Consider the following 72,089-nt stretch of genomic DNA (forward strand, 5'->3'; position numbering starts at 1 on the left):
CTGCTATGGTCAGATCAAAACGAGATGATGCTCGCTGCAGTTGCGTAGGCGACTGCGCTCGAATCGGTGCGGTTAGGCTAACGGTTGGGATCGAGTGCGACCATCGTAAACTACAACGATGAGTGCCAGAAAGGATCCCCACTAAATCCTAACCGCTACGTTCAACCGCACCACTTTGAGCGCTCCCGCCTACGCAACTGCACCGTCGTCCACGTCGTTTTGATTCGACTATAACTTTATTTTTCATTAGACAAAAGAAATCCACCGAGTGATCCTTTTCAAAAACTCCATTTCCGAACGAACAACGACTAACTTTATTGCTCTACTTTTCCAAGCACAACTTAATCTGGAAAAATCTATAAGGTTTAATTCAAAAAAATCTGTAAAAACAAGACGCAAACTTCCACATGGCAAACGTTTCGGTCGGGACGTTCAAAGGTGCAGAAAGTGTCATCCAACTTTTCGGGGAAGGAACTTTTGCACTCCTTTTCAGTCATTTTCACACCTTAAACCAATAAGAACTCGAAACAACTCAAAATTGTTTTTGTTTGAAGGCAGCATATCATGACGGTGTTCCGATCTCAGAGGAAAAAGACAGTTGCATGAGTGCGCATAGTTCACGACTGCGAGTATGGTGCTATGCTCAATTCTCTTACTTAAACGTTAAACTTTGTAAGGAAAAGTTGAGTTTTTGGCGCTCTAAGATCCCGTTTCCTGAACGATGCAACTTATTACGGCTAGTAAGACGAAGGGGGAATCCGCAGCGTGTGCCGCCAATTGTGCTGGTGAAACAACTTTTGGTGCTTACTTTGGTTGCATTGGCTGGATTGCCGAAGTCGAGCGGCGATGGAATAGCTCACGTTTTATTATTATCACTATTCTGTCTGCTCTATTTATCTATATAAGATAAATACTTAACCTGAAGGGTTCTTTACAAATTGTTTACACAAAAGAAGTAGATAAGAATAAATAGAAAGATTTTCGTAAGGAAGGTGGTGCATATTAGTTCATTTTCAATAAAAAATGTATGTCCAGGATAATTCTAACTTTTCCAGTATTCGTAAAGATCCTATAGGGTTCTTGGAAAAATTTTTGCAGTTTCGGAGAAAACTCAGTAGAAATTCTACTGGTCACAGGAATTGCTCTGTTTCAAAAAAATGCTCCCTTCGAACATTCCAACAGTTTTTTGTTTCTTGTTATCCGAATCGGATTTAAGTGGAACTGATCCTTGAAAAATAGTTGATGCACATAACATACCATTTAAAAGGAACAAATCCCAAACTGATGAGAAACTTATCAAATTTTTGAACAAGACACCATTTTCCCCCTAAAATGAAAAGATTTAAAAGCATGGAACTTTTATTTTTTCAGAGCATCTTATAGAAGTTTTTTCGAATATCGATGTAGCGGTACACGTGACTTCGCTATTCTTGAGCTAACTGCTGACGTTCCTGAACATATCCATCATATTTGTCTTTCTCACATGAATAAGAAGATCGATATAAGTGATTCATCGTTGAGAATGAGCTCATTTGGATGGAGCGGTGACTGTGAGTTTTTCCTACCTGTACGGTTTTTTCCCACATGTATTACATTTATACATATATTTTGAGCTATAAAAAATCTCAGTTCGGTACCGTTCCTCCAGAAAGTAATGACCGGTAAGATTTTGATTTGATTGATGGAGGCAGAATATCAGAAAATTGACGGTGTTGGGATCTTTTCTCGACGCGAAGATGACGGTAGTTGGTGGCTTATCACGGGATCACGCTCAGTTCCGAGAAGTAAACAAAAAAAGAATGAAGCGTCTGGCTTCAATCAATCCGCCTGCGTGACCACGTTCACTTCAATTCAGAATTGTTTGAGGTTTACAGTCAACGTGGAACAAGTCATTACAATGACTTTAGGGGCTACCCAATGTGTCAAGTTAATGTTTTTATCCTCCCAGACAACTCTGGTATCAATTTATCGATGCTGGTGGGATAAAAGGCTTTGCTGGCAACGTGGCGGTTTCGAACCTCTGATCGATCGTGCAGTCACAGCCGGAACTTCTTCTGCGCTACACCCCCCCCCCCCCCCCCTTTGAGTTCTTCAAGTATGCCAGAAAAAAACGTGAGAAGTAGCCTCAGTGTGAAATGTCTACCGACGATTTAATCAGTTGCGCGATAAAACGTGAGCTATTCCATCGCCGCTCGACTTCGGCAATCCAGCCAATGCAACCAAAGTAAGCACCAAAAGTTGTTTCACCAGCACAATTGGCGGCACACGCTGCGGATTCCCCCTTCGTCTTACTAGCCGTAATAAGTTGCATCGTTCAGGAAACGGGATCTTAGAGCGCCAAAAACTCAACTTTTCCTTACAAAGTTTAACGTTTAAGTAAGAGAATTGAGCATAGCACCATACTCGCAGTCGTGAACTATGCGCACTCATGCAACTGTCTTTTTCCTCTGAGATCGGAACACCGTCATGATATGCTGCCTTCAAACAAAAACAATTTTGAGTTGTTTCGAGTTCTTATTGGTTTAAGGTGTGAAAATGACTGAAAAGGAGTGCAAAAGTTCCTTCCCCGAAAAGTTGGATGACACTTTCTGCACCTTTGAACGTCCCGACCGAAACGTTTGCCATGTGGAAGTTTGCGTCTTGTTTTTACAGATTTTTTTGAATTAAACCTTATAGATTTCTCCAGATTAAGTTGTGCTTGGAAAAGTAGAGCAATAAAGTTAGTCGTTGTTCGTTCGGAAATGGAGTTTTTGAAAAGGATCACTCGGTGGATTTCTTTTGTCTAATGAAAAATAAAGTTATAGTCGAATCAAAACGACGTGGACGACGGTGCAGTTGCGTAGGCGGGAGCGCTCAAAGTGGTGCGGTTGAACGTAGCGGTTAGGATTTAGTGGGGATCCTTTCTGGCACTCATCGTTGTAGTTTACGATGGTCGCACTCGATCCCAACCGTTAGCCTAACCGCACCGATTCGAGCGCAGTCGCCTACGCAACTGCAGCGAGCATCATCTCGTTTTGATCTGACCATAGCAGAACAGGAATAGGTAAGGAGTGGGATAGTAAATGATCGCGTGGAATGAATAGTTAGCATAAAAGTAATGGAAATATTCAAGAAGTCCTACATAAAATCCTAAAAGGCTATTAGTTTTTGTCGATTTAATTGTTGCCGATAAAGAACCATTTCTTACATCCATTAGATTGCGGGCATTCTAATAAAGTCGCCTAAAAAAGTGTTAATTTGTTTATGACTCGCATTAATGGGACATCTTTCATTTCAAAAAAGAGGAAAAGTCTATTTATTCTTTCTTATTTTCTTTTTTTTTTACTTGAAAACTCCCATACGTGTGCCAGAAAACAGAAAACAGAAACAAGAGACAGCGGAGCTCTCTAGAATTTCATCAAAGTTTTAGCAGTTTAGTTTTAGCTTTATACAGAAACGTTGGCCCTTCATTGCACATTCCATGATGGGTTCACGGGACACGTTTCTGCTACAGAAAGTAAGAAATCCTAGAAATATTGTGTCCAAACCAAACATCACTTCGACAATTAGATTTTTTTCGGAGAAAAGAGAAGGAAATTAAACTATGTAATACTTTTCGTTGCGATAATATCGGGCATTTCTCTATTTACCGTAAGTGAAAGGTTCTATTACGAGATTTCTTCCCCAGATCCATGACCAGAATGAATCGATATTAGGTGAGTCTTCTAGGGCTGAAGAGCTATGCTCAGTTTTCAATTTCAGGGCGATTGTGGTGGAGGAATTACAGCAAAAATAGACGGCAAAACATCTTGCTGGAGTAGTGTCTTTTGGATCATCATGCGATGATTTGCAAAGCGGCCGTACAAAACCAGAAGCTCAGGTAGCTGATATAGTAGATATTATTATAAAAATTTAACTAATGTAAAAAGGATAACCTTTTCGTATTGTATGTAGACTAATCTCTTTTCGAGATACTCCTCCTTCTTCGACTTCAAACCAGAATATCTTCGAGTTTTTCTGAACACGTGTCTAGCGTTCAAAAAAAAATACTTGGGGTGGGGAGCTAGAAGGAACGAAGTCAATGTTTTTTTAAAATCCAACCAGAAAATGAGGCTGATTGTTTGTTTTTTGAGTTTGACATTTTGCTGACCTGGCGGAAGTGAACAACTCGGTTGGCTTAGAAAGGTTTTCAGTCATCGACCGGTGAAGCAGTGTGGAATCACCCGCGTCTACAGTGGGCGCTTGTAAAAATTCCTTGAAAAAACCCTCCGATTTTGATTTATGAAAAACAAAAAAATAATCATTGAACAGCAAATTTTATGCACTTCTGCAGTAGTTATACTATCCTATAGTTTAATTACATTCGAAGCCACTTAGTTCGTTTTTTTTGAGCAGATTGTGCTGCTGACATTGTTCTAAAGCAGGAATCTTCTAAATCGTGTACTACTTTTCTGTGCAGAACCAAATTTGTTAGCTTCGATTTTTATTCTGGCAAACGTTTTGGCGTCCTCGTTTTCTTCGGAGCAATGGAGGCAGTAAAATTGTGGTGTTAGTTGAACGTTAGTTGGAGTTGTGCCTCTCATTTGCATAAAAGTAAAGTAGGTAAATAGATTATAATGGATAAAATAGCACAGGGTTTTAATCTACAATGCGACGATTCGAAAAAAGTCGAGTTTTGCGCTTTTTAAGAAGCGTTCTTTTGATATGACGGGACAGTAGTAGTGCATTGGAGGCTTTTTCACCCTTCATTAATGTTTAGCTTTTATACATTTGAATAATCGACTATGGTTTTGCAGGGACAAAAAAAATCGATTATGTTTGCAATGTTTCTACTCTTTGCATATCGCTTCATCAGAATCTATTGAAAAATCCCATTATTTGTCAGCACTCAACCATTTTAACAGAATCGAAAACTTCGAACATATTTTTATTTTATTTTCATTAATTCAATGTTCTTTAAGCTCAGCACGGACGTTACTAAGTATGCTGCTCTAATCGATAGTTGGCTTGGAACGAAAAAATCCAACTGAAATGAAAACATTCCTCTCATAAAGGAGCTTTGTCTTCAAAGGTTTCTCACTATTAGATCTATGGGCTGATATTTTTCACTGGAAAGAAAATAGGCGCTTTATATTGTGTGTGCGGTGTGTCGCTGTCGACAAGTTGAATTCTCTTGAATATTTTTCATGCAATAAGTAATTTCGCTCAACGAGAAAACAACTTAATGATTTTTGTGTTCTGTTCCCTATGAGAAAATGAGCACATTTCGAATAACCTTGAATAATTTGCATGGGTGGGAAAAGGTTATTCTCTCACTGCGAAGTTAGTAATGGAGGGTGATCCACTCGCTCAAGGAAGCACCGGAACTCGGACATGGACATTCCATAGCATGACACACTTGATGTGGACCACCCGTATACTCGCTGAGCGAAATTTCATCAATCAAAACTGATTTATTGGACACTAAAAGGATAGGAAATCACAACGGAAGTGTCCTCTAGCCGATATGACATTTTAATCCTCAAGGAAGCACATGTAAACAAATCCAGACGTCATGCACGAGCTCGCCTCTCTGCTCTTTGACCTTTTATGATGCACGGACGGCATTCCTATCCCGGCCTACTAGGATGGTGAAGCTATGGAAGAAGCTGGATAACTGGAAGTTCGGCTACTTGTTGTGTTGAATATATCATAATGGAAACACTTACGCCCAATCCGAAATAGTACTCCAACGGATGCCGCGTGAAAACGTTAACATCTTGCTGTGCCGCGTTGTCCTCTGCTTAATCATGGATTTAGTAGACTGGACAGGAGATACACTTCATTTTCTTCTTTCTACATTGAGAGCGTTCATCAAGGGTGACCGGATTACAATGTCGATAGTCTTCTCGTCATTCACTTTATACCAGTCTGAGTGTCCGGCTAAAGCCGGACTTCAGACTATTAGTGGTGTTAACTTCGCTCCCCTTCACTGATCAATGAAAGTAATAGTAATGGTGTTTTCTGTAAAATTAGATTTGTGTTTTTTTAACAACACTTTCCTTCTCTTCTTTATATTATAAATTAAGGCGAAAGATTGCGGGGCTTTCCTTCTAAACGCGTCAATTCTACATTTGGAGAATATTGGACCAGCTACAAACACTCCTTCGATGCCACATTAATGTAGATAGCAAAATAATATAGATACAATTTGAAAGAATTGCTCGAACTATGGATATTCTTCCTGATTTCCCCCAATAGTTATCATAGACTGATGTTTTAAAAGTAAAATATAAAATGACGTGAAAGACAACATCCTTCTGATAAAGATAACGTTCTACGTCAAATCACGTAAACATGTTGCTACTATTTGTGCAGCCGTTTGGATGCGTGTTTCCACTTTCTGAGAAGGGCATGCTGCAAACATGAGGCGAACAAAGAAGGAAATATGCACACGGAGGGGTCATGAAAGTGAAGAGCAAAGCGCCGAGTGGTCACGGCTATGAAACCGCTGCAACCATTAATCTTTTACGTTATCGTTACGTTATGTTTTACGTTCGCACCCCCCTCCGCAGATATCTGGCGCCGGTGGACCCGTCGCACCCCTTCTATAGGTATCTTAAGCCAGTGGACCCGTCGCACCCCTTCCATATTTATCTGGCGCCGGCGCAAAAATCTGACGCCGTTGGACCCGTCGCACCCGCTTCTATAGGTATCTTAAGCCAGTGGACCCGTCGCACCCCCTTCCATAGGTATCTTGCGACGACGCACCAATCTGACGCCGTTGGACCCGTCGCACCCGCTTCTATAGGCATCTGGAGCAGGCGCACCAACCCGACGCCGGTGGTCCCGTCGCACCCATATTATAGCTTTCTGGCTTTGAGGCAACAACTCCACGCCAGTGGACCCGTCGCATCCCCCTTTTCGATATTCGTGACTGACAGACAGACAGACAGACACACACACATACACACACAAACGACAGAATAAGCCCGTTATTACATATCATGGTCATGATTTGTATTTAAATAACAGCACCACACGCGGTCTTCTCTGGTACATCTCAGGAAGGAATGAATTGTTGAAGGTATATTTTTTGAAGATATTCACTCACGTACAGGTAACCTATTAAACGTTCAACCGTGTACAACTAAAATAACTTATGAAAATAAAAACGAATAGTTGTTAATAACGTTAATAGTGTTAATAGTGACAGAAGTGGAAAATTTTCAATGTAACATGACCATTCTTTTTCGCAGGACGATCCAAAAAACAACATTTCTTCAAGTCGCCAAGAAGAAAATCTTCTCAGGCTCAGTTTCTCCTTCGACTTAGCGGTCGACGCTTATACGGCAGTTAATCATTTCTTGTCTTTGTGAATAAACTTTGGTTCTTCTTCATGACTCCGTTTGACCGGCTCGCAAACTCTGATGCGTAATGAAATCGCAATCTTTGCAATGCTTTTACTCCAAGGATCACCCGTTCAATGTCTACGCTTAGCATACAAACCATGTCCCCGATCCTTAGGGAGTAATAGTTCTAGAGGATTAGACTGGACGCAAGCGAACTTCTCATTGCAGATGGATGAGCACCGCAGAGAGAGATTAAGCAGAGCAGCGAGTTGATTCAGAAGAGGGAAAATTTTGGAATTTAACCAGTTTAACTGTAACAACCTTGTTTTTTCATCTAACCAAATTTGAATTAAATTAAATCAAACAATTGCTTTATAATGATATAATTAAATTTAAAGAATTTCTAAACAAGTATCGCTCAGGTACTTCAATTATTTTGACTTGTAATTTAATTTTTCATTACTATCGCATGCCATTCTCTTCTTCCATTCTTCCATAGCCATCTGATATATTTTTTATTTAATTATATAAATAATTTTTATTATCATTAATTGTATTATTGTTATTTATTGTACTTATTTTTTACTTATACGCTGAATCAAACTATCCGCCTTTTACATTATTAGTAAGGATCTGACAAGTACTATATTCCCTAAAGCCTTACCCTTAAATTTCTGGTCTGACATTGTTGCTATTTACTTGTTACTCCTACCTTATCAAGTCTAAAATAGCAGTTCTTTCATCTTCATCTCTCATCTCCATCTCACATCGGTTGAGTGCGGTGAGCCAGTATACCTGCTTGGGGAACTGCCGGTGCTGTAGCTGTAACTTGCATGGAGAGGACATTTTGCTAGCTGATGTGAATGGATGCCACTGATATATATGAACTACCTGCACTTTGATAACTCCACAAGTAATATAAATATATCTAATAAAATGATGGAGGTTAGAGTGTCTGGCGTTGATCAATCCATGTGGGATGCGTCCCCACGTTCACTTCAATTCACAATCAGAGATAAAGGGATTGGTGAGCACTAGGGCGTATTCGAACCTACGATCGATCGTGCAGACAGCGGAGCCTCTAATCGTTACACTACACTAACCCCAAATATACGTAATATGTCATAGCAGTAGTGAATTAATAGTACTATATCTATAATAATATACCCAATATCTAATATCTAACTTGTCTGAGTTTTGGTTTTTTGGTTTTTTGTTTAGGATTTTCCACATTTCGTCGTTACTGAATCATCTTTTTGCCGCAATCGGGAACTCGGGACTGTTCCCTGCTCATTCTACTCTTTTTGCTGCTTTTTTACTCTGTTCTTTCTATGTGTTTTCTTTGTACTCATCCTTACACCATAGTTTTTTCTCACGCCGTTGAACGTAATAAATAAATGAAAAAACAAATAAATTCAAATTGATTTCTTGTTGCTGAAGTAATTGCTTGAAAATGCGTAATTCTGGAAGAGTGACGGACGATTGTGTGAAACACACCAAGCACATATATTTGTGGACAAGAAATTATAATTATATAGAAGGAAGGATTTCAAAGGAATTACGTCTTGAAGTCAACAGAATTAAAAATCAGTAAAACTACCTGCCTTTGAAATTATTTGCATTTTTTTGCTAAAACGTTGATGAATGTTGACATAAAAACGATTATATTATCCTACACCCGAGAGAAAACTTGCAGGAATTGAATGTGTTCTCGTTGAGAAACGAAAAATAACAATTATTCCTTTCAATTATACAGGCATAGATGAAGATGTGCTAAAGTCTTTCAGCTTGCCGGTCAGCTACACTGAGTTGAACATGTCTGCTTAACAAAACACATTACAGTATAAATCTTTGGAAATTTGATATTATTTTTTGTGAAGCCCTGGTAAAGCTCTGCTGTAATTATTCGAGTGCGAATTTTACTAATTTGGGTTTTAGAAAACTTTATTGAAGAAAATAATTCTGGAGAATTTCTCCAAAGAAATAGGGCCGGCAAGCAAGCTAGGAAGAGGCAAAACTATCCGTGTTTTTTTTTTATTTTTAACTTTAATACTTCTTTTATGTGGGTTCTATGTATTTTAGCCATAGAACAGAACAGGAGTATGAGGAATCTTTGCTAGCGTTGTTTCTCCTATATCCAGTATTCTGTTCATTAAATTCACAAACATATTAAATTTAGAAAGCCAACAAAACTTGTGGAAAATACGTAAGAATTCACAACGGAAGATGGATACGTAATGTTTAATTACCTTGTTTTTTCATACCGAAAATTCAAAAATTCACAAGGTCGTGTACAACGAATGCAGATAATCAGTCAACACAATCTATAAAAATAAAATATGTTCCATCCTTTAATAACACATAAGATGTGTTTGATATCCGTGAGATATGACTTGAGATAAATATCAGTTTTTTTATGGCTGATTTTTCTGAGAAAACCACCACAGTAAACATTTACACGAGTACGAATTGTAATGTAAGACGATTTTACGTTCGTGTACCATCGATAATAAGGGAGAGTTTATTTTTTTTATAACTACTTTCAATAAATCTTTCTGGTCAGAAACATTTTTTGTAGTTTTGCCTTCTTCGCTAGACTCGTTCGTTTGTCGAGCCCCAGGTCAGCTCCGACCTGCCTTTAAGGCTGCTATTAAGATGAGCAAACTTAGCAGCGGTGGATATGGACGGGTTGTCGTGGACCGCGGTCTCGAATATGGCCCAGGAATCATAGTAGCTAGAAAAATCCTCATCGGTGGTAGGCAGCTTTACCTTGCGGAGTTGCACGTTCATGGTATCTGCAGCGGTGAATGGTGGTAATGATGGTAATGAGCCTCCGGACGTGTGTGATGGTGTCAGGGGAGGGTTTAAGCCTGCGGTACGTGGTAATCGAACAAAACGGTAAAAATGGTATGGTTGGGGTGTGGGAACATGGGCAGCATAGAGGCGGGGAATCTGCAAGTGGGGAAAGGAACCCTGTCCACGGGCACACAGGGATCTAGAGTGGCTAATGCCACAACAACAAAGTACCAACACAACAAAAGAGAGGATGAGGGTTCAGGGTCGTGGATGCAAGGGCCATGAGTAGATCATCGGTCTGGCGCGTGCGGATATGCGTTTTGTGAGAGCCATAGGGTAGTGGTGTACGACTTCTGATCCAGGGTTCCTTCCGGTACCCACTACGCCTTCCCTCCTACAAGCTGCACTTAGCGCAAGGCGCTTGAGGACCTTACATCCCAAAATGTGTGCCTTCAGGAGTGCCAGGGCAACTACCGCTATGGAGATTATACCCCTAGGATTGACCGCTCCGAGAATGGGCGGCGGGCGTCGGTGGTAAGACCCAAGGCCGACTGCCCGGATCCGGAGGGGCCTGCGCCGGGCTAGCCACCGGCTGGTGGTCTAGTCTCTCCGAACCCTCCGGACACGTGCACAGGGTCCCATCCCCTGCTCCGATTCCCCTTCGGGGTCTCGGGGCTGCCCCCTGAGCCCACTCCCCCACCCATTTCCTAGTGGTTATAATGTAGTGCGAGTGGTTATGTGCAAGTGGTTTATCCTGATAACGATACTATACGGCAATGCAAAAATACACGACATTAACGGTGAAGGAATATAGGGGCCTGTCACAGGCTCAGTGGTTGTGGTATTCGGCGATAGATGGATGGAGGTTGCAGTTCGGGCACAGGGACAGCCAGCCAGGGTAGATGGTGGAATGCGAGCATGCGGTTGTGGTGTGGCAATCGATCGAAAAAGTGCGAACATGAACACGGAATCACGGCACCACAATAGAGGCGAAAACGGAACTGGAGCCCCGAGTGCTCGGAGCCAGCCCTTATTAACTGCGGCGGTGTGGGAGCGCTACCGTAATAATACTGCTACATTGCCAATTTGGCGCAGCGGTTTTGAGAAAAGGTGCCGGCTGGCTGGGAAAGTCGTACCGGGCACGACATTCGCTAGAAACGCGAAATGAATTCGCTGTTGGTGGACGATTGTGAAGTTCGCCAGACTGTATGTCAGAGCACCGTTGTTTAGGAGCTCATCTTCCTACAGAAACCTTCCGGAAACAACGTTCATCACATTTCGCATTGCTGTCAGTAGAAGCAGCACCATTATTGTCAGGATCGTTGACGTTACCAACCGTTACCGCTGACGTTCAGAATCGTATGTATTTCTTCGTCCATCTACCACGTTTATCAGTCCATAGCGTGTCCGGCCTCCAACCAGAACATTCAAAAGCATCACTCCACTAATACGGATTCAGATGTATGTGAGTATCAGGGACTCAGATATCGTAAATTAGGCACTCGAGGGATGAGTCAATTATGGAGAGGGGGGAAGGGGGGGGTTTTTTTTTTTTTTAAATGGGTTAAAAAAACGCCCGAAAAGAGGGGGCCAAAAAAAAGGGGGTCGAACTCGTCATGTAAAATCCGCTGGAACGCTCGAATTCGTATCCTCCAGACCGTTTTTTATGGCAATTAGGAAGAAATAGACGGAAACACTCTTCTCTCTATAATCTTCGACTGCGTATAGGCATAATCCACTTGAATTCCGCATCAACCCAGATTTGTGGGGTGATGCCTTTAATCTACGATTCTTTTTCCGAACATTTCGAAAACAACCAATACATTGATGGGCTGAGAATCACAAAAGGCGAAGTGATTCCATTTTCTGAATATTTGATTCGTTCTATTTTTATTTCAGTAGAAATCTCAAAGTCTTTATTTGTTATTCATATCACCTTCCGCTGATCGATTGTTAATTTATCGAAAATGACGTGGAATGCTTTCAAGCGACGCATATGCTGCAAATTTGCTGCAAATGCGATCAACACAATGGATTCGTAAGTAAAACATTGGTGCTTGTGGGAAACTCTCAATGCTAAACAGGAAAATCCCAAACGAAATACTAAGTCTGTCCTCCTTGCTTTTTTTCTACGGCTAAAAATTATGCTGCATTTGCACTGACCGACCGATAAGAGAAGGTTTAGGGACCTCCATTCCTTAAAATATGTCAAGCACTTTTTTCCCTCTTCTCTAACAAATATAGAGTTGGAAAAAAGAAAAAAAATTGGGCCATCCCTGTTTTTTGGCTTTTTTTTCGGCTTGAAATATGCTGCATGTATTTTCCAATGAGTGGCGAAAACAAGAGGTTTATGCATCGCCATTCTAAAAAATTATATCAATACCTTTTTTTGAACAATTAATTTTGCCACTAAAAATTGCATCCTTTTCTCCTCTGAGAGGAGTAAAATTATTTTAAAAAAATAAATACGTAACAGATTTGCAATTTGTAATAGATTTTCTTGGAACTGCAGATTTTTAGCGCTAATTGACCGAAATGACAACATTTGAGAATAATTCAATAGTGTTGCTTTTCTTAGTTTATATTCAATATACCATAGAAACTAATCCTATTATCAGGTTATGGATTGGACAATGTTGTCGAAGTTTTTACATAATTCATATCAGTTTGAAAGCTTCTAATAGCAAAGAGCATCCAATCAAAATAAGGCACAATCCATTAATTTAAAATCTGATCGAAGCATGCAAAGCACGTTTTGCATATAGTATATAAATCATTGCAAAACACTCATCACATTCCACTGAACATGTCTCCCCTCTCAACTCCATCCTTTTTAATTTGCTTGCTGCTCTTTTAAATTTATTTTCTTATAATAGCTTTTAAAAACGTTTCAATACTTTTAACGTGTTTTTAACTTAAAGGCATCAGCAAACGAATCTGGGGTTTCAAGTGGGTTGCGCCAATCCCGTATAGTGGATTATGGTGAGGAGGGTGATTTCGTGCATTTCTTCCTAATTGCCGAAGAAAACGGCCCGGAAGATGCGGCTTCGAGCGTTCCGGGCCGCTGTTTTCTACAACGAGTTCGATTGGAGCGTGCCAGCCATGCGCGAGCGTTGCATCTTCCGGGCCGTTTCCGGACTTGAGGACGGAATCACCCTCCACCTCCGGACGTCATTGTATAGGCCACTTACACTTTCGCAAACCTCAAACCATTGTGAATTGAAGTGAACGTTGTAGCGCATCCCAACTGGATTGCTCAAAGCCAGTCTCTTTATCCTTTAAGGGAATAGTATCCTTGAGGGAATGGTGCATCCTCCAAATCCATATTTCATAACTTTGGACTTTAAATGAAAGAAATTCAAGCATTTCATCTTCGAATTCCGCTACTCGAATCACGAACAGCTCCACTGACAAAACGAAACGTCCTCGCCAGCAACTTCAGGCGGTGAATATTTCAGGTTCTGAAATTTTGATCATTGTGTTATTCCGTGAGAGCATGTGTTTTCAAAATTGCCTGGACTAAAAGATAAGACTACTCCTTTTCACTGACGAAAGAAGAGAGGATAGTTTTTAAAGAGAAGGCAATGCCAAATGTAGAAAAAATATAGTAAAAGTACAAAAAAAATTATACAGCTGATGAAAGCTCAAAAACCAATGAGATCCCAGACGTGAGGAAAGAAGAGAGCACGTTTTAGTTCCCTGTAAGATTCTTTGTTTATGATCGATCGTTCATGTTTCCGTAAAAAATTCATTGATCCTGTTCCGAAGATCACTTATTATACCACTAAATGATGTTTTTTTCCTATTGGATGGATTTCATGAACAATTTTCTAACTAGTTGAAAAGGAGTGGCACGGTTTTGAAGGAAAACTGTTCTAGGTTGAATTGAAATTGGAAGTGGAAATTCTCCATGAGGTTTCTATTGTGCATTTTATTTTCTGCGTTTCTAATGACTACACTGAAATCTGCAATCGCCAAAGATGTCTACGGTAAGGGATTTTCATTAATGACTTCGCTGCAGTAACTGACGAACTACATTCCATTTCTTGAACTCAGATCCGACGACATGCGGTCTACCTGGACCTGGCTTCAAGGGTAACAAATTGAGAGCGTAAGTCATGAAAACGACTTTAAAAGTAGAAAAAGGAGAGATTTTCAATCTTGATAATACATGTAGATAGGATTTAGGACATAAATTGTAAATCATCGGGAAATGAGAAATGACTCCTACTGTTACAATAGAGCTCAGTTCACCTGACGAGGCAACTCCTCACATCCTTAAGGTTGACTACCTCTACTCTTTCCTCTAAGACAGAACAAAGTGGAATTATGAAGTTTTTCCGAATGAAATACGAGATGAGTCTTTATATCGATGCGAATAAGGATATCTACCTTACTTCTCTTATTTCTTCACTAGTATGAGTGTTAAGAGTTATCTCGTCGGGGAATGATAAGGACTCTCTTCAGTGGAAAAGTAGTTGGTGTTTTCCATTTTCCTGCCTTTCTTAGCTTTCAAATTTCACCTATTAGAATATGGGATCCGGGATCGAAAATGTCTTCTGGACGATGCCTTTAGAGCTACTTTAGACTATTCCTTCCTATTTCCCACATTCGACTGTCCTCCTATGTTAAATACGTAGCCCTCTTTTATTAATTTGCTTGAGCTGTGGCCAAGATTTGTACTAATATTTATCAGCTGCTAATCTTTCTGCGCTTTCGCCTTCGTAAGATCATGGAAGAAATCAAAGCCATTAATGATTTGTTCTCTCAAGCACCTCATCACCTACAGAAAGCATCCAAGCGGTAGGCAAACTCAAACCGCAACGCACTGTCTAGTGCTTACCTCATTAGCTAGACTTGGTAACGCAACAGGCCACCACGTACCTCAACTACGAGTCACGAGGATTTTATAGGGACCTGACAGAAGGGTCTTTTTTGGGCCCCACACGGAAGGGTTTTTCACAAGAACCTGACCGTGCCCTTGTGACTCATAGTTGCGGCACGTGGTGGTCTGTTCCGTTACCAAGTCTAGCTAATGAGGTAAGCACCAGCCAATGTGTTGCTGTTTGAGTTTGCCTGCCGTTTGAATGCTTTCCATAAGGTGATAGGGCGCTTGAGAAAATAAATCACTAATGGCTTTGACTTTTTCCATGCTCTGACGAAGACAATAACACCGAAACGTCAGCTGTCAAAAAAAAATCCCCTTATTTTCTCCAAAACTTTTGGGTGATCTTCAATTGGTCCAGCCTTCATATTCATACCAATACTAGGAAATCGAAGGAAGCTCATTTTAGAAAAGCAAGAAAATACGTTGGAAATGATGTAAAGAGGATTGTGAAGAGAGACATTGGTAACTACTATTCTGCGGACTATAATCCTACTACTGGAGATGAGACCGAGGAGGACGAGAACGATCCGATGCGAACAAAGGTTCCCAACAGTTTTCATACCATTAGTTTTGAAATTTAGCGAGGAAATTTGTGAGCAGCAGTGAATCACTACGAACTAGACGTACGCGTGATGTTGTCCAATAATATTTTTCTAAAAGGAGAAATAAGTATTAGGCTTATGCATAAGTCTCCCGTTGCGACTCCTTTGTGAATGATTTAAAAAAGGAGAGGTCTGGAGATCGACCGTGTGCACCGTTCTCATCATTCGCTCGACTTCGATTCTCGGACATCTTGTCCGGTCCCTCCTCCCAGGAAAAACTGGAATGAAGGTTAAAATACTCTTCAAATGATCGAGCATGAATCTAAAACTAAAAAAAGCATATGCATAGGCATAAAACTTATGCATCAACCTAACCGGTAAAAAAAGGCAACCACGAGGGTAAATTGGTTCGATAGGAATAACAACACAACACAAAGAAATTATGAAGTTCTACAAATGTAAACTATAAGCACTTTTTTCCATGCGTTATCGATCGGTTATCGACTTAAAGTGAAAGTCATGAAATGTTCAGGAAATACAGACATCAGTCGAGTCTTTTTCTTTCCCTTGGAAATACGGTAAAAACTCAACTATTTTTCGTAGCGGTTTTTCATAGATGCGGAAGATTTAATTCACTTAAAAATTAAAGCGCTCACAGTGTGCAGGTGAAATGAGTGAGAAACGTGAAAAATAATGCTAAAAAATCTTGTGAAAATAAGAATGTTATAATATAAAGAACGTGACAAATAAATTGGTTCCAGATAATGGGAGGTGAGAGAGCTGTGAAAGATGAACTGCCGTGGGCTGCTGCGGTTAAGACTCTTAAGAAGAAAAGTAAGCGTGAACCAGCTGCTAATTTCGAATGTTTCCAAATGTGATTTCCATATTGAGTAAAATGCGTGTGAAGTGTGGTGGGACGCTTATATCAAGCCGGCACATAATCACAGCTGCTCATTGTTTCATGGAGGACCTGAATGGCACTGTAAGGCAAGTTGCTAAGGATGATCACAAAAATTTCCACTTACTAAGCTTGAATTTGTTCTGTTCTTATATTTGAACGAAGGTTGTTTGACAGTCATCTTTTTTCTTTGGAATTTTTTTTAAAAATAGATCCGGATTTGTAGCGTTGATAATATGATTCCTGAGGGAGATGTTCGGAATAGGGCCTCGGTTGTGATCGGTGGTACTTGTCAGAAAGTCGACAAAAAATACAACTGTGCTGAAGAAGATGTTGTTTCCGTGTTCCAAATTAAGAGGTAAGCGTGAAGTAAGGAGAGTACTACTGGATTTAAAATACGGTAATAAAATAAAGACAGATCGGGTGGTCCTTACAAGTCAATGAAGAAAAAGTGCTTGATAATGAGGATGAATAATGTTATCTATCCTTCTTTTCCTGACTATTTACGTTCAGAAATTTAGCGCAAATTGTTGAGTGCCTTAAGGAAACCCGAGAAGTTTGATATTTTAAAATTGCTTTCAAGAAATTTCGTTTGGGTTGCTAGTTTCTTTTGAGTTGAAATCAGGTATCGTGATCTCATATTACTCTGAACAGTAATAAAAATGGCAAAGAAAAATATCCAGGAGTATAATGAGTCCTAGAAGCAGCAGATTACTTAACGGATAAACACTTTAAACCCACGAATTGAGGATATGAAACCCGGTAAAATGGACTAAAGGTGAAGTGTAGAAACTCATTGAAGCAACAACTATTTTTCTGGATTCCCTCCGAGTAAGGGATTTCATCATAAAAGAAAGAGGAATAAAGTTGTTTGATGTTAATCAATCCGTAATAAGTCGAAGGCCATAAGGCTGATCTTTCGTGAAACGTCCATGGGAGCCGGATTTTTCCCCTGGGAGTAACGTGAACTAACGGCCTTAGTGCTCCTGGTGCCTTTTTTGCATTTGTTTGATGGGAGCGTTTTCAGGTTAAATGGGAAAATTTGTAAATTGTGTCCAGAAATGCAGAAGTGGTGGAAAGAAATTAGCTTGAAGTTTTCTTCAGCTCAAATCATATGAAATTTCGTCACGTTATCGTCGTTAATCTCACTTGACTCAGTTCCAAGATTTCAGTGGATCACAAGGTGATTTGTCTGCTAAACTTCATATGTGAAAAGTCTTAAAATCAGATAAGATACTCTGAGTCACTTTTACCTCTTTTTTGGAATTAATTCATTTTTCTTTCAGAGATTTGTTCCAGAAGGATGAGTTATTACATGTGGATTTGAAAGAAAATTACTACTATAACATTGCAACGTAGTAATAATGTATCATCTGTAATAACAGTAATATGATATACTACTTAATAGTAAAATAATAATAAATTTTTTTTACAAATATGACAAAAACCGACCATCAGTTACATTTTACCTATTCCTACAAGTTTTTGAAAGTTTTTTTTCAAAAAGAAAGATTTTTGTAAGGATGGTGGTGCATATTAGTTCATTTTCAATAAAAAAAAAGAATGTCCAGTATAATTCTAACTTTTTAAGTATTCGTAATGATCTCATTGGGTTCTTGGGAATTTTTTTTTTCAGTTTCGGAGACAAATCACTAGAAATTCTACTGATCACGGGAATTGCTCTTCTTCAAAAAAAAAGCACCCTTCGAAGACACAAACAGTTTTTTGTTTCTTGTAATGAATGCTCCATGCGGATTTAAGCGGAACTGATCCTTAAAAGAGTTGATGCACATAATATAAAATTTAAAAGAAACAAATCCCAAAGTTTTTGAGAAACTTTTCAAAATTTTGAACTAGACACCATTTTCCCCACTAAAATGTAAAAAGAGTGTAAGATTTAAAAGCAAGAAACTTTTGTTTTTTCAGAGCATCTTATAGAAGTTTTTTCGAGTATGGAAGTGAGTTTACACATGACTTCGCGATTCTTGAGCTAACTGATGACGTTCCTAAACATATCCATCATGCTTGTCTTCCTCACATGAACAAGAATATCGGTATAGGTGATTCATCGTTAAGAATGAGCTCATTTGGATGGGGCAGCGATCGTGAGTTTGTCCTACTTGTACGGTTTTATTCCACATGTATTACGCTTATGCATATATTTTAAGCAAAAAAAAATCTCAGTTCGGTTCCGTTCCTCCAGAAAGTGATGTTAGGTAAAATTTTATGATTGATGGAGGCAGCATATCAGGAAATTGACGGTGTTGGGATCTTTTCTCGGCGCAAAAATGGCGGTAGGGGGCGGCTTATCACGGGATCACGCACAATTTCGAGGAGTAAACAAAAAAAAGGATAAATGGTTTTAACGTTTGGGTAAGAGAACTGAGCATAGCACTATACTCGTAGTTGTGAACTATGTGCACTCGTGCAACTGTCTTTTCCCTTTTAGATCAGAACACAGTCATGGTATGCTGCCTTCAGACAGAAACAATTTTGAGTTGTTTCGAGTTCTTATTGGTTTAAGGTGTGAAAATGACTGAAAAGGAATGCAAAAAATTCTACCCCAAAAAGTTGGATGACACCTTCTGCACCTTTGAACGTCCCGACCGAAACGTTTGCCGTGTGGGTGTTTGCGCCTTTTTTTACAGATTTTTTTGAATTAAACTTTATAGATTTTTCCAAATTAAGTTGTGCTTGGAAAAGTAGAGCAATATAGTTAGTCGTTGTTCGTTCGGAAATAGGGTTTTTGAAAAGGATCACTCGGTGGATTTCCTTTATCTAATGAAAAATAAAGTTATGGTCGAATCAAAACGACGTGGACGACGGTGCAGTGGCGTAAGCGGGAGCGCTCAAAGCGGTGCGGTTGAGCGTAGCGGTTAGGATTTAGTGGGGATCCTTTCTGGCACTCATCGTTGTAGTTTACGATGGTCGCACTCGATCCCAACCGTTAGCCTAACCGCACCGATTCGAGCGCACTCGCCTACGCAACTGCAGCGAGCATCATCTCGTTTTGATCTGACCATAGCAGAACAGGAATAGGTAAGGAGTGGGATAGTAAATGATCGCGTGGAATGAATAGTTAGCATAAAAGTAATGGAAATGTTCAAGAAGTTTTACATAAAAACCTGAAAGGCTATTAGTTTTTGTCGATTCAATTGTTGCCGATAAAGAACCACTTGTTACATCAATTAGATTGTGGCCATTCTAATAAAATCGCCTAAAAAAGTGTTAATTTGTTTATGGCTCGCATTAATGGGACATCTTTCATTTCAAAAAAGAGGAAAAGTTCATTTACTTTCTTATTTATTTCTTTACTTGAAAACACACCATGTCTCTTGTTTCTGTTTTCTGGCACACCATACGTATGCCAGAAAACAGAAACAGGAGACAGCGGAGCTCTATAGAATATCAACGAAGTTTTAATTTTATACAGAAACGTTGACCCTTCATTGCACATTGCATGATGGGTTTCTCACTTTCTGCTACAGAAAGCAAGAAATCCTAGAAATATTGTGTCCAAACCAAACATCACTTCGACAGTTAGATTTTTTTTCGGAGAAAAGAGAGGGAAATTAAACTATGTAATACTTTTCGTTGCGATAATATCAGGCATTGCTCTACTTACCGTAAGTGAAAGGTTCTATTACGAGATTTCTTCCCCAGATCCATGACCAGAATGAATCGATATTAGGTGAATCTTCTAGGATTGAATAGCTATGCTCAGTTTTCAATTTCAGGGCGATAGTGGTGGAGGAATTACAGCAAATATAGGCGGCAGAACATATCTTGCTGGAGTAGTGTCTGGTGGAAGTCAATGCGATGATTTGCTAAGCGGCCGTGAAAAACCAGAAGCTCAGGTACCTGATATAGCGGATATTCTTATAAAAATTTAACTAATGTAAAAAAGATAACTTTTTCAATATTGTATGTAGATTAATCTCTTCTCGGGATTCTACTCTTTTCTCGACTTCAAATCAGAATATCTTCGAGTTTTTCTGAATACTTGTCTACCGTTTAAAAAAATACTTAGGGTTGGGAGCAACAAGGAACGATGTCAGTATTTTTTCTAAATCCAACCAGAAGATAAGCCTGCTTGTTTGTTTTTAGAGTTTAACATTTTTCTGACCTGGTAGAAGTGAAAGACTTGGGTGGCTTAGAAAGATTTTCCGTCATCGACCAGCGAAGCAGAGTGTGTCCACCCGCGGCTACATTCCGCGCTTGTGAAAATTCCCTGAAAAAACCCGCCATGATTGATTTATGAAAAACAAATAATCATCGAACAACACATCTTATGTACTTCTGCAGTAGTTATACTATCCTATAGTTTAATTATATTCGAAGCCGCTTAGTTCGTTTTTTGAGCAGATTGTGCTGCTGACATTGTTCTAAAGCAGGAATCTTCTAATTCGTGTACTACTTTTCTGTGCAGAGCCAAATTTGTTAGCTTCGATTTTTATTCTGGCAAACGTTCTGGCGTCCTCGTTTTCTTCGGAGCAATGGAGGCAGTAAAACTGTGGTGTTAGTTGAACATCATTAGTTAGAGTTGTGCCTCTAATATGTATAAAAATAAAATAGGTAAGTAGATAATAATGGATAAAATAGCACACGATTTTAATCTCCAATGCGACGATACGAAATAGAAGTCGAATTTTGTGTTTGTTATGAAGTTTTCTTTTGATACGACGAGACGGTGGTAGTGCATTCCAAGCTTTTTCATCTTTCATTAATGTTTAGATTTTAAACATTTGAATAATCGACAGCGGTTCTAAAGGGAGAAAAAATCGACTATGTTTGCAAAGTTTCTAATCTTTGCATATCGCTTCATCAGAATCAATTGAAAAATTCCATTATCTGCCAGCACTCGACCATTTCAACAGAATCGAAAGCTTCGATCATATTTTTATTTTCTTTTGATTAATTCATTGTTCTTTAAGCTCAACACGGACGTTACTAAGTATGCTGCTCTAATCGATAGTTGGCTTGGAACGAAAAAATCCAACTGAAATGAAAACATTCCTCTCATAAAGGAGCTTTGTCTTCAAAGGTTTCTCACTATTAGATCTATGGGCTGATATTTTTCACTGGAAAGAAAATAGGCGCTTTATATTGTGTGTGCGGTGTGTCGCTGTCGACAAGTTGAATTCTCTTGAATATTTTTCATGCAATAAGTAATTTCGCTCGATGAAAGTGCAGCATAAAGATTTTTGTGTTCTGTTCCCTATGAGAAAATGAGTACATTTCTAATAACCTTGAGTAATTTGCATGATTGGGAAGAGGTTATTCTCACACTGCGAGGTTAGCAATACAGGGCGATCCACTCGCTCAAAGACGCACCGCTCTCTCGATTTTTCAAAGTCCGTCACATTTGATGTGGACCACCCATATACTCGCTGAGCAAAATTTCATCAGTCAAAAGTGATTTATTGGACACTAAAGGGTAAGAAATCACAACGGAAGTGTTTTCGAGCCGAAAAGACCTTTTTATCCTCAAAGAATTACATGAGAACAAATTCAGATGTCAATAAAGTGGTGGACGAGCTCGTCTCTCTGATCTTTGACCTCTTATGCTGCATGGACCGCGTGGCATCCCCATAACTTGGGAGGGTGAAGCTATAGAAGAAACCGGATAATTGGAAGTTCGGCTACTTTTGGTCTTGAATATATCATAATGGAAACACTTACGCCCATTTCGAAATGGTACCCCAACAGATGCCGCGTGAAAACATTAACATCTTGCTTTGCCGTGTTGTCCTGTGCTTAGTCATGGATTTAGTAGAGTGGGCAGGAGAACACTTGATTTTCTGCTTGTTACATGAAGAGCTGGTCAATTTCCGGGAAAGCGCAAAAAACATAATACCGTTCACTGAAAGCGTTCTCGAATATGACCGGACCACAATGTCGATGGTCTTCCTGTCATTCATCTCAAATTGCGTCCATTCTGGTGGCTTATGGCTTATGCCTTCTTTTCAATGGCTGTAACAATTGTATAACTCAAGGGGTCTCATATCTATCTTACCTCTTTTCGATTGTCATATCTGTACGCTTAGAATAATCAAGGTGAAATATGAGTGGATTATTTTTGAGATGTAATCAATTTGTCAATTTCCTCCTATATATTATATTTCACCATTTTACACTTCTTGCTTAGCACATGTAATGCTTTTGGGATTTACCAATTTATTAATAGTGTTGCGGCTGCTGGTAAAATTAGATTTGTGTTGGTTTAACAATCGTTTACATTCTTTTTTATTTGGAAACGTCCTTAGTTGATTATCAAATTATAGGTATGAAAGGATTTTGCTCCAAACGGTCAATTAGAGGATGTTGGCAGAATTAGGAACATGACCTCAAACATTCCTTTGATTGCCATCATTAATCATAGCTGGCAAATATAGGCATCATAGCTACCACTTTACTAAATTGTTTTGGAGAACTAGACACATTAACTTCGATTTTATCGCGCGAAGAGATCTCAATTTTATAATCGTACCAGAAGCAAGAGAAATCCTTACGTGAAATATGAGATAGGGATGTATCTGATAGATTCAAATTATGTGCACAAAAATTTTCGTTAAAACGGAACATTCCAGCTTTCAAAAGTAACGGTAATGAGAATTAACGTTATGCTATACCTTCCAAGCTTTTTTGTAGCCTAATTTATTTCTGGACAGAGGGACCTTCTGTATCTCTGACTTCTTGGAACATACAGGAAGAAAGAGTTCAAATTTGGTAAGATCTCAAGACTTTCAGAAGGTAATATAGAGACAAACTCACTCCCTTTCTTTATTAGAACACCATACAAAATCCCATGCACTTCTATTTAATACTATCATTCTTTGATTTATTCGCTAATTTCTACTCTTCTTTGCATATTTCCTTGTGACTGCGCAGCTTTCTGCGTCTCTGTGGCTAGAAGAAAATCTAAGACGGATGTCTGCGTCTTCATGAACGACTGGAGCGTGACATCTTGGAGGTATGTTCGCGTATCCGTCGGCATATCCACTGGGCACGTTATGTCCTGGAGGCATTCACCGAGAATCCGCCGGGACCATCTTTACTGTTCTTCCAAAAGGTCACAATCACAATAAATCATCATCAAGGTAAATGTCCATGAAAAACAAAAGGGAATTTATTTGTGACTCAACCTAATACGATGTTCTTCGTATCATGCTTATACGTGTATTTGTATGCGATAGATAAGATATCCCAAACAAAACATCATTGTTTCTTTGGAATAGCAAGTTTTTAAATTTCTGACAAGTTTAAGCTCACAGTATGCTATCCATACTAGCTATACTTCATTCGGTTAAGGAAACGGCGCAGAAGCTGACTCTTCGTATGGATTTGTATGGTGTGGTAGAAAAATGGACAATTATCTCTTATGCATGTTCTCCTTGCTCTACGCTTCATTGTCACACGGATTCTTCCCTGTTTACGACTTTTGCATTTCTTTTTTTCCAACAACCACAGGTGCGGCACTTCCGTCGATTTATGATCACCAACTACAAACACTTGCTCATATCGACTCTTATCGAGTCGAGACAGTACTGGAATGTATTTATCGATATCACAAGTTATGTGAACCTACGTGTTCATTCGAATGATTGCATTCGGATGAAAAGGGAAAATGAACTTAGCAGACTTAACGGGAGAAGAAAGGTTGAAAACTTCGAACCAGTCCGAGCGTCCGGCTAAAGCCGGATTTCAGATTCTCACGGATCAACGAAAATTAATATTGATTGCCGTTTTCTATGAAATTGGACTCGTGTATCTCCAACAGTCTTTCTTCCTTTTTTATATTTTAACTAAAGGCGAAGGATTTCATAGTCTTCTTTTTGAAGGCGTCAGTTTTACATTTGGAAAACTTTCGAACTTCAGCTTCAAACACTCCTTATCAATATATTACAGACAAAACTTAAAAGTATCACTCGAAATATGGATTTTTCTCCTGTTTTCCCCAAACAGTTCTGGTCTCGGTACATCAATTCAACGCTATTGGACCCGTCGCATAGGTGTCTGGCACCGGCGCAGCAGTCTGACGCCTGTCGACCCGTCGAACCCGCTTCTATAGGTATCTGGCGCTGGTGGACCCGTCGTACCCTCTTCCTCCCAGCACACGCGGTCATCTCTGGTACATCTCAAGAAGGAATGAATTGTTGAAGGTATATTTTTTGAAGATATTCACTTACGTACAGGTAACCTATTGAACATTCAACCGTGTACAACTAAAATAACTTTTCAAAATAAATACGAATAGTTGTTAATAACGTTAATAGTGTTAATAGTGATAGAAGTGGAAAATTTTCAAGGTAACATGACCATTCTTTTTCGCAGGACGATCCAAAAAAAACATTTCTTCAAGTCGCCAAGAAGAAAATCTTCTCAGGCTCAGTTTCTCCTTCGACTTAGCGGTCGACGCTTACACGGCAGTTAATCATTTCTTGTCTTGGTGAATAAACGATGGTTCTTCTTCATGACTCCGTTTGACCGGCTCGTAAACTCTGATGCGTAATGAAATCGCAATCTTTGCAATGCTTTTACTCCAAGAATCACTCGTTCAATGTCTACGCTTAGCATACAAACCATGTCCCCGATCCTTAGGGAGTAATAGTTCTAGAGGATTAGACTGGACGCAAGCGAACTTCTCATTGGAGATGGATGAGCACCGCAGAGAGAGATTAAGCAGAGCAGCGAGTTGATTCAGAAGAGGGAAAATTTTGGAATACCCCTGTTTTAACCAGTTTAACTGTAACAACCTTGTTTTTTCCCCTAACCAAATTTGAATTAAATTAAATCAAACAATTGCTTTATAATGATATAATTAAATTTAAAGAATTTCTAAACAAGTATCGCTCAGGTACTTCAATTATTTTGACTTGTAATTTAATTTTTCATTACTATCGCATGCCATTCTCTTCTTCCATTCTTCCATAGCCATCTGATATATTTTTTATTTAATTATATAAATAATTTTTATTATCATTAATTGTATTATTGTTATTTATTGTACTTATTTTTTACTTATACGCTGAATCAAACTATCCGCCTTTTACATTATTATTAAGGATCTGACAAGTACTATATTCCCTAAAGCCTTACGCTTAAATTTCTGGTCTGACATTGTTGCTATTTACTTGTTACTCCTACCTTATCAAGTCTAAAATAGCAGTTCTTTCATCTCCATCTCTCATCTCCATCTCACATCAGTTGAGCGGGGTGAGCCAGTATACCTGCTTGGGGAACTGCCGGTGCTGTAGCTGTAACTTGCATGAAGAGGACATTTTGCTAGCTGATGTGAATGGATGCCACTGATATATATGAACTACCTGCACTTTGATAACTCCACAAGTAATATAAATATATCTAATAAAATGATGGAGGTTAGAGTGTCTGGCGTTGATCAATCCATGTGGGATGCGTCCCCACGTTCACTTCAATTCACAATCAGAGATAAAGGGATTGGTGAGCACTAGGGCGTATTCGAACCTACGATCGATCGTGCAGACAGCGGAGCCTCTAACCGCTACACTACACCAACCCCAAATATACCTAATATGTCGTAGCAGTAGTAAATTAATAATAGTACATCTATAATAATACACCCAATATCTAATACCTAACTTGCCTGAGTTTTGGTTTTTTGGTTTTTTGTTTAGGATTTTCCACATTTCGTCGTTACTGAATCATCTTTGTGCCGCAATCGTGAACACGGGACTGTTCCCTGCTCATTCTACTCTTTTTGCTGCTTTTTTACTCTGTTCTTTCTATGTGTTTTCTTTGTACTCATCCTTACACCATACTTTTTTCTCACGCCGTTGAACGTAATAAATAAATGAAAAAACAAATAAATTCAAATTGATTTCTTGTTGCTGAAGTAATTGCTTGAAAATGCGTAATTCTGGAAGAGTGACGGACGATTGTGTGAAACACACCAAGCACATATATTTGTGGACAAGAGATTATAATTATATAGAAGGAAGGATTTCAAAGAAATTACGTCTTGAAGTCAACAGAATTAAAAATCAGTAAAACTACCTGCCTTTGAAATTATTTGCATTTTTTTGCTAAAACGTTGATGAATGTTGACATAAAAACGATTATATTATCCTACACCCGAGAGAAAACTTGCAGGAATTGAATGTGTTCTCGTTGAGAAACGAAAAATAACAATTATTCCTTTCAATTATACAGGCATAGATGAAGATCTGCTAAAGTTTTTCAGCCTGCCGGTCAGCTACACTGAGTTGAACATGTCTGCTTAACAAAACACATTACAGTATAAATCATTGGAAATTTGATATTATTTTTTGTGAAGCCCTGGTAAAGCTCTGCTGTAATTATTCGAGTGCGAATTTTACTAATTTGGGTTTTAGAGAACTTTATTGAAGAAAATAATTCTGGAGAATTTCTCTAAAGAAATAGAGCAGTCAAGCAATCAAGCTCTGCCTCCTTCATATTTTACCGTGAATGCTATTCGTGTTCAGTAGCTTGGGATCCGAGGTCCTTGTCCTAAACCTCTCGTGTTTTTTAAATTGTAGTAATTTATCAAAGTAAACAAGTAGGAATTTGGCGAAACGTTGTAGTCAGCATTTTCAAATATTATAACAGAGCTTTAGATTTCTGGAAGCTGAAAATATTGCTTATTTTTTGAATAGATTACTGAGCACTGCTTGTGCTTGGTGATATTATTATCCAATGAATGGAAAAAGCAGCATGCCCATCGCACATTCGCACGTCAATAATCGTCTTCCATCAGCTGACGTCTTCTAATTTGCCTATCATCGTATGTGGATTGTTCGAAGACGATGCAGGAGGCGGCGGCGAGGGCGGCGGTTCGCGATGGCTGCTGCCTTCGTTTAGAACGCTCGTTTGTCAGGATCTGCATTATGTATCATTATTACGGCAAATTATGCATTTTAGTTGAGCGTAAGGAGACATATCGCAACAAATCAGCTGCAAATCTTGAATCCAATTAGAACAGAGCCATTTATTTTAGTTTTCGCATTTAAGTACTGTATGTAATTGCCTAATTTTTGTCTTGCATCCGCATAGAATGTTATCTAGGAGGAAAAAAATCACTATCTACAATAGTAATATACTTGAAAAAATATCACTATCTTTCTTCTAAACCATCTACTACTATCTGCGGAATGGATTGACTAGATTGACTAAGAAGAGGAGAAACTGTCCGTCTTTTTAATTTTTAAACTTTTTCCTTATTCATATGGGTTCTACTTTAGTTATGAAACGTAGGGTTTTTTTAGGGTTGATTCTCCTATGCCCAGTATTTTGTTCATTAAATTTGCAAACATAATTCACGTTCTAAATGTACATTCAGAAAGTAAAAAAAACTTTTGTAAAGTAGGTGAGAAATCGCAGAGGAGGAAGAATTTGTAATGTTTAATAACTTTCTTTTTTCATACTGTAAATTCAAATATTCACAGGATCGTGTACAACAAATACAGAAAATCAGTCAACACACTCTATAAAAATAAAATTTCTTCCATCCTTTTCACATAAAACATGAAATTTTGTTTTAACATAATAACATTTAACATTTTAACATTAAAAAATGTCTGATAGCCCTGATATATAACTTGAGATCTTTTAAGGCTGATTTTTCTGATAAAACCACTGCGGTAAATTTTTGCATTTTTACGAATCGTAATGTAGGACGATTTTACATTTGTGTAGCATCGGTAATAGTAAGAATAAGAGTTCATTTTTTATAACTACTTTCAATAAATCTCCCTGGTAAGAGAGAGTTTTTTTTTTGTAGTTTTACCCTTCTTCGCTAGACCCGTTCGTTAAAAACGCGAAATGAATTCGCTGTTGATGGACGATTGTGCAGCTCGCCAGGCTGCATGTCAAAGCACCGTTGTTCAGGAGCTCATCTTCCTACAGAAACCTTCCAGAAACAACGTTCATCACATTTTGCATCGCTGTCATTAGAAGCAAAACCAGTATTTATATTATCGAGTTTGATAAGCTGTACAGGAGGTTGTTAAACAAATTTATTGGCTAACGTTTCGGCTATATCGCCTTCTTCAGAGCCTGAAAAGGGCGATATTCATTCTACAATTCAAACGACCAACCTTTCCACAACTAAACTGATAGACTCCACGCCTACTTTCAATCACAAATTTAGCGACTACACTGAATGCTCACCTTATATCGGAGACGCCTAGCATGGACCGCTGACTGATCGATCACGAGGGCAAATGGTTCGAATGTCACATTCGGATCGGACAAACCATTCGAGATATGGCGCGAGTTCCCGCGTTATCGACAGACATTCACCGCGATCCGAATGTGACATTCGAACCATTCGCCCTCGTGATCGATCAGTCTGCGGTCCATGCTAGGCGTCTCCGATATAAGGTGAGCATTCAGTGTAGTCGCTAAATTTGTGATTGAAAGTAGGCGTGGAGTCTATCAGTTTAGTTGTGGAGAGGTTGCTCGTTTGAATTGTAGATTGAATATCGCCCTTTTCAGGCTCTGAAGAAGGCGATATAGCCGAAACGTTAGCCAATAAATTTGTTTAACAACCTCGTGTACAGCTTATCAAACTCGATAATATAAATTCAACTATGCCGAGGTTAATTGAAAGTCGAACTTTTCAAAACCAGTATTGTCAGGATCGTGGACGTTACCCACCGTTACCGCTGACGTTCAGAATCGTATGTATTTCTTCGTCCATGAAGCACGCTTAGCAGTCCATAAGTGTCCGGCTCCTAACCGGAACACTCAAAGGCCCACGAATCTGAGGTGGCACGGATTTTAGGTCGAGTATTCGTATACGGGATAGTACCATTTCTTCCTAATTGGCGTAAAAAACGGCCCGGAAGATGCGGCTCATGTACAAGGCTGGCGCGCTTCAGACTAACTCGTCGTGGAAAATAGCGCGCCGGAACGCTCGAAGTCGCATCATCCGGGCGGCCGTTTTTTATGGCAACTAGGAAGAAATGGTCGGAATCTTTCTTCTCTCTATAATCTGCGACTCCGTATAGGGATATCTATATAGATCTATATCTACATAGATATAGCCGCTGTTTTCTACAACGAGTTCGATTGGAGCGTGCCAGCCATGCGCGAGCGTTGCATCTTCCAGGCCGTTTCCGGACTTCCGGACGGAATCACCCTCCTCCTCCGGATGTCATTGTATAGGCCACTTACATGTTCGCAAACCTCAAACCATTCTGAATTGAAGTGAACGTTGTGGCTCATCCCAACCGGATTGCTCAATGCCAGTCTCTTTACCCTTTAAGGGGATAGTATCCTTGAGGGAACGGTGCATCCTCCAAATCCTTATTTCAAATCTTTCGACTCTTTGGGCAAAACTCAAACATTTCATTTTTGAGTCCTGTAACTCGAATCCCGAACAGCTCCATTGATAAAACGGGTGGTCCTCGCCAGCAGCTCGAGGCGGTGAATATTTCAGGGTCTGAGATTGTGATGCATTGAGTTATTCCGTGAGATCATGTGTTTTCAAAATTACCTGGACTAAAAGATAAGACTACTCCTTTTCACTGACGGAGGAAGAGAGGATAGTTTTCAAAGAGAAGGCAATGCCAGATGTAGAAGAAATATAGTAAAAGTACAAAAAACTACAGCGGATGAAAGGTTAAAAATCAATGAGATCCCAGACGAGAGAAAAGAAGAGAACACATTTTGTTTCCGTGTAGGGTTCTTTCTTTATGATTGACCGTTCATGTTTCCGTGAAAAATTCATTGATCCTGTTCCGAAGATTCACTTATTATACCATTAAATAATGTTTTTTTTTCTATTGGATGGATTTCATGAACAATTTTCTAATTAGCTGAAAAAGAGTGGCATGGTTTCGAAGGAGAACTGTTGTAGGTTGAATTGAAATCGGAAGTGGAAATTCTCCATGAGGTTTATACTGTGCATTTTATTTTCTCCGTTTCTGTTAACTACAGTGAAATCTTTAATCGTCATAAATGTCTACAGTAAGGAATTTTTGTTGGTGACTTCGCTACAGTAACTGACGAACTACATTCCATTTCTTAAATTCAGATCCGACGACATGCGGTCTGTCTGGACCTGACTTCAAGGGTAATGAATTGAAAGCGTAAGTCACGAAAACGATTTTAAAAGCAGGAAAAGGAGAGATTTTTAATGTTGACAATACATGTAGACAGGATTCAGGACTTAAATTGTAAATCACACGGGAAATGAGTAATGACTCCTACTGTTGCAATGGGGCTCAGTTCACCTGAGGAGGCAACTCTTTACATCCATAGGGTTAACTTCTTCTACTCTTCCCTCTAAGACAAAACAAAGTGGAATTATGAAGTTTTTCCGAATGAAATACGAGATGAGTCTTTATATCGATGCGAATAAGGATATCTACCTTACTTCTCTTATTTCTTCACTAGTATGAGTGTTAAGAGTTATCTCGTCGGGGAATGATAAGGACTCTCTTCAGTGGAAAAGTAGTTGGTGTTTTCCATTTTCCTGCCTTTCTTAGCTTTCAAATTTCACCTATTAGGAATATGGGATCCGGGATCGAAAATGTCTTCTGGACGATGCCTTTAAAGCTACTTTAGACAATTCCTTCCTATTTCCCACGTTCGACTGTCCTTGAATCTTGGCAAGTTGAATAAGTAGCTCTATTTTTTTGATTGACTCTATTTTATTCTATTTTTTTTAGTTGAGCTATGGCCTAGATTTGTATTGATATTTACCAGCAGCTAATCTTTCGACGCTTTCGCCTTCGTCAAAGCCTGGAAAAATCAAAGCCATTAGTGATTGGTTCTCTCAAGCACCTTATCACCTACAGAAACTTCACGACCAACTACAGAAAGCATCCAAATGGTAGGCAAACTCAAATAGCAACACACTGCCTCATTAGCTAGACTTGGTAACGCAACAGACCAAAACGTGCCACAACTATGAGTCACAGGTGTCCGTCAGGTTCTTATGAAAAACCCTTCCGTCAGGTCCCTGTAAAAAAAACTCCCCTGTACCACAACTACGAGTCACAAGGATTTCATAGGGACCTGACGGAAGACCAGTGGAAGACCACGCGAACCGTTCTTATCCATAAGAAAGGTGACCTTCGGAACTACCGTTCGATATGCTTCCTGAGTGTGTTATACAAAGTGGCCTAACAAAATGATTTGCTGCTGCTGAACTGCTTTGGATGCTTTCTATATGGTGATAGGGCGCCTGAGAAAATAAATCGCTAATAGCTTTGATACAAAAGAACATCTGCTGTCGGCAACAAACGAGAAAAGAAGTCGTCTACGACGATTGCGAACTCGACGACTCCTTGTCCCAAGGTGACTGGCAAGTCGAAGATAACCCAACTGGACTACGATATGCTGCTCAGAGGATTACGAACCTTTGCCGACTGTGACTGGAAGCCGCGCACGACAAACTTGGATCGAATTTCGAAGACCACCAAAGAGTTGTTAGAAAGAAGAAGGGCTTTGAGGACGTTCGATCCCAATGCACCGCACATTGAGCGGTAAGTAGCAAACACTAGCTGCAAAAAAGCGTTGCAGGAGGATCTTTTGAAATATAGGCAGAATAAAATGCAAATAAAATATTCCGCTAGCAGCCTTGCTGAGCGAAGAAGGGACTCGCACGTCTTCTCGTGGTGAGATGGAAATCATTACGGAGAGGCTCTACTGGAACCTTTTCCGTTCATCAACTTCTGTGTCAAGCCGGATCGCCCCCACTGGTGAAGCTCCACCACGGATTTTCCTTCGGAAGTACGAGTCGCTATCAAGAGCATGAAACCTGGCACAGCCCTCGGACCTGATTTAATATTAGCAGACTTTCTTCGGGCTGGTGGCCATCCACTTCATGTAATCTTAGCAGCGCACATGGCATCCCACCCTCAGAAAGAAAGGATCCCAGACCAGTGGAAGACCACGCGAACCGTTCTTATCCATAAGAAAGGTGACCTTCGGAACTACCGTTCGATATGCTTCCTGAGTGTGTTATACAAAGTGTTCACCACGATCATCCTCACGCGCATTTTCAGGACGCTGAATGAAGCCCAGCCTCAAGAACAAGCTGGATTCTGTCAGGGGTTCAGCTGCTTGTACCACAACCAGACCCTGTCGAGGGTCATAGAGGTTTGTTAGGGATACCGCCTGCCCTTGTTCTAACCTTTGTCGACCATGAGAAAGCCTTCGACAGCGTAGAAACGAATGCAATACTGTCAGCGCTGGTCGATCATGGTGTGTACGCGACGTATGTGAGGATATTTGCCAACTGCTACGATGCGCGACTAGGATACAGTTTGTCCACCGCCCTCTCACCATAACCATTAGAAAGAGGATACGACAATTCGAAACTATATCGCCGAAGCTGTTCATGGCTACATTACAGTGGATAATCGGATCACTCTCCTGGGAAGAAAGGCGCATACGTGTTTATGGAAGATTTCTCTCGAACCTATGTTTCGCGGACGACATCGTTCTCTTCTCGAGCAGTACAAAGAAGCAGAAACGATGCTCAACGAATTGAACGAAGCAGGCAAAAGAATAGGACAGCGAATAAACAGAAAGACGACACAGTTTGTAAAGAACGCCTACTGCGATGACGGTGGAGTACAACTTGAAGGCTACCAAATCGCGAAAACTTCGTCATGCGTATACCTCGGACGTTCTATGGAAATTGAAAACGACTTGAAGGAAGGACTGAATAGAAGAATGAGAGCAGCATGGGCAACATTCGCAGCCGTCAGGGAAGCTACGGAGCAAAATCTTCGTGCCCATCTGTTCGACTCAACAGTTCTTCTAGCGCTCTGTTACGCAACGGAGACGCGGTCGGACACCGCTGCCACGTCTAAGAAGCTACTTACTACCCACAGAGCCCTTGAGAGATGCCTTCTGAAGTTTAACCGGCGCACACAACACCTGGCCGGTCTTCGCAGCTCCGACTTAAGAGGAATGTCCCGTCTTCGCGACCCAGCGGAATATGTTTCGAAAGCAAAACATAGATGGGCCAGTCACATCGTGAAAAGAATCGACGGTAGGTGGACTAAAAAAACGCTAGAGTGGATCCCAAGAGATGCTAAACGCCCTCGAGGGAGACCGCCAACGAGATGGAGCGACGTGTTCGCTATCCGGATATACCAGCTAAGAGCTCAGCTGGATTCGGCTTAATAAACTCGTCAACGTCACCAACGAAACTTGAGAACATCTTGGATGACAATTACGAGGGAACGAAACGAGTGGAAGAGATGCTGGGGCTCGCAGAGAAGACCGGTCATCTAAGTATCTAAGTAATGGCTTTGCTTTTTCCAGGCTCTGACGAGGGCGATAACGCCGAAACGATAGCTGTCTAAAAAATCCCCCTAATTTCTCTAAAACTTTTGGGTGATCTTCGTTTGGTCCAGACTTCATATTCATACCAATACTAGGAAATCAAAGAAAGTTCATTTTAGACAAGAAAGAAAAGACGTTGGAAGTGATGTAAAGAAGATTGTGAAGAGAGACATTGATAAAGACTATTCGGCGGACTATAATCCTACTGCTGGTGATGAGACCGAGCAGGACGAGAACGATGCGATGCGAACAAAGGTTCCCAACAGTTTTTATACCATTGGTTTTGAAATTTAGCGCAGAAATTTGTGGACAGCAGTGAATCACTACGAACCGTACGTACGCGTGATGTTGTCTAATAATATTTTTCTAAAAGGGGAAATAAAAATTAGGCTTATGCATAATTCTCCCGTTGCGACTCCTTTGTAAATATTTTAAAACGGATGGGTCTGGAGATCGACCGTGTGCGTTCCCATCATTCGCTCGATATCAATTCTCGGGCATCTTGTCTGGTTCCTCCTCCCAGAGAAAACTGGAGTGAGACTTGAAACGATCTTCGAATGATCGGGCATAAAACTAAAACTAAAAAAAACATATGCATAGGCATAAAACTTATGCATTACCCTAACCGGTAAAAAAAAGGCAACCACGAGGGTAAATAGGTGTCCAATAGGAGTAACAACACAACACAAAGAAATTATGAAGTTCTACAAATGTAAACTATAAGCACTTTTTTCCATGCGCAAAAAAGGATAGTTTTTGCTCCTTAACATTTCATATGTTAGGATCTTATTGGTTATCGACTAAAATTGAAAATCATGAAATGTTCAGGAAATACAGACATCGGTCGAGTCTTTTTCTTTCCTTTCGAAATACGGTAAAAACTCCACTATTTTTCGTAGTGGTTTTTCGTAGATGCGGAAGACTTAATTCACTTAAAAATTAATGCGCTTACAGTGTGGAGTTGAAATGAGTGAGAAAAGCGAAAAATTATGTAAGATTTTCTCGTTATTTTTGTTAAAACAACAGCGAAGTCAAATTCCAAATTCTGGCTACGACGTCGGGCAAATATTCATTTTCTAATGGAATGCCCTAGATTTCTAGATTTTTTTTAGATTTTTATTTATAATAGTTACTCTTATATTCTTCTCTTCTGTTGCTCGGTAAGGGCCCTCAATATGTACGTCATAGAATGACTTGACTTTATTGGCGGGCTGATGTCATCGCCTGACGCGATTACCCGCATCTTCGTCGAGGTGTGCCGTCGTTGAACACAGCTCACAGCAACCTTCTCGATCTTCTGCGAGAGCTTGCACAGGATCAATCCATTCGTCGCTATTCCATATTCTGGGAAACCTTACGTCTCGCCTGAACTGCCTATCCACGCCGAGTGTCCTCAGGTCCTCTTTCACCGCCTCAGTCCAGAACTTCCGTTTTCGGCCAGGTGGCTTCTTCCAGAACCCAACGAACTCATCAGAACTCGTTGGACAAGGCGATCTGCCGGTCTCCTTAATATGTGACCAAAGAAGCGAAGACGACCTACTTTAGCCGCTTTCGATGGCGGTGCAAGATGTTGATATCTTCCACGTGTCATCCGCTGGTAAACCACATCAATTTCTGCGTAAAGATCTTCATTGTGGCATACCCTAGGCCAAAAGTAGCCAAGTAGCCGTCTAAGCAGCTCTCGTTCCGTGCAGTCAAGCCTCTCCATAACCGTTGATGGTGCTGCCCAAGTCTCCGATCCGTACATCATGATGGGGCGAATTGCGGATAGGTAGACTCGCAGCTTGACTTCGTTGATGATGAGGGTCGACCACAGGAATTTCGCTAGAGTTAAATGCAGGAGTGGCTTTAGCGCATCTTTGCTGAACATCTCTCTCGTTGCTGCCGTTGTTCTTCAGCATACAGCCCAGGTAACAGAACTCATCGACGAGTTCTATCGGTTGTCCGTCCACCCTGATTCCCGTTCGTGGTCTCGAAGAGATCTACATCTGCTTGCATTTATCAGGGCGTAGGCGTAGTCCATAGGCTGCAGCCAGCTTCGATACAAGGTTGACAAAATGTTGAACTTTCGTACTGCTTTCCGCGAATATAACAACATCGTCGGCATACTCGAGGTCAGTCAAGGGGCACCCTGATGGTGCTAAGACAATGTCGGCAGGACACTGGTTGACTGTTCTTCGCATAATGTCGTCGATTGCGAAATTGAACAGGTAGGGTCCTGCCACCGCCCCTTGTCTTACTCTAGTTACCAATTCAAACGGTGTTGTACATCCGGCTGGTGTTCGAACTGCAGCAGTTGTTCGTTGATTCATGTCATCAAGCAAGCGAACGAACTTTCCTGGTACTCCATCGGCGCGAAGCGCGTTGAAAAGACGGCCTCGGTGAGGGGAGTCGAACGCGGCTTCAAAGTCCAGAAACGCTAGTTGCATTGGCTTCGAATACCGCTGCCAAATTTCGATCACTCTCCTGACGATGAACACCTGGTCAATCGTAGATCGGCCAGGATGAAAGCCATCTTGCTCGTCGTGCGTTGTTTCTTCGCGATGTTTAATGAGTCGGTCCAGGATAATGCGCTCCAATACCTTGTACATAACACGCAGCAAAGAGATCCCTCGATAATTCCTGGGGTCCGTGACGGATAACTTCTTGTTAAGGGGAATTATGATAGTGTGTCTCCACGAATCAGGTATCCTTTCGTCTATCCATATTGAACGGATGATCTTTGTCATCTCACGATTCCCAGACGGAGGAAGATATTTCAGCATTTCTGCGCTAATCCCGTCGTCTCTACCAGATTTCCCATTCTTCATTTTTTGAATACAGACCAAGACCTCCGACTCGGTCGGTGGCTCCTCGTTAACCGCATATGTCGGTCTATGAACGTGTTCGAGTTCAGGAGCTGACGGTGCTAGCCGGTTCAGCAAGGTCTTGAAGTGTTCCCTCCAAATTGGAAGGGTTGCTTCACCAACAGCTGCTCCATTGGCAGTGTTGAGGACAGAAGAACATCTTTTCATTTCGTTGCTACTACTTTATTTAATATAGGCTTTCCGTTAGTTCTTGTCCTCCCACGCCTTCTCAAACTCCCATCGCTCTTGACGTTCACTCGTTATCGAGGTCTTGTTGCAGTTGACGACGCAGCTTCCTTCTAAGACGCATTTCCTGGTTGAAGTCACCAGCGCTGCGCGCGACACATACAGAATTGTATGTGGATTTTGTTTCAGCAGATGCAAAGGCAAACTTCTTCCGCGGCAATAGAACCGGGAGCGTTTCCTTTGCAGCGTCCTGGGTGTACTTTGTGAAGGAATCCGCGTCGCTATACTTCTTCCTGGTCCGTACTCCAACATGAATAGACACACGTTGGCGGAATTTTGTTCTGAATTCATCGTCTTTCAGACTTGCCATGTCGACTTTCGGTTGGAGAGGAACTCCTCCATTTCTCTTGTGGAACCGTATCTTGAAGCTGAGAAGAACTGGACGGTGGTTAGAGTCGAACGCGACGTCCAAAACAGCTCTAGATTTTCGGATATCTGACTGAGGAATGTTCCTCGCCAAAACGTAGTCGAGCTTAAGCTTAAGAGTCCTCATCTTCCGCCTGCGCTGCTCTTCAGGCGTTAAAAGGGTTGACCCCTGCCACGTGAGCTGATGGCGTCGATGATTCCTATTAAACGTGGAAGCGATGATGAGGCCCGTCTGTTCGCACAAGTCGACCAGACGGTCACCGTTGTCCGACGTGCGCTTCGCTGCATAGTACCATTTTCCTAGCACAACGGATTGCTGTTCGAGTCCCATCTTCGCATTTGCGTCGATTTCGACAATGACCACCTGCTCGCTTGGTATTTTAGACATCAACGCATTGAGTTCATCTTAGAAGGCGTTCTTACTGTTGTCTTCAGCTGTTTCCGTAGCTGCGTGAGCACTTACGATCCAGAGTTTACGTCCTCTGCGATCCCGCAGTCGTAGAAAGGCGCATCTAGACGACGTTGAGCCAAATTCCTCCACCAGGTTCTTGTAATCGTTCCTCACAGCTATCGCGCAGCCACTTTGTTCTCATCAGCATCGCCGCAGTATATGGTGTAATTTTCGATGCTGATGACGGGCCGATCCCTCATGCGTGTTTCCTGCAGTGCAGCAAAAGGCACACAGAGATATCGCAGAAGTCTGGATAGAGCGGCTCGTTGGAGTTCACTCGATAGTGTTCGGCAGTTCAGCGTGACGAAACGAATTGTTGGTGCCAAAGATTCCATGCTTCCTTCAGGCAGTTGACCTTTCAGGTTATGGGCTTTGGCTGTGTGCTGGACGACAGCACCTTTTTGCAATGTATGGAAGCTTTCGCCGTATAACAGTGCAGGTTATATAGCTCGTACGTTCCAAATGCGTACACTCGAACGCCTGCTTGCGTTTAGTTGAAGCAAGGCCACCACGTGCAGGTAGCAATCAGACTCGTATACGCGGCCCCCAGCTCATCCTATAGGCATTGAAAAGGCAATTATCCGATGTATGCTCAAAACACCAACAGTAATGTGCACAGCTAGTATAGAACGTGACATATCACTAGAACTAGCAGTAAACATAGCTAGTTCTGACTCCTTAACTGCTGCCTGCTGCTATACATCATCACAGTTGCAAGATGATGTTGTGTTGGTGAACATCCCGAAAGACAGCGTCAAGCTACAGTTAGTTCGTATTAGATTCTACGATACGCAATGCTTTTCAGAGTTGTTTGTCCATTCGTTAAGACTGGAGACTACACGAAAATCGGAGTTATCTACTAAATAAAATGCCTATCCTGAAGCGGCATCTAAATTGGAGAAATAAGAAGGATGTTGAACCTGTGCATCGAAGAGCATTTGGCTGGCAAAAGGCGTGGAAGTTCGGTAACACTATTAGCCAATAATGAGAAGCATGATGGAAATGAGTTTGAAATAAAGTGTATGATATAAGCGCAGGAAACTTATGTAATGTAACGAAATAACTCCCGGAAAGGCATTGGAAGCATTCTGGATTTCCGTCAGGAATCCAGCCATAAACAACAAAAAAGAGTCTATCAATTACCAATGACTTCATGCCGTTTGTAACACTCTGTGAGCTATAGGATTGTCCCACATGCAGTTTCTTAACGTTATCCAGATGCTTATTTTATGTGCTAAATCTTGTAACGCAGCAGAACATGTCGTACCACAACTACGAGTGACAAAGATCGATTTTTATAAGGGGCCAAGGAACACGCCGCGTAGATCAGGTTCGGAAGAAGTCTTCTGATATGGTGACCAGTTTGTTTCTGGTCACAATGCTCTCGTCTTTCCTTCTTATTTGATTTTTCATTTTCTGAAAGACCAATACTAATCTTAGCTGTACATCAATCAAATTAGTTGAAAGCTATAGTTCTAAAGGTTTATCTAGGTCGTTACCTTATCTTTTCGCTTTCTACTCTCGAATTGATTGTCCCCAAACTTTTATATTTCAGTCTTCTTTTTTAAATATTGAACCAATGAAGAAATAAAAAAATCTGGTTTGCTACATCATTGTTATTACTTGCATCAATATTTTTCCTGCTTCTGATTTGACTGAAAGCTTGTATCAACTCCCTCAAACCTGTGATATTCAGACAATGTTTATATACAAAATTAAAATTAAGAAGGTCGTAATTTAGTTTAATCTAGTTAGGAGCTCGAAACCAAATACTTGAACTATTTTGCTTTTCATGTGTTTTTCTTCGATCCTTACACAGAACTTAGCTGGAAGCTGTTCCCTTTTCTACGTTCTGGTATTAAGGCCTCATTCCGGGAGTGAATTCCGTTCTTCTCGCATTCCATATTGTTTACAATTGTATCTCTCCGTTTTCGGGACGGAGTCTGAATGGTAAGCGCTAATTCCAAGGAGTTCACATGGACGCCACTGAATAGTTCGCTAACCTTCAAAGTATGTAAATTCTAGCAACTGAATGATTGTAAAAGGACTTAGAATTTAGGTCTTCAATCGCCCCAATCGAATCTGTGAAATCTGTGAATCAATATAACTTGAGGAGAGCCGAACTAAGCTAATCTTTACAAAGTTATGCTAATTATACTGCAGCTAATAATGAAAGAACATAACCAAAACGAAGGAGAAACTTACGTGATGTCTTTTCAATGGAATTTCTTGTCAGTGCTAAATGAGGTTTGCGCGTTAGAATATCAAGTAGTTATCGTGGAAGCTGAAGTCAAATCCAGACAGTGAAAGATCGTCGCTGATATGTTTGTTGTAATATATCATGCATATGTGAGAAGTGTGCAACGATTAAATGCCAGAACAGGTAGTGAAGTATGCTGGGACCGATATAATCAATTTAAATTCTCGAATGGTCTCGATGGTTTGGTCACGTCTTGCGGCGAGAGGAAAATTCTGTTGCCAAAACCGCTCTGAAGCTCGACGTTTCAGGAGTGCGGCCGCGTGGGAGGCCAAAGATTCGCTGGTTAGACCGTATGAAGCTGGATATGATAGATGCGCGTTTGTTTACGGCTGATGCAATGGATAGAACCAAATGAAAGACAGAAAAGCGGACCCTGCAACAATGCGGGACAAACGCTAGGAAGAAGAAGAAGAATCCAGTCGTTCACGGCTCTGGTCCAATGGTTGACGTTAAAGCGCCTCACGTGTCCGGCCCACCTTATTTAACTTTTCTTGGCAAACGCGGCAGCGTCTCTAATCTTCGATCGCTGACGTAGGAGAGACCTTCGAATCCCGTCTCTCACCTGCGTGAAACGGGATACTCCTAGCATCACTCTCTCAATTGCACGTTCAATGACGCTCACTGCGTTTTCTTCCTGCTTGCTTAATGTCCAGGTTTTCGAAGCATAGCTCAAAGCAGAAAGTACGGTGGTGTTGAAGAGGTGAGCACAGAGCCAGATTTTACGTATGTCACAGTCCTCACATAATATCGCGTAATAAGTTGCATCGTCGAGGAGACCGGATCACCCGAAGCTCTTTCCTACTACTTTTTCTGTACTACTTGGGGGATTGAGCGTGATTGTACTTATGAACTACACTTCTTCCTCTATCCAGTCGCGAAGGGATCCTAGGATTATTATTTTCAAGATACGTGATCTTTTTTGGTCGTGATCCCTGACTAACGTTCTGATAAGTTCGAATTCATCACAGCCTGAAAACGTGGAGTCGAAAGTGGTTTATTCGGACAAATATCTCATCCCAAACAGAGAAAAAAGTCCGCAAATCTGCCTTTGGATCTCACAGGTAGAAGTGGAAGTGCAAACCGTATCATAGGTTCAGAAAGTATTTTTCCGTCGCTATTGGATACCGGGGGGAGCTGGATAATATGATGCAATGCATACGGCGGGATGGTTCTGCTAATGAGAAATTGGAATCGCGAAGTCACGCCGACAAAGGTGGTGTACGAACACGTGTTCTGTGCTTCTATGCCTAACTCGAAATCTTCTTCTGTGTGATTGCTTTCATATTTGATCCCATAGTTGCTCTTGTATAATTGTTTAATTTGACAGCATAGCAGACATTTGCAGAAAACGAAAATTGAAGTAGCATATTATGAATTTTCAGAATTTCTCCAACGCTTACATACAGTTGTTTATGCTTGAATCAGAAAACCTTGATGTATCATGTAGGAATTGCCTGAGCGGTACCTGAAGTGCGGCCGTTTCCATTGATTGATATCCACAATGAAGTCCACAAAAATGAGGATTGTGCAGCAAAATTTGCTTATCCGATTCACAAAGTAGGGTTTTCATGGTTATCAAAGGCAACGATTTTAGTTTTCATTTACTATGTTATAAGACAGGAACGGAGTTGTACATACATATTTCCCTCACGGCTCATAAATGATATGCAATCAGAGCAGATATAGGTTGTTCGCAGAAAGAGTGCAAAGTCGTGGTACACAAACGGGCTCAGTATAAAGAACTTTTGCGGTTTTTGATCTACGCAAGTCATATGCGGTTGGCACAATAATTAGTACGTGCCGAGCACGTGTCTATCACTCTCTGGACTGGTAATACCTCAGGTACCCGGTTAATGTGCTAGAGATAAGAACTTGGTTTGGACTCCTTTGATTTCTTATTTCGAATTCCACCTCTTCGAAAGTAATAACTTGCTCTGCTCTGAGGGATTTTGGAGAATATTTCAGGAATTTTCCGAGCTTTGACGATTTCCACGACGCCGAATCTTTAACCGTTGTAAGGAGTGTCAATGATAATCGTTACGTTAAAAAGTGGGAACAAATAAATATTGGTACGATAAAATAATTAAGAAATAATTGGTTATTATTATCCTTTATTCGTGGCTAATCAAGAAATACATTATCGACACGTTGCAAACGATAAGATTCAAAAAAGGTCAGATATTTTTTTCTTTTTTTATTTTTTTCTATTTTTCTTGGTCCTTTATGCCAATCGTAACTTTCATACATCTAACTTAAACTCGTTATTTTGACATGAGTATGATTTCTTCAAAGACTAGTAATTTTTGTAGGCTTAAATTACAGAAAAAGCTATTTTTTAAATCAAGAAAATTAAGCATAAAAAGTTCTATCTATATTCTCTATTCTAAAAAGTATCCGTTCTGTTACTGACTTCATATAATCTTTCAAGACCTGCAACGGCTCTGATTTAAAATCCACTGCGGGATCCGAGTCCTATCGGAAATGGATCCAGGAAGAGCTGCTGAGTTTTTTTGTCAAAATTAAAAGCTTTTTTTTTAAATGATTATCAAAATGTCATCAAACCTGACTTAGAAGCAACAGATGGTCTTGTGTTCCACCTATTAACCATCAATTTGAACTGATGATCCAAACTCATGGAAGAGGAGGAAGTGAGTGTAAATTCGTCTTTTACAATACAATAATACAGCTAAAACTACACTTGAAATACAGAAACATACACACAAATACAGCGCTTAACCTTCCACTATCGAAAATAGTCAACTTTTTTCAATTGAGCCAATTTTTTTTTTCAGCGCTCATTTTTCGTGCATGATTTAATCTTCTGAAATTTACATCTCATCCGTTAAATCGGAAGAGCGTTACATACATACTCGCAAGAGAGATAAATGAGGAAAATTGTGCTACATTACGCCGTGTTACACATCCATCCAGGGAAAAAAACATGTCCTCAAACGTTTTCGTGCACATTTCAGCTGTCACGCGTGTTAAGCATGCGCTTGTTTACACTTTAATTTAAAGCACGCTTCGGAATTTACTAGCTTCGGATGAGCGAAATTCACTATGTTGCAATCCTGGGTATTACTGAAGATGCATCAGTGGAGGTGAGTAGCTTCTGAAGATTCAGGATAATCTCTAAAAAAAATTATCTATTTCCCCTTCTAAATAGAAGGAAACCCATAGAAATTTGTGTGTTTTGAGCCCAGTGCCTTCCTCTTTCATTAGGTATGACCATTTAAATCAATTATCAGCATTTTTCATTGAACTGTAAAGTTAAGAAAGGTTGCCGACTTTGAAGATTTCAATAAAAACCGCTGAGTTGTCGACTAATTCGGCATTAGCCGGGCCTCACGGAGCGCAGCCGTAAGTACCGACCGACGTTCAATCCGATGTGCGTGTATGAGTGTGGATGGAGGGACGCACTCACTCGCCTTGACCCTCATTTTTCTTCGCTCACTCAAACTCTGCATATGGTTTGATGGTGCTCAACAAGTACTTTTACTTCAACAATATTAATTATTTATGATTATTTTAAGATCTATGGTTCCTACGGAAAAATATCAGGATAGTACTAAAGTCTTTTTTAGAGTTAATTTTCGTATCTTTAGCTGAAGAGATGTTTCGACCTTCATAACGACTCAATTTGTTCCCTTCATATCGTTATAAATCATATTTTTCTTATTGTTCTTTTTTTCTGTTACGCTATTAGACGTCGATTGCTACTCTATCCATCTCCACCGTTCAGCTGAGAGTAGTGCAATGACCTTTTTGAGCAATTCGGTCGTAAATATCGGACTGAAAGGGTTTTGTCCAACACAGCTTTTAGCGATCATTCCTTTTTGTCTCTTTATATTAAGGTTTTAATTATGTTCATAGTCTGATTTCTTCTTCATTTTCTTCTCACTTCAAAGCCATGAGAAGCTTCTGGCAGAGGCAAGCCGACTACGTTAGGTACGGAAATCGAGCATTAGATCGAGTTCGCGATGAATTTTCTCAAATCTTTCCTCAATTCAAAAAAAAATCAGTTATTTTTTACTGCTATTATTTTCATATTTATTTTTAGTTCTTTTTACATTTGCTTATTTTAGCATTTATGTATATATTTTGTGGTCGTTCGAATAAATAAATAAATAAATAAAATAACTAATAATAATGATAAATAATAATAATAAAAGTGTAGAAAGATCTTGGCCATTTTATTTTTTCGAACGAAAATGATAGACTTCTCAGAAATAAGGTTCGGAAATAGATGATGGGTCTGAAACACGCTTGAACTCATGTGTAGTTACTTTTTTGAGGAAGATAGTACTTCGAAAAATATCGGAAAAAGACATCTATTGATCGATCTATTTGATAAAACTAATCGTTGCTAATGAATTCACACTTATACTATAGTGACCTTCACTTTTCTCGCTACTTCTGAAAAGTGAAGGGAATTTAAGTGAGAAGTTTGAGATAAGATAAATTTAACGAGAAGCGGATTATCACTTCTTATTTTAATTCAAATTATCCATGAACAACTTCGGCTATGAATTTTACTTTTCAAAAAGAAAAAGAAGTGCAGATAGTTTAATTAAGCGCTCGTATGACATTAAATTACTTAAAGTAAACTGAACCTGCTTATCTACTTTCTTAATTACTTACCTAAAACCAAATGTAACTAGAACTTGTTAAAAACTAAACAGGAATGAACTAAATAGGAATCATATAGTTTCTAAATACGCCACCACATTGGGGAACGAAAAATAAACAGAAATGGTCCTACACCGCCAAATTAAGAAACAAAAAACAGCACAAATAAATCTAAAGGAGTTGTAATCGAATTCATACACATTTACGTTCATCTTCACAAATCTAATCGAGACACAATTAGCGGAGGTCGCTAAGGTATGTAGGTGCGTACCTCATCGAGGCGGAACGAGTGCAAAAGGTACAAGACATGATTAGCAACTATTTCGTATAGGATTTAAGGTTAATGGACATAGGTGTTGGGGATTTATCCGGCTCTAAAGTACTTTTTCGTGTGGAAAATCCCGCTATAATACTAGATACTGAACTTTTGGGAACTTTTATTTAATATTTTCTTTTCTTTCTGTTTTTTTTACTCTCGTTTTCCCATAGGTGTTTTGGTGCCGATGATCCGTGCCATTAGTAAAACGGAGATTGTGATAAACATTTGCGTAATGCTCGCCTGACCTTTGTATCCGACGCCAAGAACGGCGGTAATTACTGGCCCTCACCTGGCCGCCTCGCCTATTCACATGGAATTTTCTAGCATGGGTCAAACGATCCTCACCGACCCGACCGACCACTCTTCGTGACCTCTCAGTTCTTCTCATCCATTGCCATCTCGCACCTTCCACCATACACTCAAAATAATCATACCAAGGTTCGTCCACTCGGCCTAGATTTAGGTTCGAATTTTTCGCGAAAAAAACCCATTCAGTTGAACAAAATATTCGCTCGTTTTTCGATTCTCTTGGACTCTCTTCACCGTTCGAAAACCTGGTTTCAAACACACCGTTAACAGAAATGAAACCTTCAATCTTAGAACTTTTCTGTTGAACTTCTTGAGCAGCTGTATACATTTTCGTGAATCTTGCATGAATTGATTTTGGTTAGATTCATGGAACAACAATGGATGGCCGCAAAAATTTATCCCGTTTTTTTTTCTGCATTTATTCAGTGCTATACTGTAATCGTAATTGTAATTTATGCGGGTATCCATTGTTACTTCTTTTATCACTCCTTGTTCAGAGTCATGAAAAAAATTTTATCTCCAAAATTGCAAAACAAGCATTTAATTTCTTTTTCGAATTTACGTACTCTTTCCCACCTGGATCCAGAAGCTACGGATCCGAGAATTACCACAGGCGCTCTGAGAGCGAGAACCGTGACTAATGTTAGCGCCAGCTGCTTGCTATGATGATCATAACCAAAGACTTGTTTTTTTTTTTTTTTTTTTTTTTTTTGGGGGGGGGGGGGGGGATTGTGGTCCTAAGAGTTTCCTCCACCTTTTCTATATATTTGCTCTGAGTTTTTCTAAACGTTTTCTTCTAAAATTTCCCTCTTTTTTCTATCATTGCAATCCCTATGTACTTCCAGGGTCCCCGCTCTATACTGAACAAGTATTTGTACATGAAATTAAGGATTTTAGCTGGTTTTTAGAAATGCGATACGCCTCTAACACGTTTAAATGTAGATCTAAATGAAAGTGGAAAACTGATTATTTAACCTTTTTTACATGATCTTTTCGGTACTTCTGAAGGTCGCTTGTTACTGAAAAAATCGATAGTCAGTGGATATAAGCTAAAAGTAGTTACTCAAAATCCTTCCACAAACCCTTCTCTGGAAAAATTTCAAAATTTACGCAAAAAATCCAATCACAGTTGACGAAAAACGCTCCCTTTCCTTAAACGTTTCAACGTCTCTCGATGTTTTTCTAAATGATTTATGTCAGATATCCAATGAAGAGAGCGTAGGCCAAACACTCCTCTTCAACGTCGAAGCCAGTTTCCATTATCCCTCTTACAACGAGTCATATCCAAGTGATGGCTGCGCTTGTCATCCATGAGAGACGATGTCTGTCAAACTTCTCCGACATCATCAACAAAGAGTGGTAGTGGTGGACAAATACGCATAACTACATGGAAAATACCACTCAAGACGGAACAAATGACATGTTTTCCCAGTGTTGTTTGACCGCCGATATCCACACAGATGAATAGCACCTGGGAAGAGCTTTCCGGGGTTCTATGGTGAAGCCACTTTTGTACTAACCGACTAAAAATTGTATATATTATAGATGGGGATCTTCATTCGAGAATGAAAACAATCGTCATTTTTTGTTCATATTCGTGGATTCGGTTCCGAAAAATCAGGATCGTGGACGAGTTTTTGAACTGCTCACTTCTTCACATAACTTCACCTCTTCTGTTTTCACTCTCAAAAATCAGTTGTATTCAAAAGTTATGCATTGGACCTATGTGACACTATCAAGTGTATGAAAGGAACTATTTAGGAAATGAAGGGGATCCACAGAATATCGAGTACCCCTTCGTATTGATTAATTGTCGATTTTTTGTAGAACTTTAACTTATATTCTCATCGTAAAACGATTGTTTGGAGCATTCCTCTCCGCTAAAAACTATTGCAACAGCAGCATTAGAGTGCAAGAATGGAGGAAAGTTCTGATTAGATTCAGGAAGATGGCGGGATTCAGGAAGTTTTGCCAACCAGTTGAGGTTAGGTGAACTTCTGCAACCGGTCACCTGAAATCGTGGCCTCAGTTAAAGGTTTTGTAAGCCGAACAGCTAATATTTAGCGTTAGTTAGCGCACAGTTCCACTTTTGGACTCTATGTACACTCACATATTTAAGTTACAAACTCATTATTTTACATTCTTTAAAGAAAAAAAAAACTCACTATTTTATCTTTTGCTTCCCTTTGCTCACATTTATCACCTTAGAAAGCCATTTCCGTTTCAGTATGGAGGAACGGGTGGAATTATCTGTCTGAAAGTTGTCTTATATCCTGTATACTGGCAAATTGAACTGTTCCTTCCTCCATCTTACGGATAAGAGTTGAGACTTAGCCTTCAAGACATGTAGTTCTAAGTTTGAATCATTTGTGCGAACTGAAAATGATAAAATGAATGATCTAATTGGCGCTAATCCAGCTTAAGATTTGCTTAGAACACCAATGAGAGCGTAAAGTGTTGTCTCGTTGGGCGAATTGAACGGTCCAGTGCTTTCGAAACCTGTGATTTGTCGAGGTGCTTCGGCTGAGATATTTGCATACTATGGTACATAAAGTGTTCTCGTTGAGATATTTTCCTACTACTATGTTCTGGACGTTTTTTCCTAGTGGGAACAAATTTAACGCTTTAAATTCCTTTTTGATGGACAACTAAAATTTACTTGAAAGTAAAATTATCTAGAAGAATTAGTCTCAAATTAATGCTCTAATGGATTTCCATCTATCAATTATTTAAGTAAAAACTGTTACATATATATTTAAATGATACTAATTTCGAGTTCCAGCAACGAATATGAATATGAAATAAGGTAGTGTATTATTAAAAAAAGTATTAAAAGATCTACTATTACATGTTTACTTTAGAGCAAAATGGAATTAGGAAAATCTTGTGGAAGTCGAAAGTTTGCATGATATGAGGAAATTTCATGAGATATGAATCCGATACAGAAATATACTAGATTTTTATTCATATATGTGAAAAATGAAAATAAAATAATAGTATAATAATAAATAAAATGATATAAAATGAAGATATAAATGAAAACGAACAAAAATAATGGGTGGCCAATATTTTTCGAGAAGCGAAAGTCAAGCTGAGGAATCTCCTATGGTTTAATCGATTGTAGTCAAGTGTTCCTGAATTAGTAGTACTGTAGGATATTGATAGGACGGATATAGCGCAATTGGTAAGATGTTCGGCTGAAACTCCACAACTCATTCGTGACTGCCCCACTGCCAACTAAGCCCTTCCATCTCTTCGGGGACCGCTGAATTGATACCAGATCTTTGTGGGAGAATAAAAAAAAACACTGACTCTACATATCGGCTCACCTACGCATATCATTTTGAGGCTGGACGTGGGTTCGTAAACCTGAGACGAGCCTCAGAGTTGAGGTCGAAAGCTGGGCGCATCCCCATACGGATTAATCAACGTCGTACGCTCTATTTTTTTTACAGTAAATTAATACTATTGCTTCATTAATTAATTACTCTTTATACGAACTCTGAGCTCACTAATTATAGCTTAGGGCTGAGCTTCACCGAAGATCACATGCGGCTCCTGCTTTTTGGAATTCGCCTCACAACTGTCGAACAATCCATCCATCCGTCTTTCCTCGACCAGAGCACTTTTTCTTCGGACACCAGTTATGGCTATGTGTCGCATCAAGGGTGCAGTTGTCTTGTTACCGCGCCACTTCTTTCCATCCGCCTTTACCTCGCTCGGTTTCCCTCCACTTTTACACATTTCTGTCATATCGAATTCTTCTCTGACGATTGATTCTTCTTGATCGGCAGATTGAGTGAGAGACGAGTTTTTTTTTCTTCGCAAAAAAAAATTCCCCTCAAAATTTATCGGCATCGAAAAGTTATTCACGTTTTTTTTCTCCACAAACATTCAGAAAACTTATTCTCTGTATATATTTTCAATTGTAAATATTTCGAACGTTATGTAGCGTTTGGTCCTAGAACGAAAACGCTTCCAATTACTGCTTTAAATAATATGTATTTTATTTTCTGAGCAAAAAAAAAACTATCTTACGGTTCTAAGGGAATTTATTTCATTCTCTTATCTTCCGCATATTCTCTGAGGGCCAGCGCATTTTAAGTACAAAACAATGACCTTTCAAAACGTGTTATTTATTTATTTAATTATGTAATAAAGAGAATGAGAGGACTATGCGACACTAGTAGACCTGCGTGCCAAGATGTTTTCCATCATGGATCCTTAGATTTTCAGAAAGTCGTTCCCGTAGTCGTGTTCAACTTAATTAATGAATAAATTAATGCGAATTAATGAGTTATCTCGAAATCTAATCTCCGTAGAGTTTCAATAGGTGTTCAATAGTTTTTTTTCGACTAGTCATGGATTTTTAATGTGTTAAGGGAATTAGCTTTTTTGTACGAACAATACAATATTTTTAAATTTATCCTGAAAAAAAAAACCACTTCAGACGATAGCTAGCCGTAAAAAGAGTGGATAGTTACGTGAAATAAAATTTCTTTGTCTGTATATTTTATTTGTATACGTTTAAGCAATGCATCTAATTTTAATTTAATCTTATTAGGTTTTAAGTCTAAATTTCCTAACTTTCGTCCTTTCGAGCCAAACAAGAGCTGCGAGTTAACTATCACCAATTGACTGGTTGCCTTTGCAAAGATGTCAAAATGTTGCAATCCGTCGGTGGTGAATGCATAGTGACGTAGTTTTGTTATTTATTATTTATTTTCTCATTTATTTAATTCATTACCCAAAGGGAAAAGTTACCTTTTTAAAAAAAAACACTAGTATCCACCTTTTACAGTTGAATTTCATTCAGTTATTGTGGTTACTGTAGTCGATTTATTCCTTGTTCTGATTTGTTTTGACGTTTCGACCTTTATAACTTCTTTTCAAGGACCTGAATAATTTAAATTAAAACAAGGAATGAACAAAAAATATATCAATGTAAGACTCTGTTAGTCAAAATTTTTCTGAAATAATGTGGAGAAAGCTTAGGCTTGAGAAGCGGAGGACATGGATTCGGACAATTATGAGAGTGAATACGCTGGAATGCATGATTTAGAGACTTATGAGATGAGCAACATCCAGGGAAAATATCAACAGTAGAATTTTAAAAATTAGGAGGCTCAGTAGTTCTCAAGCGGATCTTTGACTTCATAAATTGAGAACGATCTGTTTTCCCGTCACGAGAAGGTCTGCGCCAGTTTCCATTGTCAAAAAAAAAAATTAGAAACGGATTTTTTCCCTTTTTTTGCCTTGACTCGGACAACATGCCGATTTTGTTCTTCTGGTACATCGTTAGTGTATGTGAATAAATAAAGGAATAAATAATTCAATGAATTTAAGTTCAATAAAAGAACTTCCTTATGGATCTTCTTCTCCTCTTCTTCTCTTCTCTATTTCATTCACGTAGTCATACTTTTCCAGGTTTTCAGTCATCATTTCCATTCCTTCACTTCATTTTCCTTCCTTTATCTATCACATATCTTACCAATCATCAGCTTATCAATAGTAGGCAACAAATCCTTATGCTTCTTTTTGCTTTTTTTCCCACAGGAAAAAAATAAAAAAAGAGAGAAACGAGAGGAAATCGTAGAAAATCAGGAATTGTAAAGATCGCTATGCAATGATTACTTCAGTAGTTGCGTTTTAAAGTTACACTATGTACTCTACTCAACGTCTCGTTGGTTTTCCGAGAAAACATCGGCAATCGACTTTGGAATTCATCCGTGCGTTAGCATCTGCATATATTTGCCTTTTCGTTCAGTTTAATCTAATCTCTCATTTTTTTTTCTTGGACGGAAAAAAAGAGTTCTACTATCTGTGGACGGTTTTTCTAAAACCAATTTCTCCTATGCAAATCCTCCTAAAATCTAAAATATTCGACTTCACATCCGGAATTCTTAGATTTTCGCCGACACACTGAGCGCATGTAGTTCAGAAAATAACTCGTAGCACTTGCGTTTTGTCATCGGGCGGGCCGAACGTTCCACCCATCTTGCCATATTCCAGACGTCCTTGAGACTCTTTCGTTACAAATGTGCGTCACAACGTATGTTCTGCTCATGCATGAATGATCGATCATGATCGAGCAATACCACGCGTACCGTAATTATCGTATAATACACATATATTCTCATACAATGCTGCATCAAAAGTGAGATCGTAGAAAATAATCGATGAAAAAAAAATGTGGTTTGTCAACTTTTTAACGATGCCTAGACATCGTGAGAACGATTTCGATTCGGAATCACTACGATAACCGTTTGATCTCATTCATTTGTGTTTCATTTTTATGCTTATTGAATATTTACATTTATTTTATCATGCATAAATTCTTTATAATTTTTTATTGCTTGATTTAAACAAGTTTAACTCCCTTGAAAAGTTAAAATACTATTTATTTACTGAGTAAACGTGTTAGAAAATAAGTTTATTTTATTGGAAAGTTGATTTGTGTCATTGAAAACTGGATTTTTTGACAGTAACTCAAAAATTTGATGAGGACCATTTAATGAAACTGTATGAGACGGTAAAATATACAGTATAGGCTGAGCCCGCTCCTTTAGAGGAAGCAGGATGGTCCGAGTGATGGCGTTTGAGCCGATGATCGCAATGTGACTTCCAGTGCGATAAGGAAGAGAGTTATGCCGAACAGAGAACGGTACGGTACGCCACGACGGCGGTATCTGACGCGCCATCTGCTGCGATCGTGGTAGGACCATCGACTAGCTCCACTCGGACTGTTGCAGAGATGAGTGGTCTCAGCGATATCTCGATCCCAACCTCTGCACTCCGTCACTTCAAGCGTACGTGTCGCCCGCCTACGCAACTGCACCGAGCTTCAGGCCGTCTTGACCCTACTATAAGTTGGTGGAAGGGGGAGAAATTTCTCAGAAAGTGCGGCGATGTAAGTATCCACCAAATGGTGTCCTGGCCCGACCACGTCATTCGTTACATGAATGAAACTAAGAAAAAGCACCTGAAGTATTAGTATTGTTATCTATTATTTAATTAATTTAATTTAAAAAATTATTATCATTGAATTTATCATCATTATTGAATTTTTTTTAGTAACAAGTATGTAACGCAGATGAAAAACGTGGAGGGTGACTTTGGGTATGGAAAAGACCTAACACGGGAATATCGTAATAAATCAGTTAAAGTTACATTTTCTCTCACAAAACATGTAAAATTTACTCGTTTAAAAATTTGTTGTACTTCAAAAATTTGTTCCCAATAGGAGCTTGATAATTTTTACGCACAAAATTGAACTAACTTCTATAGTTTTTTCTGAAAAAAGGAGAAAGAAAAAAACGGAGCGAAAAAAACTGCGGATGAACTGAAAGTGGATGAAATCTTGTGGAATGAAATTACCAGAACCGTTTAAACCCAAACACACCATAGACATTGCCAATCGAGTAAAATTGATTTTTGTTGAAAAGCCATTATTGATTGCAATACTCCTTACTCTCTGATATTCATAAGACTGCTAATAATTTCTGAACAAATTAGCTTCGTGCAAATGTGGGTCCATTCGGGGATGAAAAAAATGCTTAGAGATTTCATCTGACCGCGAAATCGTATTCTTAATACGCTTAATAGCAGCACGTGCGCAATAAAAACTGCTCGTTAGCAACTGACCTTCTATCTCCGAAAGAAAAAAAAAACAACAACTGGTAGTTTGAGTTATTTCTAATAACTCAAAGGGTCACGAAAAGGACAAATTTTAATTCCAGCTCTAGCCTTCAGTTTATCCCTGTAGTTTTCCGTGGTTTTTTTTTTGTTTTATAAAGGCGTAACGTATCCTTAAATAGTTTTATGCGGGACCCAGACTGAGAAAAACTAACCATTTCGTACGACGTTTGATCCTTCCTTCTTATTCGCACGTGCGGGAATGAGTGTACCCGATTTAAATAAAATTCTATATAATATTGTAAAAATTCTACAATATGAATAAACAATATGAATGAAAAATAAAAACTAAATTATACTAAATAATACTAAACTAAATAACACTAACAATAATGTGTGATTATGGCGAATGAATATATAGAAATTTCAATCTTGGGTGAAGTTTTTAACGAAAACTTTCCGATGTTTATTAGGAAAAAAGTGAAGAGGGATCTTAAAATTTCTCCAGGAATTCTTGTGCAGAAGCAATTTGATTGAATCCCTTATTTCAAGAAGAAATGAGAAAAAGGATCTAAAATAGTAGATCCTCTCCAGATTTTTACTTTGATAAAATTATTCCGTATATATTTAAACAAAATTGAACAACTTCTCCTTTCTCTGATTTTCTCACAAAAATAGCGATTATTTCTTTGCGTTTGCAATTTTTGATTTTGCATTGCTTTCTACTTGGACGGAAATGGGGCAGTGGTAAGAGGTTATCAGTGGGTTATTTCGGTCGACAGTTCGACATCGCTGAAAGACAACAACACTTTTATTCCTTCAAAGCCGATAAATTGCCATTAAACTTTTCCGAAAGGTTGACAGTGAGTTGATGCATTGGCTGGCCACCGTATCTCATTGCATATGGTCCCAATCATTAACCTCTACGTCTCGGAATTGATGTCGAGCGTGTTTGGAACATTCCAAACCGTTTTGCGGAGCGCCAAACCCTTTCAATCTTTCAATCATTTCTATTTTTATTTTCAATTGTTTGCTTTCAATTTTTTTTCTCACAAGAAAACCTTTGGTACGGTGAAGTATGGTGCGCGTTCGTGATTGAAATTCTAGAAATTGCTAAAATCGTAACGACTGGATGAGTGTAGTGATCCGTCGTCGTCGTCGTCGCCGTCGTCGTCGTCGTTAGCTAGTTCGTTCGTTCGTTCGTTCGTTCACGTGTTGCGTCCGCTACTCGCTGCAAAATCTTTCATTTCATGCACAGTGAAGCGTGCAGCGAACATTCATTCTAGTTCGACGTCATTCTTCAACAATCCGACTAATCTGCTGCCGAATATCTGCCACCCACGCAGACACACACACACACTTGACACCGAATTCTCAAATTCTCCGAATGCTGATCTCTAAAGCTTTGCGAATTTCTAGTTACTATCTGATCTGATTTTTCATTTCGTGCGGTACTCTTTTTTTCCAGTTAGTGCCCATGTTCAACTATCCGTGAATCCCGCCATATTGTAGAATATAACTTACTTATTGATTTCCCCTAACTATAACCGAATAGATATTGATAGATATTGATCTTTCTTTATTAGCAGTTCGACGCTATCGCCTTCGTCAGAGCTCAGAGAAAATCAAAGCCCGCAATGATTTTTCCTCTCAAACACCACAACATCCAACAGAAAGAACTTAGACATTTTCAATCTTCAATTTAATTAACTGTCAAATCAATCAATTGATCATTGGATTAATGGTTTGTGCTTTTACCTTATAGAATCAAAAAGGTAACGTGAAATTTAGAATTATTAATCATTAGGGCTTGTTTACGGCTCAAGGTAATCAATGGGAAAAAAATGCTTCTCTTTTCAGTTGTTTGGTGACGTTTTTGAAATTTTCTTCGGGACGTTTTCCACCACATATTTCTTCTAATCTTTTTCTTCTTTATATTTCTCGAAGTTCCTAAAAAAAATAGCAGAAAAAGAACAAGTTTTTTTTGCTTAAATCTAGCTAGGGCCGGGGGCTCGTTGATTGCATGAATTTATCGATACCATTTACAGAAAATAAAAACCAAGCTAACTTTCCAACCAGAAAGAAATGTAAAATAATATTTACAATTATGTGTGTTATTATTTTATTCAAGTTTTTATACCATTTGGGTATTTATTCATCTTATTCGAGGAAAATTTATCTATTTTTTTGATTTATTATTAATTGTTACTTATTACTTATTACTGTTTATTATTATATCATGATTTTTTTGATTTATCTAATTTGTCTATTTTTATCTTACGACACCACTAAATAAGAAGACTGCTGTCAGATGAATAAGAGACTTTAAGGGTCGTTCTTTCATTTACAGCTTAATTTTGTAACGATAGAGCGACATTAATCATGTCAGTCTATAAAAATACAAAGTTAATGTGGAAGTATGCATCCTGTAGGTTCCTACATACTTGAAATCTTCTAGTACTCTTCTGGATAAGAGCTTGCGTGTAATAAAACGACAATCTTCTGCTTTCCACATCTTCAAATTATGTTTCGAGTGCCAACGTTCGAAAATTTTTTGAAATTTTTTTCCCAGCCATAAAACGGGCGATATTAATGGTATGTTATGGATTTTGAGTTGTGTGCTAGTTCATCACTAGCTTATCTCTTGGGGAAAAATTGCTCTTTTTTGACCAAAAATAAAAATGCTAGTAAGAAAAATCAATACTTAAAAATATAGGCTGGCTTGTCATTTTGAAACATCAATTTTTTATTTATTTCCCCTTTCGGATATTGTGGTAGCTAAAATTGTTTCTTGCTGTCTGAACCGAGCAATCGTTCTCCTGTTCGTTGATTAATTCGAACCGCCGCTGGTTTAACTACCACCAGGATCTTCTCCGAAATCGACTCGATTCCGAATTTCCCTGAAAAAGACACTGATTCGAGACACGAAGCATGAAGTGCAGCCAATTTTCTGGTCAAAACTTGCTGGCGGTGCCCTCGAACGAGTGCAGCTATTTGACTTGTGGGATGAGGGGAATTTTACTTTTTTTTTGCCGGAGCTTTGAACACTTGCTATTCGTGGGGTTTAGCGAATTCTATTTAAGTTATTACATGTATGTTATTTTAGACAATCATTTCCCAAAAAGGATATACAGTAGGCGGAAAAGGTATATAAATATCTGGAATCTTCATGTTTTTTTTTCGCGAACACTTTTTAACTGGCAGAAATTCATGGAATTTTATAGATTTTTGAGCCGTGGAAAATTCTTTATCTACATGGTTTCTTACGTTTTTGAGGCTCTAAAGATCAAATTATTTCTTATATGTACATTTTTTTTTCATTTTCATAAAATAGCTGTCAGTTGGTGTCATTTTTTTTGAGTCAGACGTAAAACTTACGTCGATTATGTTTGTAATAATTTTTAGAAAATGCTTGCGTTCTTTAATAATTCTAAAATATAATAATCCTAAAAATTGTTTTCATACTTCTCTCATCGTTTCCAGCTTTTATCAGTAAACAGCCACTGATCATATTTATGAACATCCAGGAAATACATTTAGCGTATCCTATTAATTTAATTAATTAGGCTCTGTATCCTACTATCCTGAGCAATTACATCTATCCCATACCGTTAGACAACCGTACCGTATCTAAAAATAAATCTACATATGTGTTGAATTCTGCACAGTTTTATCTCTCACTATTGCTTTTATTTCTGGGCGTTTGTGTATTCTTTCATTTTGTGGACTTTACAAACATATTTTAAGAAAGAAAACGTAAAAAACTCTTTTAAAACTCAAAAAAAGAGAACGAGACAACAACAGGACATTTGAGTTCAGTTTCTGTTTTTGTTTTGTTTTTGCACATCTAATCCTGGCTTGCTGGTCGAATACGAGGATCTTCATTTTCATAAAATAGCCGTAAGATGATGTCATTTTTTTTTTAACAAGTCCAACCTAATTTTAAAATTACATCTAATTATGTGTGTAATAATAATAATAATAATAATAATTATTATTATTATTATAAGTTATGCTCGAATATTAGTTCAAATTCAATTAATTAAAATATCGCCTATACTTTCGTATCATCTCGTGCTCGGGTAGTTTGAATTTCGTCTTTCTATTTCCATTTTCCTCAATTTTTCATTTTCGTTTGAATAAATTAAAAGCCAGAGATGAAACAGCTGAAATAGAAAATAAACAAATAATAATAAACTTTAAAAAAAATGACAAATAGAACAACTAACAGTGAATAGAGTGAACAGTTGAATCAAATCGAATCAACGATGTTTTATTTTACCGCACACAATAACATATTTTCGGATTTTCTTTCAACTTGTCCAAGATTTTTGTTTCTTTTTTGAAATCCACACTTTTCACTCAATCTTATGATGACAAAAGAGAAAATCCGGAATCCGTAACCCTTACAAAACTGAACCTATAACTAAGTGAACTGTAGGTTCCTGACTGCTGCTGGGTTCCCCCGAACGAACCCCGAAATTCACCTCATCTTCATTATTTCGCTCATCTCCCTCCACACTCCTCATACCTCATGACCTTGTTCTCCTCTTCAGCGAACAACATAATATGTCTCTCCGTAGCTGTTGTACTCTTTCACAACACACCTAACGTCGGCGTATCTATGCATAGTTAACTGTCTAATTGTATGTGTAGGTAGTCGATGGAAATTATATGGGACAGTAAGGTTTGTGTTCGAATCATCCCCGTAAAACCATCCCTCACTCGCTCGAATTTCCGTATATGTACGTACGTACGTACGTACGTAATTTCTATAATGATTCATTCGATCGTTCCGATTCGACTGTATCGATCGATTAGCGGTTACGGATAATAATGTAAGACATTGATCCACTTTCACCTACCAATCCGGTATCCACAATCACATCTCATATGTTCTTTCTTTATGCGATCGCAATGCGTTTCTTTTTTTTTGTCGTGATACTTTGACAGACAAGGACGTTCTTAACCGTATGATTAAATAGATTTTTATTGCCATTAGCTTTTAGCTGAAGGACATATAGGGGGAACGTTTCGATCCGTTGGAGAACCTATGTTGTAATTTTGTAAATTTGTTTCGCTATTCTTTTGTAAAAGTCTGAATTAGCATTTGTTATGCAGATCCATTAGCTAACTTTCTTGAAATTACATTATTTCATCGGAAAACTCCTGCTCATCCATGTATTCCTAGCTTTTTCTTTAAAAAAAAATTATATCACTGTTTGAAGGCTATTTTTAAAAGCTTTCACAACAACACTAGTGCCTCGTCCAGAGTTGTAACATCAAAGTGATTTTTCAGTTTTCGAACAACTACACCATAAAATATTTTAAAAGATAAGAGGGAAGAGAGGGAAATTTTTCATTTTCATTTCATTTTGTTCTTTCTTTCTCACCTTTATTTTCAGTTTTCACACCTATTTCCTCACATAATTGGTTCAGTTTAAACTTTAAAACTTAACTTTTTTAAAAAAAATTTCTTCTTCCAACGTTGTCCACAAAAGCTTTTCATTCTGCTGAGATGATTTTTTACTTCCATTATAGCAATAAGTGAATTCTCTCCAGCTATAATCCCGTGTCTAATTTTTTTTAAAATTTTAAATCTGTCCTATATTTTTGTTTGTTTTTGTCCAATTTAGATTCCTTAAGACAAAATTTCTACTTGGTTGATACCATCGAATCGATAATGTGCCTATATTTTTCTATTTTTACCTCATTATGGCGATTTACTCCACAATGTCTATGAAATCGTTCATTTATATGCATGTAGTTTTAGGAACATCTTTACGTTAAAAAGAAACTTATGATGAATCAGAAAGTGAAAACGGAACCGCAAAAGAAATGATGACTTTGGTTTTCATTCCCGGAGTTTAGCGCATCCGCATCCCACATCTATCATTTGCACAACCATTTAACTACATGAATCCGTGATTTCTTACTTTCATCCTCGAGTTCCACAAGTATTTCCCTGGTTGATGATATTTTTCTGAGTTGACAAGCTTTAAAGTAGTTTTTGCCTTTGATTAAGACTTTTTGTGCTTCTTAAAAAGTTCGGAAAAGTTTAGAACAGTGAATTTTGTCGATCGTACATCCTTATTTTCCATGTAAATCTCAAATCAGATTATAAATCTTCTTCAAAGTCACGTTTCATACTGTTTTTGCATTGTGTTCGTGTATGTCAGCGTTTCGAATGCGCTACGGCTTTTTTTTGAAAAAAAAAGCTTTTGTTGTTTTAAAGTTGTTCATATTTCAAGTACAATTTCTTGTTTTGGTTTATACACAAAATTTCACAAAATTGAAACTTCAGCTTTGATTTTTCTCTTTCTAAAATCTCACTAAGAAATAGCTGGAGCAGTTATTTCTTAAGAAATGAATTTTAAGCAAGTGATCTTCTTTTAATGAAAATCACCCAGCAATTTGTCTTACAGCATAATCCATGAATAAAATCAATCAATCACAGTAGTTCATATCAAATCAACGTTCTCGCAAAATCCCTCTTCATAACCGTTTTTTCCTCGATTTTCGCGGCGATGACATTGCTCGAAGTTCACTCCTGTTTTGCTCGCAAATTCCAAAATATCGTTGTCATTTCCGGATACGAATGGATCAGATATTAGTTTTATACAAATTTCCTGAAAGAGTTTTTGCTCAGCTAGTATCACAGAAAATCGCTTCACTTATACATCTCCTGTGCTGAGCTAATGAGTTTCCAAAATTCGTGGATATCAGTACGATAGACGTTTAAGCTGCGAAGTTACGGTAACGATGATCAGCTACGATTTTCGCTTTTCATTAATCAAATTACTAATCTTCCCGAATGTTATTCTGGAGTTTTTGGCTTCAACTGTGATCGTTTTGATTTTCGAATCTTTCTATTGCATTTTCAAATAATTTCTTGTGGACTGTGCGTATTAATGGCTTTGATCTGCTATTCTATTTCTTCTCAACTTAATTTTTTCTATTCCTGAATGTTATTCTGGAATTTTACTAGCGGTTTTTTTCAAAAAAAAAAAAAATTATTATCTTTAAAATGCTGTGTATGTTTATTATTTATATATTAAATTATATTATTAATAAGAAGTTAAATTATATTGTTATTAAAATACTATATATGTTTATTATTCTTTACCGTTTATTATTTGTTTTTATTTTTGCACTTTATTTTTTAAATCTATCTTCTTTTTTCTAACTCTAATTTGCTTTTCATTCTTTAATTATAAATAAAATGAGGGAAATGTTTCAGTAGTCATTGAAATTTTAATATCGATTCATATTTATTCCATACGTTACGCTGTTCTTCCCACCACATCGGTGAATCCAGTGATTCTACGCCCACAGAAAGATCCTTTTATGAGATTTGTTTACACAAATCCAGAACACCTCGCTTCACTTTTTATTAAAACATTTGAATAATAATCGCTGCACGATTTGTAGCTATCTACTCATCTTCAAAAAAAAAAGGTCGAACTATGAACATCGATCAAAGTGAATGGTTCGCGTGCGTGTTTTCCAAGCGAAAAAAAAACTCCGATGGTCCTCTTTGATAGGCAATGCCTCCGGTTTTTCCGTGCATAGTTCGAACCCGAAACCAGTCTTGGAATTGTGTTGAACGTGTGCACGAAAAAGCGCATTTTATTCTAAGCATTGTTAGCTTATTCAGAAGACTTTGATTACCACACTTCAACTGTGTTTTGCTTTCTCGATTTGGTTCGTATCGAAGAGGTTTACAAATTGTTTGATAGAGTTATTCATACAAGCTGGTTCCCCGTCTAAACGTAATTTCTTTGAAGTACTTTTAGGTAAAATAACTTTGCTAGCTCATTCTATACGGAAAAGTTTGGAATTTTGGATTCTCTTGTTGTTATTTATTTCTTTAAAAATCTCATTACAGGCATTCTACGCTATTTATTGTATGTTTTCGGTGAATTTCCATCCATTCGAAAAAAATCTTGCTGGATTTTGCTGATCTCGTGAATTAAAATTCCTTCATGAACTCATCAGAGAAATTTTAGGAGTGCCCGATGTTTTCAGTACATTTTGAACTTTTCGGATGACTTCTAAACCTCGCTTAATACGAAAATTAGTTTTCTGGATGCACGTTTATTATACATCTTCAAATTAAGTGTAAGACTTTTTGTTTCTGGAAGTCGAAAATGGTCCGGTTTGGTTAAAAATTTTTGATTTAAAAATCGTCTTATAATTCGATTTGTTTTACTGCATAATCAAATATTTTATACATTTATTTTTCTTTTTCCTCTTTTCTTTCATTATCGTACTCTGGATTTCAACCGAACAGAAAAAAAAGAACCTTCTCTGTTCAGTTGAAATTCAAAATACGACAATTCCATGCTGAGGTTAAGTGCACTTCAGGAAATTTTGACGATCTAAAAATTTTTCGTACACCTTTCCAGAGATATCTCTGCAGAATTTCATACGAAGCCTGGTCGTTTCAAAGAATTGACGATTTTAGAGTTTTTTTCCCTCAAACTTAAAAAAAAACTTGTCGGCTGTACTCTTTGACGAACTACTTCAAAAGATTTGCTCAAGCGCCTTCTGAAAAAAAATTCGCTTCACTTCCTAAAAGGGAGCATTTTTTAAATGGATATTTGTCTGAGGAATTGAGGAAATAATGGAATTATTGTGAGGCATAGAGGAAAAAAAGCTGGAGTGTACCGATTTATTTTTTAAATTATGACTTCATCTTCTGACTTCGAAAACTGTCCTTTTTCCAATTTTTCTTCTGAAAATCACTGCAAATGCTCTGCAAACCTTTAATGCAATGCTTTTAATTAATTGTGCTGCACTTCACTTTTCATGAATTCTCCTGTGTTGTTCATATTCTTCGTACTAGTCTCCTCGGACTAATTTTCCATGTTTTTTTCTTTGGGAACTGAGGTTTATCGAACGCTAACACAACAGTGCGGCGCCTAGCCTAAAACGGGAAAGACCCAGGATAGTTTGAGAGATTTCACGGATGCTCATAAGCTCGATTTTGTTAAGGTGCATACGCGTCGCAGTCTCTTCTGCATAGTGAAACTATACGGGAAAATGTCTTTTAAATGAATTTTTCTTATCAGGAACTTCTTGATATTTTCCATTTTTCTTAGGTATGATACACACTATACATACTTGAAAAAATCAAAGATCGCCCAAATTTCCGGGTATTTTTGTGTGTTGCTATGCACACATTTTCATCGTAAAAGATAGATACATTTTTACACATTTTCGTTTTGCGCTGAAACTTGGATGCCAGTAAAAAAGTGTGATAATTACGCTGGAGTCAAAAAATAGGTAGGGATATATTTTATTAAGTAATTCTTCGGCAAAAACGATTTATCGGTAGGCTTTTTGCATTATAACCTCTTAACTTTGACTCAGAAGTTCAAATAAAAAAATCTACTGAATTTCCAGATGAATAAATGATAATCAAAGTTAATTCAAATTATTCATATTTAAATTAAAATAGTACATCTATTACTTTTGCTTCAAATTTCAATAAAAAATACTATAAAATTCCATATGAATAAATATTAATCGGAGTTAATGAAAATTAAATATATAGTTAAATTAAAATCCTACATTTATTACATTCGTTGTAAATTTCTTCCTAGGAGAAGTGGTGCTAAAACCTGAATTTTTGGGCACTAATACTATGCCAGAGATCCTTACGCCGAACTTCACAACATGTACATACGGAGATCCTTGAATTTTTCCGTATATTGATCTTCGAGACATCCCGGGTGTACGCATTTGTTTTCACCGACCACTCGAACCGTCTTCATAGTTTCTTTAACCTTTACAACCCGATGAACTGGACTTAAATTTCACCTAACATCGTGATGTGTCGGGTCTTCAATTTACCACCTCGTTTTCATCATTAAGGGGCGGGTGTGGCGCAGTCGGTTAGAGGTCCGTTGTAGCCACACGGTCGAGGGTTCGAAACCGCCCTAGTGCAAACCCAGCCTTTCCCTTCGGGGTCGATAAATTGGTACCAGACTTGTCTGGGAGGATAAAAACACTGACTTGACCATCGACTGGCCCCCGCAAGTCATTGTGTAGGCCAACACGCGTTCCAAAACCTCAACGATCACGAATTCCAGTAAAACGCGTTGGCGCATCCCAAGTGGATTGATACGCCAGTGACTTTATCTTTGACTTTCATCATTAATATCGTCGAAAACGCGATGTTTGACGACGGGTTTTCCCTGGATTTTTGGATATGACGTGATTTTCCCCCGAACTCCACAATGCGCGATGATGATGGCGCGTAGTGTGATTTTTTTCCTACTATACCATAGTCCGCACATTAATCACCAACAACTGTGTATTTCTCAAGGCTGGCTCGGGATTTGTGGCTTTCGCGATGTGACGTTATGATTGAGGTCGTCGTTTGAATCGTGGTCGTCGTCGGTGGTCGTCGTATCGTGTACATCCGGCCGCATCGTTAAGTTTTTTTTTCGGATGAAATCAACTTTTTTTCCGTTCATCCTCGTCTTGGAATCTTGGAAGTTTGTAGAGTGGACGAAAAACAACTTATTACTAATACGATGATCGGAATTCCTCTCTGTACTCTATAATTGGATTCGAACACACGCTTACTCGAGAGTCATAACAATCCCCGAGTAGTGGATTCTCGGTCATTGCCCTCTAGTACTATTTTTAACTACGGCGCCAAACTATGTACTCTTAACAGTGAGGCATTCGTGGATAATGGGGACTAGTATATCTCATTATACGGGTAGTTTATACCGTTGCTCATATTCATACCATCTCATAAGGTTGTTCTAATCGCTTACCGTAACCACTTTGTCTACCCTACTCTATCTAATAACGAGCACCATTTGTTGTGGATTTTCTCATGAAAAAGGCAGGAAATGAAAATTGCTGAATGAAAAAAAATGAGAATGAAAAAGAAATGTAGAGATATCGATAAGGCGTGAGACCAGATTTTCCATGGGATTTTCATGGAAATCATTCAGGAAAAAACCCCAGCGAGGCATATTGCGGGTTTTTCGGGAGGCGCCACATGCACTAATCGGATCAGAGGAGTGGGAAAAGGCGAGAAAACTCCAAATCTGGCTAAGAATTTGGCAAATTTCTGTACCAGGAGCATGACCTGTCTACACATCACAAAATGTTCAATGAAGGACCAGCTTTTCCGTAAAAGACTAAAACTTTGGCAAAATTCTAGTGAGCTCTGTTGTTTCTTGTTTCTGTTTTCTATTTTGTGGCACACCTATGGATGTTTTCAAGTAAATAAATAAATGAAATTTTGGCCAATTGCACACTCATTTTGTTGCATCAGCTGTGACTGATCTCAAAATATGGTGGTCCCATATGGTTTTCTTAGCAGTGGGACAAAAAACATCATCATTTCATCTCTCCGTAGTTGGTAAGTGGGTGCCGGACTTCTTTGTGAGGATAAAAACACTAATCTGCTACAGTAGGTAGAGCTGGGTCAAAAACACCTGAAGTCTGATGCTATTTAGTCTAAGTCGAAGCTATCTATGCTAGTCGAAGTGGAACTAGCGGTTTCACTTCCATCTGGGACCCTAAATCATCTCTGCAGTCCGATTAGAGCACGTTTCCGTTTCGATCGCAACCGCCGAGTCTATCGTGCCACTTCCAGTGCAGACTGCACCGAGCTTCAAATCGCTTTAGTCCGTCTATAGGCCCCTGCAAGTATTTATACAGACACGTTCATAAATCTTTCAAATTCTGTGCAGAAGTGAAAGCAGCGTCGTCTCAAGTGGATTAATTAACGCCGAGCATTTTGTCCTTTTACTTTTATCCGACGTCAACGATTGAGGATCGCATGCGCTGCCGCATATGCCAACGAAAGTAAAATGAGGTGGATTGGATTTGTGATGCGCTTCAACGATGACCGCTGTACCAGAGCCGTGAATGACTTGATTCCATGCGATACTAAATCCACTATGGGGAAAAGTGCTGACTTGATGGTCAGATTTTCTTCTCGAAATTCATCGACACATTGATAACAGTACACTTTTTCGAGTATCTGACGCCAGTCAACTTTTACGAGCTTAAATCCACCCATCATATACAAAAAGGATTTCAATGATTAAGGAAATCATGGGAATAACCGTTGAAAAGTGTACGGTTCACTGGTGGACAGGATTTTTCTGCGGAATCAAAAAGGAGCTCATCACCTTGAGCGGCGCTGTCGTCAAATGGTAGGACGAATCTGATGCTTTCCGTGTGTCTTAGGGGAGGAGACACTAATAACCAACTCTTTCACGTTACTGTGAAGTAGTGTAGGAGTCCGTACGAGAAACTCGAGGAATAACGGGAGCACAGGTGAGGAGAACTCATGTAGATTCTTATGAATTTCAGTTATAATGATCTAATCCATTGTCTCTTTTCCATACCCATTAACAGATAAACAATCTGACACGGAATGCTCTCGACTACCCTTTCAATAAGCACCGCACTACCTCCGCCATCTGCAACCCTCCCGCGGCCCTCTCGTTTATTTCGCGCATAACAACATAACATAACATTAAAAGCATCGCCCAGGCTTCGTATGAAATTCTGCAGAGGTATCTCTGGAAAGGTGTACGAAAAATTTTTACATCGTCAAAATTTCCTGAAGTGCACTTAACCTCAGCATGGAATTGTCGTATTTTGAATTTCAACTGAACAGAAGAGGTTCTTTTTTTTTGTTTGGTTGAAATCCAGAGTACGATAATGAAAGAAAAGAGGAAAAAGAAAAATAAATGTCTAAAATATCTGATTATAGAGTAGAACAAATCAAATTGCAAAATGATTTTTAAATCAAAAATTTTTAAAGGCATCATCCCTCGAAGCTGAGGTGGTATGGATTTCAGGTGGAGTGTTCGTATACGGGATGGGAGACTATGGAGAGGGGGTGATTCCGTCCATTTCTTCCTAATTGCCGTAAAAAAAACGGACCGGAAAATACGGCTTCGGGCGTTCTGGCGCACTATTTTCTACAAGAAGTTCGACTGGAGCCTTCAGCCTTGTGCGGCGCCGCATCTTCCGGGCCGTTTTTTACGGCAATCGGGGAGAAATGGACGGAATCACCTCCCTCTCCATAGTCTCTCTATCCCGTATACGAATACTCCACCTGAAATCTGCACCACCTCAGATTCGTGGGGTGATGCCTTTAAACACTGTATTGGCTAAAAGCCAGTTATTTGTGACTAAAAGTGTTGTTCAGATGAGCAGTAAAATTGGACGACTATTTCATTACGGTGACTTTGAAGCGACTAAATTCTGGGCTTTTTCTAATGTAGATTTGACTTTGTCGCAAAACCTATAGTCATGTAAAATGATTTTATTTTTGTTGCGATCTCTCATACGACGAAGGATAGTGCCACGGAAGGGTCAGACGTGGTGGACTGTCTTTTTTTCATCATGTGCTTATTTGTATTCATTCCTTGTCTCTTACTCTGTGCTCGCCTTTGAGCGTAATAAATAAATAAACAAATAAATGTGCCATTGTTTACGGATGACTTTGACAGGAGATGCTTAAATAGAGTATAGTCGGGTCAAAACGACATGAAGCTCGGGGTATTTGCGCTCGAAGTGGTGCGGTGAAGCGCAGCGTTAGGATTGGGATTAGGATAGAGTTGGGACCTTTACTAACACCACTCATGGCTGCAGTTCACGATGATCGCGATCGATCCCAACCGCTAGCCCAACTGCGCTACTTTCAGAGCAGCCGCTTACGCAATTGCACCGAACTTCATGTTGTTTTGATCCGACCGCATAAACAAGCAACTATGAAGGAGCGCACCATTGCGGCACCGTCACCGAGTGGTCTCCTACTCAAGGATGGGTTTGTGTAAGAGCCCCGCCGTGAAGATGTCTACTGTACATCCACTGTCGGCAAAATGGAACCCAACATAGGGATCACAGTTTTTGATCGGGTTGTACCCGCCCACCCTGAGAAAGGCTGTGGGTTGAATGGGTCGTGGGATTTTATGTACCAAAAAGCCCTTAGCTCAATATTTTGAAACTATTTTTCAACTTTTGGTCAAGGTTAACAACTAAGAAGAACACAATTTACCTTGCATGGATGATGCAGTAATCGCTGTTTCTCATTTAATGTGAAACAGAACAAGGACAAGAAAGAAAATCCTGTCTTTTTAACCTACTTTTCTGGAATTCGTCCCTATAATAGGTCCTTAACCTTTCCTAGTGATGGTAACTCGTTCAAAGAGACTAAATTAGGTGAACGCTTCCCCGCTTGAGGTCCCACCAGGCCCTCCTATGTTACGTCGAGCACCTAACCTCTCGTAACCGCTGTTCTACTGTAGAATCCTGGAATTGGGAGAAAGATCTCGCGTGATGATTTCTCACATTATCTAAAAGGAGAGTGACCTGTCAATCCACCACGCATGTCTGAAAAAAGTTCAACTTCAACCTGTATAAAGTTTAGGCAAATTTTTAGTGAATTGTTTTCGTTCTACGACACCTAGGGGTGTTTTGAAATAAATAAATGATTAAAAGTAGCAATTAAATGGCAATCCCAATCACCATAACCTGCAGCGGCGGCGTGTGCTTTTCTGCTCAAATCATCTTGACGCGACTGTAGTGAGGATGTCGTTAGCATCTTACTCTACAGGTTTACCACCAGTATGGACAAGTGGCTAATTGTTTCGCAACGGACAGTCACAGGAACGACGCTAAACTGGCTGCATTTGAAGTAGTTTCCAGGTAGTATGTCCTTGACTCTTGTCAGCTCTGGAATTGCACCTGGCGTGATTTTGCCCCTCATGTTCTGATCGGTAAGAATAAAATTTTGGCGGAAGGAGACCTCAGTGGTGGCTTTAGTGATGGATACTAGGATCCTGATCTCTACGGTCCCTCTTTGAATGAGAGACGTTTGCTGGAGGCTATATGCATTACATAGTTCCCCTGATTCAAGAATAGAATGCTTTTCGGGAAATTAGTTGAATCAAGCGTAATTACTAAAAATACATTTCATTATATTTCAAATATTTTGACTCAGCCGAAGTGTGTTTCTTTTTCCCCCTTTTTTTCTCGGTGTACCATTGGTGGATCTCAGTAAATAAATGAATAAATAGGTAAATAAATAGACAAATAAATAATCTGAGTCTAAATCTGGAGACGACGAGGAAACCGAAAAGTCAGGCAAATAAAGGTTCCTTCTAAAAACCTTGCAGGCACATTATTAGAAAATATAAATAATTAAACAAATAGATAAATAAATGAATGCACTTATCACTGTCTATTTATTTATTTATTTATTTATTTATTTATTTATTTATTTATTTATTTATTTATTTATTTATTTATTTATTACTCTTTACATTTACTGCAGCTCGGTGTTTATAGACAACAATGTGACCACCAGGAAAAAGGTGACAGAGATTTGGTTTCCTAAAAATGAGAAGGGATTGAAGCATAACTTTCCTAGTAGTACGAAGTCATGGATAACTGCATATTTTCCATTCTTCTTGTTCGACTGGATTTCTACTCTAAGAAATCTAAGAATTTATCGTTTTTTTCTCTCTTGGACCATTTTTCAGGTTTACAAGAAATTAAAAGTACTTTTTCCGATAATTTTCTGACAGACAGTACATCCCAAGAATACCGTAACTGTGTCCACGACAATTTAGATCGCTCTCGACGGTCTGAGATTTAGTTTATTTTAAGTTTTCACTTCATTCCATTCTTTTTATCCTTTTCTAATGTTTTCTTGTTGCAGCCAAATAGTAAGTAAATCTGGTTATTTTATTGCTTATATCTTGGAATGTTGTTGTTTTATCCATGCGTATCTAACATACGGAGTACGGGAATGTGACTATTCTATGACGACTATGTATTCCACGACCATCACGATCCACTGTCCAATAGGATTGGTCAAGTGATGGCGCAGCTTTTCAGCTTATACCAGTGATTTTATCCTGTATGGAACAAGTTTCCGAATCGTTCGTTCATCTAAAGCGCTGTTTTCGTCCGCTAACGGCTAGCCTAGCAGCGCCTAATTATGACAATCTATAACTTTAGCGTACGGTTCAGGAGGAGGAGGAGGAGGAGGGGAAGGGGGCTCGTTATATGCGCTAAAGCTTCATGAATGAATGGTCGCCGACGTGATTTGTGGCAATCGTAAAAACTTAAGCTCTACGATGGCTACTCGGAACAATTTCCGGTTATTTGGGTTTTCTTTTAGTTGTTTTGTTTTTGTTTTACAGTTCCAATAGAGGTTTTTCATCATTTTGACGTGTAGCTGGAAGAATCTTGCGCAGGATTTTTCTCTTCCTGATTTTTTGCTCTCATTCTTATCTCTTTAAATCTCTAAATGACAACTTTGAGGGAAGTCATTTAACGAGTTTAAATAAGAATAACTGCTAGCTGGACGAGCACCTCGGCGTTATTGTGACCTCGATTGATCAATGACCTTCTAAATATCTACGATGTTACTGTATTCTACCGTACTGTCTCCTACTCAAACAGTTTGAATATCTTCTCACGAGGAAATTTAGGTAAGTGGTGGTGGTGGTGGTGGTGAGATACCAACACTTAGTTCACAACAACGAAATAATGGCATGTATTTGGGCAAAGTAATGAGAATGAGAAAAAAAAAGAAAGAAAAAGGAACTGTGATGTTGTGTTCTCAGCTAAGATTAGAGCTCAGTTTGTTATCGTTCTCGGGACGATAACGTCTTAAAACCGCCCCACTCCAAGCAGAAGTTTCGTTTCCGTGATTTTCAGGGTTTTCTAAGCTATCCGACCTATACCATTCCTTCCTACAAAACAAAGAAGTTTGAGCAAAATATTACTAAAACATGGTAATTGTGGGTTTTATTTGATTTGAAGTACATAATACGAGAATGCGGGTGATTGGACATATTGTACAAAATCCGGATATAAATACAGCTCCTAAATAATAAATAAATAATAATCAGATAATATTACAATATTTATTATCATATTATAATAATAAATAATAGTCAGATAAAAATGTTAGATTTCGACAACATTAGTGACTAGATAGTTACATTTTGAATAGTACCTACCGTATATCTGTCGATGGGTCTATCTTTTACTCTCCGAATTATCGTTTGATCGCTGAGGCGAAGAATCATTCACCGTTCCCTACGCAATCTACTAAAGAAAAATAGCTGCAAAAAAAAAACACCGCGTAGCTTTGAACGCATCAATTCATCGATATCATAGTGGAATGTTCGTTCGCCAGTATGGAACGGGTCTTCTATCATTCGTCGTTAGTCAGCTCTTTGACTTTGTCCAGCCTGTTCATCACATACACGATATGAATTAAGCCTCCTCCTTTTGCGAACGAACGACGAATCGAACAAACTCGCTTAGCTCTCGTCATCTCACATACATATACATTCATTCATTCACATACGCACTACTACTCTTCCTTCTCCTCCTCCTCCTCCTCCTCCTTCTCCTCGTGTACCAAATCGTTCTTTCTCGTTACTACAGCTAACGAGTAGCTTCTTGAGATCGTTCGTTCGTCGGCTGTCGTGTTGGTTGGGATCGTTGTCGCTTTTCTATATGTTCGTTTCCCCATCGCATCGTTTATGAACGTACTAAAAGAGGTTCATGTTTCTTTTCTATGTTGTCCTTGTCGCTCCATTTTATAGAATTTCTCTTTTTCACTCGAGCACATTTTTCTGAGTACGAAAATCTGCAGTTGTTGACCTTCTGCTTTATTTATTTATTTGTTTATTTAGATATTTATTCATTAATCTATTCATTTATTCATTAGTCCATTCATTTCCTCAACCATCAGTCCATTCATTCATCTTCATCTGTTCGTCATCCTTTCTTTCCTTCCTTCATTCATTCATTCATTCATTCATTCATTCATTCATTCATTCATTCATTCATTCATTCATTCATTCATTCATTCATTCATTCATTCATTCATTCATTCATTCATTCATTCATTTATTCATTCATTCAATCTTTCATTTTCGTTCACCCATCTAATAAGTAATGTATTATCATGGACCCATTTTCACACATATCACATACTTATCAGCCACTTACCGCTTACCAAAGCCACTTCTTTTATCATTCATGCATTGATTTGTTTATTTACTCATTCATTCGTTCATCCATTCATCATCAAACGTTCCATCACAACTTCTCCATGAATTTATTTCTACCTCTATTCGTTTCTTTAGTGATCCGTTCGTTGATTAATCCAGTGACTCGTTCATTCATTCGTTGATTCAGATTGGATTAGTCTATCATTCATTAATTCAACCGTTTGTTAAGCTTTTAATTAATCCGCTCGTTCCGTTATCGATCTGCTTAAAATTAATCGATTAAAAAGTGGGCGAATTAACGAGTATTCAAAATATTCCCACTTTTGAACAATATTCATTCATTCGCCATTCATTCATTCAACAATTTATTCTACTTTTTGAAAAAAAAAACACGCAAGAATTGAGTTACATGCATAGTCTGTGAGCTATTTGCGCTTGTAAGGATTTTTAATTCTCAGTGATTAACCTTGAAGCTTAGCTTCATCAACTTTGACCTTGCTCTGGATTTATCCTATCGATCTTATAATTGGTCGAAGTTATTGTTAAAATTAAAAATTGTTATTGATTTATTATTGAAAATTATTAGAATGAAGAAATCAAATTGGATTAAATAAAGTGGTAGTAATAGCATCTATTAAAAAATTCTATGAACTCTTTGAAGATTTTGAATATTTTGAAGGTGGAGATATAAGTGAGACTGAATTAGATCTACAAGAATGATAGATTTAAAAATGGTCTACCAACCCCCTTTTTCTCATTTTTTTCAAATAAAATCCGGAATTTCGATCCACATTGTCTAAATTATTTATGTAAAAAGTTTGAGTAATGAACGGATGGAACTCTTTTTTTATACTGTTTTATCTGTGACTTTCATTTCGATATTCATCTTATTTCTTTTCTCGTATTTTAAATAACAACGTTAGGCGCGCTTAACGCGCATAACGCACATGTCAGTCAGTCATCATCTATTGCTCTTCTCCTTCGTTTTTTCCATCCTCGCATCATGCAGCTGGAGCTGGTTAGGTGAGAAATCCGTCATTTCACCTGTGAAAATCGCGCCGGGAATCTGGCGATGGAGATAAGGCGCGGTGCGTGTTCAAAGTTTTTTTTTAACGGGTAAGTCTCACAGTGAAACGGTCTAAAACGTTTATAGTCGGTCACTCACTAGGCCGAATTAATTCTTCTCGAACTTTCTCGACTGTTAGGATTTTTTTTCCAAAAATCACAAATAATTTTTTCATAATAAAATACCTAC

The 72,089-nt window shown here is 38.7% G+C and overlaps 8 protein-coding genes across 12 annotated transcripts; 3 read left to right on the top strand and 5 right to left on the bottom strand.

Annotated features, from left to right (window-relative positions):
- Positions 1–10,098: 10,098 nt before the first annotated feature.
- RB195_008962 (uncharacterized protein) lies at positions 10,099–21,437 on the top strand (the record flags this gene model as incomplete). 3 transcript variants are annotated; one of them, XM_064195730.1, is made up of 11 exons in its annotated part: positions 14,056–14,095; positions 14,163–14,217; positions 15,401–15,536; positions 16,298–16,410; positions 16,467–16,523; positions 16,661–16,792; positions 18,361–18,539; positions 18,603–18,650; positions 18,959–19,056; positions 20,172–20,291; positions 21,369–21,437. In XM_064195730.1, the coding sequence occupies 11 exons, from the start codon at positions 14,056–14,058 to the stop codon at positions 21,435–21,437; spliced, it is 1,047 nt and encodes a 348-aa protein (XP_064046874.1). The 3 variants fall into 3 exon arrangements, with proteins under 3 accessions (XP_064046873.1, XP_064046874.1, XP_064046875.1); XM_064195729.1 differs by lacking the exons at positions 14,056–14,095; positions 14,163–14,217; positions 15,401–15,536; positions 16,298–16,410 and having other exon boundaries at positions 16,498–16,523; XM_064195728.1 differs by lacking the exons at positions 14,056–14,095; positions 16,467–16,523; positions 16,661–16,792; ... (3 more) ...; positions 20,172–20,291; positions 21,369–21,437 and adding exons at positions 10,099–10,185; positions 10,921–11,056; positions 11,337–11,465 and having other exon boundaries at positions 16,298–16,414.
- A 2,272-nt stretch (positions 21,438–23,709) lies between these two features.
- Positions 23,710–24,843, top strand: RB195_008963 (uncharacterized protein; the record flags this gene model as incomplete). The annotated part of the gene is made up of 4 exons (XM_064195731.1): positions 23,710–23,904; positions 24,343–24,446; positions 24,506–24,596; positions 24,769–24,843. The coding sequence occupies 4 exons, from the start codon at positions 23,710–23,712 to the stop codon at positions 24,841–24,843; spliced, it is 465 nt and encodes a 154-aa protein (XP_064046876.1).
- A 7,353-nt stretch (positions 24,844–32,196) lies between these two features.
- On the top strand, positions 32,197–33,698 carry RB195_008964 (uncharacterized protein; the record flags this gene model as incomplete). Of its 2 annotated transcripts, XM_064195733.1 has the most annotated exons (4): positions 32,197–32,365; positions 32,497–32,649; positions 32,801–33,449; positions 33,503–33,698. In XM_064195733.1, the coding sequence occupies 4 exons, from the start codon at positions 32,197–32,199 to the stop codon at positions 33,696–33,698; spliced, it is 1,167 nt and encodes a 388-aa protein (XP_064046877.1). The 2 variants fall into 2 exon arrangements, with proteins under 2 accessions (XP_064046877.1, XP_064046878.1); XM_064195732.1 differs by lacking the exons at positions 32,197–32,365; positions 32,497–32,649 and having other exon boundaries at positions 32,869–33,579.
- A 1,260-nt stretch (positions 33,699–34,958) lies between these two features.
- Positions 34,959–35,611, bottom strand: RB195_008965 (uncharacterized protein; the record flags this gene model as incomplete). Of its 2 annotated transcripts, XM_064195735.1 has the most annotated exons (2): positions 34,959–35,246; positions 35,282–35,611. In XM_064195735.1, 2 exons carry the CDS (start codon positions 35,609–35,611, stop codon positions 34,959–34,961), a joined length of 618 nt encoding a protein of 205 aa, XP_064046879.1. The 2 variants fall into 2 exon arrangements, with proteins under 2 accessions (XP_064046879.1, XP_064046880.1); XM_064195734.1 differs by having other exon boundaries at positions 35,147–35,611.
- A 112-nt stretch (positions 35,612–35,723) lies between these two features.
- Positions 35,724–36,755, bottom strand: RB195_008966 (uncharacterized protein; the record flags this gene model as incomplete). Its single annotated transcript, XM_064195736.1, has 1 exon — positions 35,724–36,755. The coding sequence occupies one exon, from the start codon at positions 36,753–36,755 to the stop codon at positions 35,724–35,726; it is 1,032 nt and encodes a 343-aa protein (XP_064046881.1).
- An 85-nt stretch (positions 36,756–36,840) lies between these two features.
- Positions 36,841–37,587, bottom strand: RB195_008967 (uncharacterized protein; the record flags this gene model as incomplete). Its single annotated transcript, XM_064195737.1, has 1 exon — positions 36,841–37,587. The coding sequence occupies one exon, from the start codon at positions 37,585–37,587 to the stop codon at positions 36,841–36,843; it is 747 nt and encodes a 248-aa protein (XP_064046882.1).
- An 11,102-nt stretch (positions 37,588–48,689) lies between these two features.
- RB195_008968 (uncharacterized protein) lies at positions 48,690–48,920 on the bottom strand (the record flags this gene model as incomplete). Its single annotated transcript, XM_064195738.1, has 1 exon — positions 48,690–48,920. One exon carries the CDS (start codon positions 48,918–48,920, stop codon positions 48,690–48,692), a length of 231 nt encoding a protein of 76 aa, XP_064046883.1.
- Positions 48,921–70,188: 21,268 nt separating this feature from the next.
- Positions 70,189–70,864, bottom strand: RB195_008969 (uncharacterized protein; the record flags this gene model as incomplete). The annotated part of the gene is made up of 2 exons (XM_064195739.1): positions 70,189–70,369; positions 70,833–70,864. 2 exons carry the CDS (start codon positions 70,862–70,864, stop codon positions 70,189–70,191), a joined length of 213 nt encoding a protein of 70 aa, XP_064046884.1.
- Positions 70,865–72,089: the final 1,225 nt, after the last annotated feature.

The sequence above is a fragment of the Necator americanus genome, chromosome III, assembly GCF_031761385.1.
Source record: "Necator americanus strain Aroian chromosome III, whole genome shotgun sequence".
Lineage (NCBI taxonomy): Eukaryota > Metazoa > Nematoda > Chromadorea > Rhabditida > Ancylostomatidae > Necator > Necator americanus.